The following is a 68413-nucleotide window of genomic DNA, read 5'->3' as shown; positions in this document are numbered from 1 at the left end:
CAAATATAAGCTTCTATGTGGTTGATTATACACACACCTATAGTGCACAGTGGTGTGATAATAAACATCCCCTGAGGAAGTCTAATTCATTGGAGAAACATGTCGGGATTGTCACCCCAGAAACGCCGTCAACTGTTGATCACGTTGGTCAATCGCTAGAATGCTATGATGAACTAATTTTAATGTGTTGGTGTCTATATATTTTCTTCCACGTTTAACTAATTGAATAAAAAAATGTTGAATTTTATTGTTCATTTGTGAAAAATTTAGTTATTGGCACCTCAAAAATCCCAACTCTTGATGTGAGCAATTTTCTTGTGTCCTATGAAAAATCTGACAAAGGGTCTAACCCTCCATCCAAAACTGAACAAAAGTATTAGCTTTAGACATACTTTAACAATTGCAATAATAACGGTTTTCCTTTTTCTGTGCAGGCCGCAAAAACAAGGCAATCACCGAACCAGACTGATGAGAGCGCTATATAGATCTCTTCAACCACCATTTTGTTATACTTGTCTCTTGGTTATGTACTCTAGTGTGGTGTGAGTGTAATATATTTGTTGATGCTGTGTGTATTAGAACATATCTATAATGCTTATACAATAGCAAGCATATTTAATCAATTTTTTTTATAGCTTTCAAAGAGGTGTTGTACTGAGCTACAACTCCAAGGTGCATACATATAGGAAGACAGAGGCCATTGACGGAAACAGGTTTACATGTTTTTAAACTGACAATTTAGATCAGTTATGTGCAGTATGCATAGGTACACAGTACTCACTTTTGTATTTGAAACAAATACAGTAAGTTATTACATATCAAATGAGAAAGGATTCCCAAAGCACAATGTAGTATCTGGGAAGAACCCATATCAGAATCTTCTGCTTTTTGGCTTTGTCGAACTGAAATTTAAGACTGAGGTGTCCAATAGCGTAGGAGTCATTGGTCTTGGGCTGTATTCACATACAAAGGAAAGCTGCCAGAGAGGTAAACTGCAACGGTTTCCTCTTCCACCGCAAATATGCAGCCTCTCGGCGGCTGGGCCTTGGAGTCGTGCGGCTGCATATTTGCGTGAATTGTGGTGAATGGAGCTGTGCTGAAAGCATGCACCCTGTGAGCTCCCGGGACAGTTACTACGGGCTGACGCATCCTGGCATCCTACACCCCTTAAAGGGCCTGGAGACCCTGGTGCGAAGAGGTTAATATGCAATAGTTTGTATTTACTCAAAATATCATACAGTTGTGCTCATAAGTTTACACCCAGGGAGAATTTATGATTTCTTGGCCATTTTTCTGAGAATATGAATAACACAAAAACTTCTCTTTCACTCGTGGTTAGTGTTTGGCTGAAGCCATTTATTATCAATCAACTGTGTTTACTCTTTTCAAATCATAATGACAACAGAAACTACCCAAATGACCCTGATCAAAAGTTTACATACCCTGGTGATTTTGGCCTAAAAACATGCACACAAGTTGACACAAAGGAGTTTTAATGGCTATTAAAAGGTAACCATCCTCACCTGTGATCTCTTTGCTTGAGTGTGTGTGTGTGTGTGTATAAAAGGTCAATGAGTTTATGGACTCCTGACAGACCCTTGCATCTTTCATCCAGTGCTCCACTGACGTTTCTGGATCGGAGTCATGCAGAAAGCAAAAGAATTGTCAAAGGATCTGCGGAAAAAGGTAGTTGAACTGTATAGAACAGGAAAGGAATATAAAAAGATATCCAAGGAATTAAGAATGCCAATCAGCAGTGTTCAAACTCTAATCAAGAAGTGGAAAATGAAGGGTTCTGGTGGAACCCAACCACGGTCAGGTAGACCAACTAAGATTTTAGCCATAACTGCCAGAAAAATTGTTCGGGATGCAAAGAAAAACACAAAAATAACTTCAGGTGAAATACAGGACTCTTTGAAAACATGTTTTATGGTCGTTTTAAGATGCACAATAAGGAGGCACTTGAAGATGGGCTGCATGGTCGAGTCGACAGAAGAAAGCCATTACTCCCCAAATGCCACAAAGTATCCCACTTACAATACGCCAAACAGCACAGAGACAAGCTTCAACCCTTCTGGCACAAAGTCATTTGGAGTGATGAGACCAAAATTGACCTTTTTGGCCACACCCATAAATGCTATTTTGGAGAAGAGTCAACAAGGCCTATGATGAAAGGTACACTATTCCTACTGTGAAACATGGAGGTGGATCGCTGATGTTCTGGGGATGTGTGAGCTACAAAAGGCACAGGAAATTTGGTCAGAATTGATGGCAAGATGAATGCAGTATGTTCTCAAAAAAATACTGGAGGAAAATTTGCATTCATCAGCCCGGAAGCTGCGCATGGGACAGACTTGGACATTCCAACATGACAATAATCCTAAACACAAGGCCAAGTCCACCTGTGATTGGCAACAGCAGAATAAAGTGAAGGTTCTGGAGTGGCCACCTCAGTCTACTGACCTCAATATCATTGAGTCACTCTGGGGAGATCTAAAACATGCAGTTCATACAAGACAGCCCAAGAATTTAAGAATGGGCAGCTTTACTATCTAAGAAGATAAAGAGCCTCATCCACAAATACCACAAAAGACTTCAAGCGGTCATTGATATTAAAGTTGACAATACACGGTATTAAGAACTGGGGTATGTAAACTTTTGACCAGGGTCATTTGGGTAGTTTGTTGTCATTATGATTTAAAAAGAGTAAACACAGTTGACTGCTAATAAATGGCTTCAGCAAACACTAACCATGAGTGAAAGAAAAGTTTTTGTGTTATCATTCACATTCTCTGAAAAATGGCCACGATACCATAAATTCTGCCAGGGTATGTAAACTTATGAGCACAACTATATATATTGCTGTTTGCCTTCTGCATAATTGTACCTGTCTTTTATCCAAAATTTTCGTTATTAGTTCCTCTAAATCTAATTATTTCTGTGAATGAACATACTGCACATGTACAGTATATAGAATTTTTCATTATACTATATGTTGCCGAGTTGCGTGTGTGTTGCTCTATAAAGTGTATGTACTTTTCCTTATTTAACAATTTTATTAATGTTTTTATATGTCTGTTTTTTGCAGTTTGGTGGTTGAATTAAAATATATTTTAGATGACACTGGAATATTGTCTTATTTTCTCCCTATATCTCTATATATTATCTTATCTTTAAAGCTGAACGAAAACCACAGATTTAACTGTTTGATAGTTAATCTAGCCATACACAGATTGAATTTCAGCTGTTAGTTGCCGACCTGGTGGAAACTCTAGGTAGGTGGTCCTACTGGCAATACCCAGCTCAACAAACTTTGATCAGAAGATCAAAACCGGATGGAAAATTGGCCAAAACAGTGACTGCAGCCAATTTATGGGTATTCAGACAGAAACAGGTACCGGCTGTCAGAATACAACAGCTGGCAGTGAGATTCCCGCATTTTCTGAGCTTTCAGAAAACGGGGAGGAGAGTTGAAATTACACTTTGCAGAGCTCAGTGACCTGAACTCTGAGAGCTTATTAGAGGGAGTAGACGCCCCCCCCCCCCCCATAATCACAGAGAAGAGAGCTGAGGCTGTCAACCCCAGGCTGTGTGATAGAGATCCCTCCCATGTCACCTTTTTTCTCTTGGTGTAAAGAAAACTTGTTAGAAGTGATTCATCCTAATAGCAGAGGAACGAGGTAGTACAGTATGCGTCCACTAAAAATCGATCGACAAATACCACGCATGATCGGAAACAGGAAAATAACGCAGGGGTCAGATGTATATGACATAATTTCTTATACGTAGCTATGCAAACAAACTTTTTCAGAGAATCGTCGATCAAAATCTGATGGCAATTACGCAAAGTTGGTTTCGATTTTAGGGTCATGCAACAATTTGCGAAAGAGGAGTCGTACGATCATCGTACAATTATCGGAACTTGTGTACGGGCATAAGCCACTTGTTGGAGATGATGCCCAAAGGGAGCTTGGCAGTGCAGAGATACTCTTGAATGGAGTACTTGTGGACACTGAAAGAAGGAACTTTGCGTAGGGGTCTCGGGTATTTTTGTATGCTTACAGAAGTAGCAAGGAAACACCGGGGCTGATTTACTAAAACTGGAGCACTCAGAATTGAGTGCAGCTGTGGATGGTAACCAATCAGCTTTTAACCTCAGCTTGTTTAATTAAGCTTTGGCAATAAAACCTTGAAGCTGATTGGTTTCTAAGCAGAGCTGTACCAGATTTTACACTCTTCAGTTTTAGTAAATAACTTATTATGACTGGTCTTAAAGGGTCACAGATTTATCTGGTTGTTGTCTGGCAAAAGTGTCTACAGTATTCTAGAGGTTGCTCTCCTAGAATCTACTTCTGATTCAGTATCTGTCCTCCAATTTTGTGTTTTGTGAGTATTTTGCGCCCCTAATTTTAACCATTTATTGCAGTACTCAAACTGGATAAGACCATAGTGACCGGAGCCTGATTTTTGCCAGAGGGTTGTCGGCGAGCTGTTGGATCCAGATATCCTAGGGAGTCATAGCTACAGCTGGATAGGGAAAGAAGATAATTAGGATCCTAGGCTGCATGCACTCAGGGAGTGAGCAAATGTATTCAAGGACAACCTCACCAAGACCCCTTTCACGCGGGCTCTCCGAACAGGTCCACCTGTCAGTTTTTCAGGCAGACCTGATCAGGCTCTCCATGCCCCTCTATGGAGCAGCGGATGTCAGCGTTGACATGGCCACTGACACCCGCTGCTATCAGATCCGATCCGGTCTGTGAAATCCAGAGGGATGGTAACCCCATTTTCCATCCGTCTGGAGGATTAGATAGCATGGGATGAAAATAGACAGGCGGTCCGTTTTCATCAGATCTCCCATAGAGGAGAGCGGGGCTCTGTCAAGTCTCTCTGCACAGTGAGCAGAGACGAACCTATCATCCACCTGCACAACAGGAATTGATCCCCTGCTGAGCAAATTGAAGTCCGCTGGGCGGGAAGCCCCTGTGAAAGGACCTTTAGACCCGTTTCACACGGGCTGTCTGATCAGGTTGCCTGTCAGTTTTTCAGGCAGACCAGATCAGACCCGGCATTGTCCTCTATAGAGCAGAGGATGTCAGTGGACACGTCTGCTGACACCAGCCGCTTCGATCCTGTCCACCAAAAACAGATGGATGGTGGTCCTATTTTCCATCGTCCATCTGGTGGCTCAGACTGCCTGTCCGTTTCCATTCAATTGCCCCATTAAGGAGAGCAGGACTGTGTCCGCTCTACATAGCGGTGCGGACATGGACCTGTCATCCGCTTGCTCAGTGGGGATTAGCGGAGAGATCCTCCGCTAAGCAAGCGGACTGCACTTAGCGGAGGCACCTGTATGAAAGGGCCTTAAAAGGTGAAGTTGTCCTTTAAAGACACTGGCACTTTTTACTTCACGACAATGGGCAAGCTGAATGCACAAATAGGTAGCATAGGGATATGCTTTAAAGCTGAACAGGAAATCTGAAAACTCTCCCTACACTGCATGGATTAACCGCTTCTTTATATCTAGGGGAGGGGAAAAAAAACAAAAACCCTTACTTACCTGCGCTCCCCTGGCAGACAGCGGCCCTCCATGACCTTGCAGTAGACTGTCCTTTGGAACGCTCACATCCAGTGAAGAGCTATGTACTGTACCTTGCATCAGTCTTCAGACCAGGACCTTAGATTGGGAAGATGATGCTGTGAAGGACAGTCTAGTGGAGGATCAGATAGGTAAATAAGATCGCTTCTTGGCCTTTTGGCTAAGATCAAGTGTAGTATCTGTTCTTATCAGTTGGCATGGACCTTGATGGTTAGTATCGGCAGGGGCTGAAATGAACCAGGGCAACCAGGAGAATCTGGGGGACTGGGAAGTAGGCACTGTCAGAGAAAGCCGGATGGGTCCATTGCCTCCTGGTTTGAATAGGAACTGCCCCCATCAGTTTGAAGGGAGCGAGAAAGCCGGCGTAGTACCACCAGTTAGTACTGCTCCTGGATGTGATTGGTAAGGAATGGTGATGGCGGTGGGAGGGCTTTTCCTCCTGGGTTGAATCTGGCCTTGCAAAAGGCTTGTCCCCAGTTGAAGGCAGGCTCTCCCTAAGCTGTCTAAAGTTCCGATGCCTCCTGGTAGGATGGGCTACACTGGGTCTGGCCGGAGGTCGAGACCGAAAAAAAAAGCCTGTGGTGTACGTGCCCCTGGGGTGGCAGCCCAGGGGTGCCTTAATTCTCACTGGTGAGGGGCAGCTCGCCTTGAGTTTTTCGGCACCTTGGTCACTGCACCATACACACTTTTTTCACACCTGCCTCTTTGGACAGGCCTTTTGGCTCGGACCAGAGGAATTTTCTATTCTCACTTTGGCACTAAAGAACTTTCCCCACCTTTTTGTTTGTGTGTCACTTCACTATCACCTTTTTTTTTCTTTCCCATGCACGACTAGTAGGGTGTGGGTCCTCGGGCCCAGCCTTGAAAGTCTTGGGAGGGGGTGGATATGGCCTTCTGGCTTAGTTCGCCCTCTCTCATGGGGTCTCCCTTCGGGGGAGCCCCACCTAGTACTTGGGGTGAGCTGTTTTGGCAGTCCCCCTGGAGAACGGGGTTTGCCTGGTTTCGGCCAGGCAGACCATTGGAAGTACCTCAGTCCCTGCCAGGAGTCTTGGGTCCCGGGGGGATCAAGGTCAGGGTCCAACCTCTTCGGAGGGAAGACCATTTCACACACCCTGTGCCCTTTTTGTTTTTCCCACGTTTGCATGTGTGCACTTTTTTATGCACCGTGTGATAGTCTTCGAATGTATTCACACACCACCGGCTTTAAAAGAAAAATCAGGTAGGTAAATAAGCTTTTCCATCCCCCTAGATCTAAATGAGCAGTTAACCCTTGCAGTGGGAGAATGTTGACGTTTCCCCAGAGTTGAGCTTTTAAAGTAAAAGTTCAGGCAAAACCTAACTAAAGCTAAATCTGCACTGTGCCACATTCTAAACCTAATCTATCTAACCATGTAATGCAAAAATCACTGTACTTACCTATTCTGCACCAAATCCGCTTCGGTCCCACACGGAGTTGTCAGCCGCGGCTTCAGGGTGGAGGTGGGTGCATGAGAGGCACTCAACTGAAGCCCCATAGTAAGTCTTTGGGTGATGTCACTTCCCAGGCATTTCAGAGCTTCCGCCGCTGGTGACTGGATCAAATTGGGTGAAGAAAAGGTAAGTACAGCGATTTTTGCTTTACAGGGTTAGATAGATTAGGTTTAGAATGTGGCACAGAGCAGGTTTAGCGTTAGGTCAGGTTTTGCTGGACTTGATTCATGATTCTACTTTGCATAGTATTGGCTGCTAGTTTATTGGGTCTTTTTTCCAACATATTAAAATGATTGTGCAGGGTTTATTGTGCAACATAAAAGAAAAGCAATGGTATAGCTTATTTCCTGAAAATCATTTGATGTAAAAGGCAACAGTACATACATACACCTACAAACCACAGATACATAAAAAATATTTAATACAGGTTGATCATATATCACTGTAAAAGCAACAATAAGATGAAACAATAGTAGTAACAGCAACATTTTTTGTGTAGTTTACAAGATACCAGTATTGGAAGAGCTAAATAAATGCCACTTTTCCCCGAAATATCATTGGTTAGATGCACCATTACATCAAGAACTCCCCCAGTAAAGATGAGGACTGACCCAAGGCGAACAATGCTGTAATTAAGCTAGGTAAAACTCAAGTTAACTATGCAGTCACATTTAAAGTGAACAGATAATCCATTGTATGCCACAAAAAAAATATGTTTTCCTTAGAGTTCTTTATAACCTTCTTTAAAATGTGTGATCAAGCTAGTAGCATTCATTTATAAAAAGCTAAAGTGTATGTGAACCTTAAAATTGATCTTAAACATTTTTATTGGTGGATTATTATCTTGTAAAGCTTGTCTTACATGTTAATTCTTAGGAACTTCCTATAAAACACCTGGTGATCCTGCCACATCCCCTCTTTTCCATCTTCAGTGTGACTGAGCCAAACACAAAAGTAGATCCTTGCTGGTGCCCAATTACTATATGCCAGTATCTCCCATAGTCAACTTCCTCATCTCAAGCTGTGAAGGGTGGGGCATAGTCATTGACCACTCAAGCTGGCCATAGATGGATCAAATCTCAGCCAGTTCAGCAGGAACAGGCTGAGATTTGATCCATCTCTGGCAGGCTGGTTGTACAATGAGCCTGTTGGGTTTTTTACATGTGATTATTTCCAGCAGCTATAGCTGCTAGCAGTACTCCTTGTGTTCTGCCGGCTGGGAAGGCACCCCACCAGCAGAATGCAATAGCGCTGTGGGTGGGATTTTCCCATCAACATTGGCTTTGTTGATGGGGGGAAACTGAGTCATTCTTTCCTGCAACCCATGGCTGCAGGAAAGAAAATAAAACCATCAATGCCTGGCCTTACTGCCAGCCACCCTCATAGTTCCTGAGATTAGTGATATTAGGTGCACTGCTGACACCTTCAAAGTTGGATGGCAGCAGGTTCTGTCTAAAGAACAGCTGCAAATAGCAGAGAGAACTACCATAAGTAGCTTTAATATCCCTCCAACAAGGTAATCTGGCATATTATTTATGTGCACATATTTATCTGTATGAGGAGTGACATTAACAGAAGCCATCGATCATCACAAACTCGAAGCTCATGTGTGCAGAGCAGAATAGCGGTCGCATAATCGTGTGTAATATTACCCCATAAAAAGTATTTACAAATTTCTTTGAATTTTTGCTAACATTGTCCACTTGCAAAATCTATTCTGACTAGATAAAGGCTGCCAGCAAAGGAAGGGTTCACATACATTTTAAGGTAACCTGTCAGGTTAAAATGCTTGGAAAATTAACAATCACTCATGTGTAGGGCACTAGTCTTACCTGCACATACATATAAAGCTCCACAGATCATACTCTGGGATCTTTTACGGACTGCGGAGGTACGGTCAATGAACTGCAGAATGGCAATGAGCTTAGAGGAACCAGAAAATATAGCCATGGTATTCTGTATACTGCCAATCCATGGCTTCTTGACCTGACAGAATGATTGATGAAAAGTGTAAAGGATAGGAGAACAAGTCTATACGTATTCCAGTACAGATGAACCTAGCTGAAGAAAAAAATTAAAATAAAAATCAGCAGGTAAAGCAAACACATTTCAGGGCTTACAACCCCCCTTCATCAGGGTGTGTACTGGCAGTGATAATAGGAAATACTGAACAATGAGAACGGAAAAGGATTAAGGATTAGAATGACAAAAGTATGGGTACCAGACTTACAAGCTGGTGTCTCTCTATGGTCATCCTTTGTATGGTATTTCCTACTATAATCGCCAACACATACTTTGAGGAAGGGATAGTTGGGAGCCTCTGAAATGCACTGGCTTTACCTACTGATCTTTTACCTAGAATAACAACTCTACCTTGGACTATAAACTAATAATGTCCCTTGTATCTGGACTCTTTGCCTTGGTGGCTATTCTCTAGATTTAGTGAAGTCTTTACAGGCTACTCTCAAAATTGTATTTTTTTTTGCGTTTTTGATAAATGACTGTATGTAGATTTGTGGACATCTAATCGCCTGCATGCATGTTGCATATTATATTCTGCTCCTTTTTAGATGTTTAATGCTCCCATTTCTCCCAGTTTAATCTGAAGAACCGTTTATAGCCGCATATGTGTCCCCTCGTATCTTATTGAAAGTCTCTTCAATACTATGAAACGCATGCTACTCCATATGGAAACAATGTTGCGGTGCGACGGGAGCATTGTATATATCGATTTCTATTTTAAGAATGGGATTTTATTTTTGCTTTGAGCATAGGGTGTACAGCGTAAGGTGACTGAACATAGAAGTGTGAACTGGGACAATTATAAAGAATGGGACGATTTCTATTTATCTGTTTACAGTATATATTTTATGTTTTTCAATGTTGTCCTTTAGGCCCCGTTCACACTGGGGCGATCCGCTTTGCCGGGCGACCTCCTAGTTCGCGGCGCGCTGCTCGCACCGCGACCTCGGAGCGGCCGGCAGGGACTTCATAACATTGAAGTCTATGCAGGTCGCTCCGGGTCGCCCCAAAGAAGCTCCGGACCCCATTTATAAGTCGGAACGACTTGTGTCGCTCCTATTAGAACGGGTCCATAGCTTCTCTATGGCGAGCGACCTACGGCGACCTGTCAGGCGACCAGGTCGCCTGACAGGTCGCCCCAGTGTGAACGGGGTCTTAAGATATTGATATAATAAACTTTAAAACTTTTTTTTTTTTTACAAATTTGTTTTGTCCTTTAAGGGAGAGAGCAATTCCACGACATTTGATGTTCTTACCATATTGGACTAGTTATACACCTGTCGGAACACATCCTACACTTTCTTTGGATTTCTACAGAAACCAATTGGGTATGCCCTATATGATAAAGAGCTGCCTGTTAAGAATGGAAGTTACACCAGATCATAATTTCCTTTGAATCCAGCGCTACACTAGCAACCATTCTGTAGAATATGATTTATAGAATGGAAAAGGGGGTTAAATGCACTACAAGATGCCTGTCAACTAAGAGAAGTGTTTAGCTTGCTGATTTTTTTGACCTAACAGGTGCACAATAACGCAAATCTAGACTAACTGGAAGACAATAAGGGCTGGTTCATAAGATGCATTAAACACACGAGCGCTAACATGCTTTTTATATAGTGCCAAGTTGCATTTTTTTGTGTAAGGCCGATGTTCACACATGTCCAGCTGCGGTTTGCAGTCTAGAGTCCAGAACGTTTCTGGCTACTGGTTCAGGTGCAAAGTTTTTCCCGAATCTCCACATGAACCGGACCCAAAAACGCATAGGACCCTTTTCAAAACCACACCGCGGCCACCCCAGACATGTGTGAACCGGCTCCATTGAGAGCCGGTCACATTGGATGTGGTTGAAAACGCATCCAATTTGCACATATGTGAACCCCAGCCTAAAAGTCTTGTTAATTTGTTGCGCTTTGTCAAGGTTCATTTTCCACAGCAGGAACTGATTTTTTTTTTTTTGTACCTATTGCGTGTTTTTACATTTCAGTACACCTGATCTGTTCCAGCCTTAATTAGTCCCTTCCTGTCTAATTAAATTTGCTCCAGCTTTGGTTACAAATCAGCTTCCTGATTGTGACATCGGAGCATTACTGCGCAATGTGTCTCAGCACTGCTGCTTGTAGGCTTCACAAGGGAAGCAGGTGACAACACAGAAATACAGTTGTCATCCCAAAACAGGAAGTGCCTGAACATGGGACTTTATGGCAGGATCACCAGATATAATTTTAAAAAAAGCTAAGGATTTCAAAAGATTGAAAACAAGTGTTGAAATTACAATAACGTTAAATTATTTGGGGTTTTATCGATTGGGTTATGATGTACTTTAACCACTTCAGCTCCGGCAGGTTTTACCCCCTTAATGACTAGGCCATTTTTTGAGATTCAGCACTGCGTTACATTAACAAAAAATTGCACAGTTGTGCGACACTGTACCCAAAAACACTTGATGTCCTTTTTTTCCCCACAAATAGAGCTTTCTTTTGATGGTATTTGATCACCTCTGCGGTTTTTAGATTTTGCGCTATAAAACAAAAAAAAAAAAAAAGCTACAATTTTGGGGAAAAAAATACATATTTTTTAATTTCTGCTATTAAACATTCCCAATAAAAAAAAAAATATTTTTTTTATCAGTTTAGGCCAATTTGTATTCTGCTATACATTTTTGGTAAAAAAAACTCCAAAAAGCGTTTTTTGCACAAAAAAGTTATAGTGTTTACAAACTACGGGATAGATTTTTGAAATTTTTATTTATTTTTTTGTTTTAATTAGCAATGGCGGCAATCAGCGTTTTTTTAACTAGACTGTGACATTGCAGCGGACAGATCGGACCCCTGACATTTTTGACACTTTTTGGGGACCAGTGACATTACTACAGTAATCAGTGCTAAATAATATGCACTGTTACTGTATAAATGACACTAGCAGGAAAGGAGTTAATACTGGGGGTGATCAAAGGGGTTAATGTGTGCCTAAATATGTTTACTGATTGTGTGGGGGAAGGGTTCTGTGACAGGCACAGAGAGATCGAGGTTGTAGCTTAGCTGAAACTTCTGATCTCTCCCTGCCTGTCTGACAGAAGACTTGCCTGCTTTGTTTACATAAGCAGGTGGGTCTTCTGTCAGTTTATCTGACGATCGCGGGAGGCCGGCGGCAATCGCCACAGCTCCTCCCGCGGGCCGCCTCCTGCTGTGTCTAAACTACGCTGTGTAGTACTATGTGATTTTTCGCAGCTGAGCCGCCCTGCCACAGTAATACTACGGTGAGCAGTCGGCAAGGGGGTAAGGTTCTGTAGATTGGACTGCGTAAGAAGGTATAGGAGGAGGGGTTCTGTAGATTGGACTGCGTAAGAAGGTATAGCAGGAGGGGTTCTGTAGATTGGACTGTGTAAGAAGGTATAGGAGGAAGGGTTCTGTAGATTGGACTGTGTAAGAAGGTATAGGAGGAGGGATGCAATTATCTCTATATCAGCACTGTGTGCTTTTCTACCGATCATTCAAGTCAGAGAAAATCAATCTTTTTTGTATATGACTAAAACAGACCCTATATTGATTGATAGAGAAAAATCAGCCAGAGGAGGAGGGGGAAGACTTCTCAGTAGCTTATTGGTCGGACTCTAATTCAGGTATTAGGCCGTTTCATAGGAAAGAGGTAGCTTTTGACATTGGCATTTGTGGCAAAAAGTAGATTTTTGCAATGCTAACAACTTGTAACAACACAACTGAAAAAAAAAGCACAACAGATTCCGATCTATTTGAGAAAATAAATTCAGACAGTAAAATACAGAAGGTAAATAAGTATTTATTACTTGCCTTGCTCCATATGCCTGTACAGACTCCTGAGGTATCCACTGTTTCTGGGGAGAATGCCTACCTGCTGCTTGTTAAGGGATTCTGTTTGTATTTACAGATTGCTATTTAGTTATCAGTATGCAGTGAGCCGGACTAGCATTCCGCTCCCACATCCTGATCTATACAGTCCCGGGGGGCAACAAGCAAAGTGAAAGGTATGTACAAATACACATGTATATAAAATATTTCATTAGCTACACTTACATATCTCTCGTCAGGTCATTTAATACTAGCCCTTTAAAAAAAGCAAAGAAATTCATAAAAACTACTCTGTTACTATTTTAATTCAAAATATTTAAAACCTTTTACAAAAAAAGCTTTATCGTTTTCAGTCAATAATTTACATCAGAGGTCCCCAACTCCTGGTAGCTTGTGAATTACCATCAGATTTGCCAAATTGTGTTTAAAGAGACCCTGTCCGGTCTCTAAACAGATAAAAATGCAATTTCCCTGCAATAGAAGAGGTACTGTACTCCCCAATCCAGTGATCCGTGTCTTGTAGCTTTACTCAGTGCCAGTACTGCAGCCTCCGTCAGTCCATTTGTCATGTGACACTACTGGGAGTGTCAGCTGCTTGAATCCTCTGTCACATGATGTAGTTCAGGGGTGTCAAACTCAAATTTGTTGTGGGCCACATCAGCAATATGGTTGCCCTCAATGGACCAATTGTATTTGTAAGACTGGATGTCCAGAGCAACCCCCGACCCCACCTCATAGGTCAAGAATCCCACACCCTCCGCTACATCACAGTGCATCCCCCTTACCTTGTGCTGCTGCCTAGAAGCAGCTGAGGGCAGAGCTGGGAAGCAGAAAGTGCAGGGTCTGGAGGAGGACTGGAGTCACCTGCCAGAGTCTGCTGAATGCAGAGACCAGGGGAGGTGGAGAGGCAGGATCTGGTGAAAGAGTTCTGTCCTGATCTCTGCTGAGACAAGGTGGGGGTGCAGCTGCAGGAGAGGTGCAAGGGCCACATGAAATGGCCTGAAGGGCCAGATTCGGCCCCCAGGCCTTGTGTTTCACACATGTGCTGAAGTTCCTTCCCTTGACCCCTACGTTACTCCAGGGCCTAACGGCGCCAAAAAGGGGTCATAGGATTGAACCACAGCATGAGACAGGGGACCTCCAACAAAATCTAAAGTGGAACTTCACTATTCGTATAAGTATAGCAAATAGATAGGAAAGTATATCATATTTACTGGTTTTAAATTTTTTATTTTTTTTTACAATTCTTCAGTTACTTCCTGGTATCTTGCCTAGTCAAATTATGTCATACATCCCAGGAATCTTCCAGAGGGGAGGCGGAGGGGAATTCTCCATAAAGCACAATGCGGTTGATTTACTAAAACTGGAGCGTGCAAAATCTGGTGCAGCTGTACATGGTAACCAAAACGCTTCCAGTTTTTTTGGTGAAAGCCTAAGGCTTCTTTCACACACTGTGTCCGTCAAACGGACTCCGCTTTTCTCAGCGGGGGATCGATCCGCTGATCTCCCGCTGAGCAGGAGAATGACAGTTGTTCTCCGCACTGTGTGCGGAGACACAGCTGTCACAGCCCCATAGATATCTATGGGGAAACGGATGGGAACGGACCGTTGGTCCGTTCTCATCCGATCCGATCCACTGGACGGATGGAAAATAGGTTTTCCACCCATCCAGATTTGACGGATCGGATGTCAGCGGACATGTCTCCGCGTACATCCGATGCCCCATAGAGATGCATGGGGGGGACCGTTCAGATCCGCCAAAAAAACGGACAGGCGGATCTGAACGGTCCGCCTGTGTGAAAGGGGCCTAATGAAACAAGCTGAAGTCAGAAGCTGATTGGCTACCATGCACAGCTGTACCAGATTTTGCACTCTCCAGTTTTAGTAAAACAACCCATCCTCCTGCATGCATGCATGCCTGAGCTAAGGGCAGATAGACTCCAGGAAGTTTCATGAATCATCTGCCCTTACTCAACATTGCCACAGCCAGAAATGCAAGGGGTATTTATCAAAGTGATTTTTCAACAAAATAAAGCAACAATACAGGGATGGATGAATTTGCTTTAAATAATAAAAATGAATTTGTGTTTTTGGTTTGTGGTGCTCAGATACAATGAAGATCCACTTTAAAGTTTTGAATGATAAAGAAACTGACCGAGGCTGCAGTACTGGAACTGAAGCGATGTACGGAGGCACAGGCCACTGGAGAGGCAATATTCTACCTCTTCTAATGCAGGGGAACCATTTTTATTTGTTTGGAGACCAGGCAGGTTCTCCTAACCACAGTAAAGAGGGTAAAAGGCACTCAGAAAACCTACTTTAAAAATATTTCTATATATGACCCCTCCTTATAGAGAGTGTTTCTATTTGGGTAAAATCATTAATACCCGTCATTCAATCAAAATTAATGCACAGGATGCATGTTTCAGCTGTCTAGACAATGCAGGGGAAATTCACCTGCACAAATTAGTCAGCATGCTGGGCTGCTGGCAAACATACACAGCAGAGATCACAGGTTTCTAGATTTCAGCTTTAAACTTTGGTAAGCATATATACGGAAGCCATTTTATCTGCCAAATAAACCAGACACCTCTATGGATCACAAATCAATGACCTTGTCCCCTGTCTGTTGATTGGACAATGAAGGAACCAAAGCATGCTGATGAGGTCATCACCCTTGGGTTCTCCTTCTGAGCAAACTACAAACAATGACAATAAGACTTGATGGCCCCTCCTATTCCGGGTGTAAGAGTTGAGGTGTAGGTCAATACAGAAAGCCAATTTGGGTACTCAAGCCCCGTACACACGATAAGATTATCGAAAGATCTGTCGTCCGTTTTTTGCTGCATGCTAGTCTGATGTGGAAAGTGAAGAGGTTATTTTCATACGAATTTTCCCGTACGACAGAATTCTACTTCAGAAGTGATGTCATGTGTTGGATTGCTTTGTATATGTTTTCGTCTCTGAGCATGCCTAGTCATGCTCTTAAGATTTTTTTTCCCGTTGAAATCTGTACTAATGAGACGAAAATCGGACGTTGTATTACGGACAACAAAAATTTTATAGCCTGCACATCAGGATTTTGTCAGCCGAAAAGTTGGAGTCGGCTGTCGAAAGCACCATACTAACAATCCGAAAATCGGCAGATTGGTCGTCGGACGAAATTTCTCTTCAGATTTTCTTATCGTGTGTACGGGCCTTTATACTAGCGTTTTTTTTATTGCTATATTTTAGTAATTTTCCACTACACTAAAAGGTTGGAATTTTTTCACTATACTATGGTCAGAATTTTCTCTTACTGGCTAACCATCAACAAATTACTTTTTTTTTTCCCACCGATTGTAATATTTCTGTGTATTTTTCATATTTATCACACGAATGTTCCAGTTATAAGCCTGCAGAAGTTTATATTTAAAATCCAGTTTGATTCCTTCGACATTTATTATAGTTCATTATTAATCAGATATTTTCCAAAATAAAATCAGGGCTCGACAAACCCCAGGTGCCAGGTCACATTGGCGACTAGAATTAGTGGCCTGGCGTCTGGGCTACACTGCGGCAGGTGTCTTGTCACAGACATCCCTACTCTCTCCCGAGGTGCGGAAGTCTCCAGCATGCGGGCTGCGGCTCCCTGACACCCGCAAGTGCTGCGCGATATCCCGGCTGTCAGAACGGAGCTGATGCTTCCTGGCTCCGTCCTGTCACAGGCGGAGCGATATCAAATGCACTTTCCGCCTGCGAGACCAAGAGATGCAGGAAGCAACGGCTCTGCATGCTTCCTCCAGCACCGCTCCTCACACTCTCCACCAGCATTTCCCTCCAGCAGAATCCGCCAGCAGAGCAACTAGCCTCCAGCACATAATTGTAAATATCCCAGCATGTGCAGTGTTTGTCTCCTACCACCATGGCCACTTCAAATCACTGAAGTAGTCATGGTGGTTGGAGTGTTCCTTTAATATCTCTATCAGAAGAAGTAAACCTCTGTATACTGATTGCATTTCATTTGATCATCATCTAGTTGTGTTAAATTGGTGGGGAAGGGGGGAGTGCCCCCTCTCTGAAATTAGTTTTTGCAGGTTGGGATGTCTGTTGTCCCTATGTGGCCCCCGCCTGCTGGTGGGTGGACTAAGATGCCACGGCTTTGCGGCCTGCTGTAGGGAGACACTTACATTGGGGAACTGGCACCCTCTTGTGGTGACCAGGGCTGCAACAAGCAGTCACTGGCAGTGCTGAGGGTTTCCCCTGCCTGTTCTCACTGCACGGAAAAGAGGTTGAAGATGTTGAGGGCTTGATCTGGCACCCTGTCCTTACCGATGAGTGGACAGGGAGTGTAGGGCAGCTGGTCGGAATAGCCTCAGTTCCATTTACAAACCCAAAAAGATGGATACATTTTTTTTATTTTTTTCCCCATTAAATGTCATTTTTTATTCTCTCCCTGTCATGCCACACAGCCGAAGGCCCCTGTCACACGGACTGTCTGATCAGGTCCGCCTGTCCATTTTTCAGGCTGACATGATCGGACCCTCCAGTCTCCTCTATGGAGCTCCAGGTATAAATTTATTAGAGATGACAGTCAAACCCACCCGCCTAGGCTTCTGGCACTGATGTGAATCCACTGACTCAAGTCTTCAGGGCCTTCTAGCTATGACAACCTCAGAAGGATTACCCACACCCAGCTCCTAAATGTTCGAATATTTGCAAATGCGTTTGCTAGAAGACTAAAAACCCCATAAGCGGTAAAAACCTATCCATAGCACATGTGAGCATTTAGCTCAATTTGCAACGTTTGCGCCCTAAATGTGTTTTTAAGTGTAGCGTAAAAAGATCCCATTCAGCTGATACGAATGTAAAATTACATTTGGTGTCAAAAAGCTACATTAATTAATATTTCTATGGGGCACCGAAAGAGAATGTTGTGAATGAGCCAGAAGTATTTTTATTTTTTTTTTTCACAAAAAAAGTATTGTCCTATTCAAACTGTATTGAAATTTCTGTGATTTAAAACCTTTAAAAAAATATAAACGGATTTTTTCTTCAAAACGACCCCGTCAGCAATTATTACTCACCTTTCTGGTCTGCGGTGTGTTAAAGCAGAGCTCTGTGTCACACTGCTATCCAACACTTCTGGGTGGGAGGGGGGCAGGAGAACCAGACTACCCAGCAGAGACACACTGACACAACAAGAAATGTTGAAAAGCTGCAGTGAAGCAGTGAGTTACCCAGAAATTTTTAGACATACCCGTTTCTCCTAACGTGCAATGAGCCTATTTGCACATCTCCTTATCAGGTAAATACAGACACTGAACCTCTGCTAATAGACCATTGAAAACATCAAAACTAGCTGAGGATCACATGGGGTCACAAGCAACTGATTGGGGACCACTGATTTACAACCTGCTACACAGAAGGTCCCTGATTCGTCACAGGATAATGTATGTTGGTAGTTCATCATTCTCCGCCACGCATTGTACGATCTCTCCTTCGTTGCGATGCGTTTCTCTATGTCGAACGACATCAAATTCATTGGCGAAACATTTGCCACATTCAGGGCAGTCGAAGGGTTTTTCCCCAGAGTGTGTTTTCAGATGGCGGGTGAGAGCGGATGTTTGCCGAAAGCATTTACCACACTCGGGGCAGGGAAAAGGGCGTTCCCCGGTATGAGTGCGGAGGTGCCGAATCAGGCAGCCGTTGTAAAGGAAGCACTTGCCGCACTGCCGGCATACGTGGGGCCTTTCCATGCTGTGGCTCCTGATGTGCCGGTCGCAGGTGGCTTTTATGGTAAACAATTTCTCGCATTCTGTACAGGGGTACAGGACCTCCCCGGCGTGCATGCGAAGATGCATCTCATAGTTTTCCCGCTTCTTGAATAATTTGTCGCACTGCGGACAAGGAATGGGCTGGTCTTTCACGTGGATGGTTCTATGACGGTCCAAGCGAGACTTGGTGCCAAATGATTTTCCGCATTCAGAGCACTCCCAGGAAGCTTCAACATTGTGTATTTTCATATGAGCTTCCACAGCGGACTGAGAGTTAAAAAAATGTCCACAAACAGGGCACACCTTCAGCTTCTCCTCCTTGTGATGCACAATGTGCTCGTCCAGGTCACTTTGTTCCCGAAAACATTCACCGCAATCAGCGCAAACATACAACTCCGGCTTGAGGGCAGCTTGGTGGTCCCCTGAAACATTGACTGGGGTTCCCTGACCTGTAGGCTGCTTCACCATTTCCAGAACAGGTTTTTTGTCGTCAGTAGTAGAGGTCTCTACCGCCTGATTATCAGATTTCTTCTGCAGGGAAGGTTTGGTTTCCTTCTGATCGGTCTTGTGCGGAGATGCCGTGCCACTGTTTCCATCATCGGTAGTCTGGCTGTTAACCATGACCCTCTTTACACACCAGACGTTTACTTTGGAATCTCCTGAAGGACCGCAGCTGGTCTGTACTGGGGTGATGACATCTTCAATGATCCAGTCTGTAAAAAAAACAGAAAAAAGAAATCCTATAATGGGTAATTCAGCCACTGAGTATGGGTGATTATGTCATTTCAATTTATATAGTGGTTTTCTCTACTTTGTTATTTTTTTTCTACTTTTTCATTTGGTTAAAGCCAAATGGAAAAGTAACACTTTTTTCTCTCTTTAGGCCTCATACACATGAGTAGTGAGAGTGTTTCTCTCCTACATGCAAAAATCATATATTATATATACACACACACACACACATACATACATACATACACACACCGTATATACTCGAGTATAAGCCGAGTTTTTCAGCAAGTTTTTTCATGGTGAAAATGCCCCCCTCGGCTTATACTCGAGTCACTGGCTTCAGTGTCTTTTTAAAAATGACCTGTGACATGCCTTTACCATACTATGACCTTTGCCATGCCTATACCATCACCTGTGCCATGCCCTTACCATGACCTGCACCATCTCCTGTACCATGCCCGCGGCTCCTGTTTGGTGTTTCGTGGTGGTCCAGTTGGGTCCAGTAGCTGCTGCATTTACCACCCTAGGCTTATACTCGAGTCAATAAGTTTTCCCACTTTTTTGTGGTAAAATTAGGGGTCTCGGCTTATATTCGGGTCGACTTATACTCGAGTATATATACATACATATACATACACACACACACACACACACATACAGTCAGGTCCATAAATATTGGGACATCGACACAATTCTAATCTTTTTGGCTCTATAAACCACCACAATGGATTTGGAATGAAACAAACAAGATGTGCTTTAACTGCAGACTTTCAGCTTTAATTTGAGGGTATTTACATCCAAATCAGGTGAACGGTGTAGGAATTACAACAGTTTGTATATGTGCCTCCCACTTTTTAAGGGACCAAAAGTAATGGGACAGATTAACAATCATAAATCAAACTTTCACTTTTTAATACTTGGTTGCAAATCCTTTGCAGTCAATTACAGCCTGAAGTCTGGAACGCATAGACATCACCAGACGCTGTGTTTTATCCCTGGTGATGCTCTGCCAGGCCTCTACTGCAACTGTCTTCAATTCCTGCTTGGCCATTGCATAACATTCCACTTCTTTCCCTTAAACTCTTTGGTTGCTTTCGCAATATGCTTCGGGTCATTGTCCATCTGCACTGTGAAGCACCGTCCAATGAGTTCTGAAGCATTTGGCTGAATATGAGCAGATAATATTGCCCGAAACACTTCAGAATTCATCCTGCTGCTTTTGTCAGCAGTCATATCAATAAATACAAGAGAACCAGTTCCATTGGCAGCCATACATGCCCACGCCATGACACTACCACCACCATGCTTCACTGAGGAGGTGGTATGCTTTGGATCATGAGCAGCTCCTTTCCTTCTCCATACTCTTCTCTTCCCATCACTCTGGTACAAGTTGATATTGGTCTCATCTGTCCATAGGATGTTGTTCCAGAACTGTGAAGGCTTTTTTAGATGTTGTTTGGCAAACTCTAATCTGGCCTTCCTGTTTTTGAGGCTCACCAATGGTTTACATCTGAACCCTCTGTATTCACTCTGGTGAAGTCTTCTCTTGATTGTTGACTGACACACATACACCTACCTCCTGGAGAGTGTTCTTGATCTGGCCAACTGTTGTGTAGGGTGTTTTCTTCACCAGGGCAAGAATTTTTCAGTCATCCACCACAGTTGTTTTCCGTGCTCTTCTGGGTCTTTTGGTGTTGCTGAGCTCTCCAGTGCATTCTTTCTTTTTAAGGATGTTCCAAATAGTTGATTTGGCCACACCTAATGTTTTTGCTATCTCGCCAATGGGTTTGTTTTGTTTTTTCAGCCTAATGATGGCTTGCTTCACTGATATTGACAGCTCTTTGGATCTCATATCGAGAGTTGACAGCAACAAATGCAAATGGCACACTTGAAATGAACTCTGGACCTTTTATCTGCTCCTTGTAAATGGGATAATGAGGGAATAAGACACACCTGACCATGGAACAGCTGAGCAGCCAATTATCCCATTACTTTTGGTCCCTTAAAAAGTGGGGGGCACATATACAAACTGTTGTAATTCCTACACCTTTCACCTGATTTGGATGTAAATACCCTCAAATTAAAGCTGAAAGTCTGCAGTTAAAGCACATCTTGTTTGTTTCATTTCAAATCCATTGTGGTGGTGTATAGAGCCAAAAAGATTCTAATTGTGTTGATGTCCCAATATTTATGGACCTGGCTGTATATATATATATATATATATATATATATATATATATATATATATATATATATATATATATATATATATATATATTTATTTAGCAAAGACCCTAGAGAATAAAGTGGTTGCAATTTTTTTATGTCACGCGGTATTTGTGCAGCATTTTTTCAAACGCAATGTTTTTGGGAAAAATACCCTTTAATATACTTTAATGCAAAAACATAACGTAGATAACCTAATTTTTTGGTAAAATATAAAAGATGATGTTACACCGAGTAGATAGGTACCAAACATGTCATGCTTTATATTTGCGCACAGTCTTAAATGGCGCAAAACTACGGTACTTAAAAATCCCCATAGGCGCCGCTTTAACATTTTTTAAAGGTTACAATTTTAGAGTTACAGAAGAGGTCTAGTGCTATAATTATTGCTTTCGCTCGAACGTTTGCGGCGATTCCTCACATGTGAGGTCAGAACATCGTTTACATATGCAGATGCGACCTACGTATCCATTTTCTTCTGCGTGCGAGCACGAGGGGACAGGGTCATTTTAAAGAAAAATTTTATCTTTTTTACACCATGTCTAATTTTTTTACCCCTTTTTTCTATTACAAGAAATGTAAACATGTGGCACGTGCACAGCCATAAAAGTGAATGGCTGCACAAGATTGTACTTTGATATATGCCATTGCTTTTGTGAACAGGCGTAAATACACATGTGCATATTTCTTAAATGCAGAATTTCCACGGTAAGGGAATAAAATCATACCATACATATTTTTTTTTAGCAGAGACTCTATAGAATAAAATGGTGGGTGTTGCAATTTTTTATGCCACATTGCAAACGCAATTTTTTTGGAAAAAAAACACATTCAAATAATAATTTAGTCCAATTTTTTTGTATAATGTGGCACTAGGCAGGAAAAAAGCTTAACCACACCAATGGGGGCTGTCCCTGCAGGCATAACCCCACACATTCTGCTATCATCAATCAGTTTAGTTGCAAGCAGTGTTTAGAATAGAAAAAACCCCATTCACTCAGAAGTAGAGGGATGGGTGCTGCGTCTGTCGAACTTCAGAGAAAAGGATTTTACGGTAAGTTTTTACAAAAAACGGAATTTTTGTAAAATCTTACCTGTAAAATTCCTTTCTCTGAGTCCTCCGACAGTCGCCGCCTCTTCATATTCGTTTTTCTCTATCATTCGACAGATGCAGCTCCATCCAGCCAGACACTATAGGGATTTACCAAAGCAGTATATTCATGAGAGGTGAGAAGACAACGCAAATCGGAAACTTAACTCCCCAAAGGCTAAACTTAGCCAACCAGGTAACGTGGAGCTCAACCAGAACAACTGGAGCGCACCCTGAAAACACAATACACCCTCAAAGAGAAAACAGCAGCCTGCAAAACCTTGCGGCCAAAGGAAGTATCCAAAGATGCCAACACATCTACCTTGCAGGCTTGCAGCACCAACGCATGATGGCGAAAAGCCCAAGAGGCAATCAGCACTCCCGTAGAATGCGCCTTCACCGGAAAAGGAGGAACCCGACCCTTCAGTGAATAAGCCTGAACTACCGTCTGCCTGATCCATCTGGATATGGTCGCCGCAGACACAGCCAATCCCTTACGAGATCATTCGGTAAGGATAAAAAGAGTGTCTGATTTTCTAAAAGACTCCGTCGACTCCAGGTAGACCCTGATCACCTGAACCACGTCAGAAAAGAGTGCAACGCAAATTCCTTAGAATGTTTGGGCTTAGGGCAGAGTGAAGATCAGAAATAACCTTAGGAAGAAACGACTGATTAGGTCGATGTACCACTTTATCCCTATGTATAACCAGATAAGGTGAGCGGCAGGACAACGCGCCAGTGCAGATACCCTGCGAGCGGAAGCGATAGCCACCAAGAAGGCAACCTTCTTGGACAACGAAAGCAGAGAAATCTCCTGAATGTTCTCAAAAGGAGGCTTTTGAAGAACAGATAATACCAGATTGAGGTCCCACGGAGGTAGCGAGGACCTTCTCGGGGGAGCCATATGACGCACTCCCTGTATAAAGGTATGAATTAAAGCATGTGTATCTAACGGGCTTTGGAATTATATAGCCAAAGCCAACACTTGGCCTTTGATAGTGACCAAAGCCCACAGGGAACCCTAGGAAAATGTTACCAGACCACAGAGGAGACTTCCAGCATAATCAGCGCAAAAAGGAAACTGACACTGACTGTACAGGAAGAGTAGGAGAAAACTCACAGCCTCTAGATTTTAAACAACTATGCCGCATGCCTGTCAAGCCTATGGACCTCAGGAAAATGGCCGCTCATGCATTCTCAATGGAGAATTATAGAAAATGGCTGCCCACATCAACTAATAGAAATATAAAAATCATGATTCACAGCAAAATGGCGGCCCCCACGGCGCACCATGCGTTCTCCAGGACCCCCAAAAGGGGGCCCAGAATAGGCATCGGAAGGTCCCTGCGCAGGGGCCCACACAGGACAAGTCACCCACCTCAAATAAGCGCCACAACGGCCGCATTATTAACGCCCCCCAAGGTAAAAACCTGCTCGGGGTACACAGGACTAGTCCTCCGAGGTGCCAGGGGAACTGAGGGAGCCCCTAAGGTCGGACTATCCCAGGGAAGGGCCCACAACCGCCCCGAGACCGACAGGGGTTTTTAGGGGGACAATTTACTCACCATACCACGGTACCAGGTAGGAACCCATTCCAAAACAGATCACCTCCGACCCGGGATGGGGGTACTGTCAGTCAAGGCCAAGCTGTGACTCAGGGTGTTCCAGGTCGTGTGCTTCCCAGCGAGACAGTCCACTCGTAGGCTTGTCCCCATCCATTGGGGCACTGTCTCTGCGAGGCCTAGTTCTGGACTATAACCTGCTCACACTCGCTGGCCAGGCTGGGAGAACTTAAGGATCTATATTATCCAGTGCAAAACCTCAGCCGGCTGTTACTTGTACTTCCTTTGAATCTTGGTCCTTAAGAACTAACTAGTGGAAATAAAAACATCACAAACTAACAAACTTTCCTATAATAGCTAAGACCGAAGTCCCAGCAGGAAGCTAGGTCCTATTCCTTAAACTAGGCAGAAACAAACTGTTTGATGATAACAAGGTGTGATGATAGCAGGGTGTGTGGGGTTATGCCTGCAGGGACAGTCCCCATAGGTGTGGTTAAGCTTTTTTCCAGCCTAGTACCTGTTCCTGATAGGATCAGCATAACCCTATATTCTCTGACTAGATGGAGCTGCATCTGTCGATAAATAAATAGTGGACATTTTTTTTCTGTATTGTTTCTTTTTTTTTGTACAAACTTTATTGCTATAAACAACATCCCGTGTGACAGCATGGGCCGTGACAAGTCCACTTTATGGAGAGATTTGGGGGTCTATTAGACCCCAAATTTCTCCTCTGGCCCCCTATGCAGCTGATCAGACTGAGATCGGTCCAATCGGCTGCTTCTCTGGCCGCTGGTGACCAGGTAAATAAAGGGGCAGAACCAGAAGTGACGAATACTCGTCGCTCCCGGTTTCACTTTGCAGGGTTGCAGAGAGAGGGGAATTTTGTCAGTTTCTCTCTCTCTGTACAGGGCAGCGATCGCCGCCGGCTGCATCGGTCCCGGTCTCCGCAATGAGACCAGAGTGCCACCCATAGAAGTGATCGAGTGTCTAATTAGCCACTCAGATCACTTCTGCCTGGTAGAGAATCACCCGGCTGCAAACAACGATACCGGGATGATGCCTGTAGGTGCAGGCATCATCCCCGAATAACCACAGAAACTCAAGGACATGGGAAGTGGTTAAAGAGTAACTGCAATCTGTTCACATAATTTGTAATAAAAACATCTTTGCCATTCTGGAGCTTCCCTCCAACCACTTTGCATATTATTTTATATATACTGTGATTCTGTAGTTGCCAAATATGCTGCAGAAATCTCCCTCCACTAAGTCTGGTTGCAGCCATTTGAACTGTGGGCACCTGAAGCTGCTGCCTGTTCACTTCCTGAATTTACACACACATACACATTATATATATATTTATATATATATATATATATATATATATATATATATATATATATATATATATATACACACATATACACATACATACATACACACACACACACACACACACACACACCACTGCTTGCCTGAACATTTCTCCTCTCTGCATGCATACACATGGATCTCTGCAGTCTCCTGTTATCTCCGCCCTTATCTAGCCCCGTCCAGCTCTGCAGCGCTTATTGGCCCTCCTATGACTCATCCCCTCCCACCCCATGCTGGAAAACTAATGAGAGTGAGAGAGAGAGATGTGCACAATTTCATTAGCCTATGCCAGTGATGGCGAACCTTGGCACCCCAGATGTTGTGGAACTACATTTCCCATGATGCTCATGCACTCTGCAGTGTAGTTGAGCATCATGGGAAATGTAGTTCTAAAACATCTGGGTGCCAAAGTTCGCCATCACTGGCCTAGGCTAATTACTAGACAAGAAAGTGGTCTGTATAAAGTATTTACTGGCAGAAAAAAATGTTTTACTATCCAAAGTTAAAACAACAAGGGCAGAGGATGTAATAGATGGAAAGATGAAAAAATGACTGAAGGTCCACTTTAGGCTGCAAGAGCATCAATACATCCTCTGTCACATTCAGGTGGCAGTACAGCCGCAGAATGTAACCCATTTAAGTGAATAGGGGCATACTGCAACCGTGTGCCAAATGCTAGGCTCAAGACTGCGGTGTGTTTTTCTTCTCTTGCTCTATATTGTGGAGCAGTCGAGACAGAATTCACACTGGAGAAAAGGCATGTATGACCTGGAACAGGGTCCAAGGAATTATCGGAAAATCTGAAGCTAGTGCTAGAGAATCCTTGGTTCTGGCTATTAACGGGGGTAACTCCTTGTTGTACTTGGAGGCCAGGATGTCCACATCCCATTTCTGAAATATGAGATTAATGATGTTTGAATAAAAAGGGACCATTTTCCTTCGCCCAGGTGGTGACTAGGGAGTTTCTTGCTTAGCTAGAACGGGACATATGGAGGTCGAGAGAAGGAGCATCCTTGTTCCAGTTCCAGGGTTCATACACATTTTTACCAATAAATTTCCATGACTTTTCCATGACTTCACGTAAATATTCATGACCTAAAGTTTCATGAAATGTCTATGTATACATGTTAAATAAGACGAAAATCCATGTCACACCCAGCATATTTTTACTAAAATAAATGACAATCTTTGTAGTGTACAGTACCTCTGCAGTTAGGGTTTCGTTTCTGGATACAGCGTGACTCAAAATGGTCCCTTGTTTTACAGTGGATGAGATGGAAGCACCGCTGCCGCAGCTGGGAGCCGGTGTCACTTCAGGTGCACGGGTGAAAAAGCCAACGATCCAATTGGAAGGTGTCGAGCATGCAGCTGCAGACTGGTGCTTAGCACCTTTAGCGTGGCTAGACAGCGCTGCCTCTCCCATGTTCGAAATGTCAAACGTTTTACGACACAGTGAACATTTAGCACGTCCCAGGTCCTGATCTTTCTCCAGCCACCTCTCATACTTTTCATCATGAAGCCATACATTTTAAAGCTGCATTTCTCTGGCATTGCTACCCTGTGAACACACTAAAGGGCCATACACACTATAAGATTTTCTGAAGACTTTTTCCTTCAGATTTACCTTTTCTATGTAGTGCAAGGGCCTGCCAGATTGCATACAAATTGAAAGTGTTAAGGTTTGACCTCATATTATATGGTTTTGGTAAGTCTAAAGGAAAAAGTCTTCAGAAAATCTTATAGTGTGTATGGCCCATAACTTTAGCTGAAACTGTGTTACCCCCATAAAGTTAACTTGTAATTTGACCAATATACTGTAACTGGAGAAAGAAGATTAATGGCCGCTCCTGCTTGGGGAAAAAGCTTCAGTTTAGGCAGTCATGATGGAGGTGAACCCAGACTGGTATGGATGGCACAGTCAGATGCACAAAATGCCGCGCTTACTCTTTAGGCCCAAGCCACAGTCATGATGGAGGTGCAGGTGGACTGGTATGGATGGCACAGATGCACAAATGTGGCACTTACTCTTGTCTATACTCAGGGGTCAAGTCCTGGGAAAAAAAAAAAGTGTGGGGCTGTGGACATGATACAGGAGGTGGTCAAAGGCTGCAGACATGGTACAGGAGATGGTCAGAGGTTGCGGACATGGTAGAAGAGATGGTCAGAGACTGCCGACATGATACAAGAGATGGTCAGAGACTGCAGACATGATACAGAAGATGGTCAGAGACTGCGGACATGATACAGAAGATGGTCAGAGACTGCAGACATGATACAAGAAGATGGTCAGAGACTGCGGACATGATACAGAAGATGGTCAGAGACTGCGGACATGATACAAGAGATGGTCAGAGAGTGCTGACATGATACAAGAGATTGTCAGAGAGTGCGGACATGATACAAGAGATGGTCAGAGAGTGCGGACATGATGCAAGAGATGGTCAGAGAGTGCGGACATGATGCAAGAGATGGTCAGAGAGTGCGGACATGATGCAAGAGATGGTCAGAGAGTGCGGACATGATGCAAGAGATGGTCAGAGAGTGCGGACATGATGCAAGAGATGGTCAGAGAGTGCGGACATGATGCAAGAGATGGTCAGAGAGTGCGGACATGATGCAAGAGATGGTCAGAGAGTGCGGACATGATGCAAGAGATGGTCAGAGAGTGCGGACATGATGCAAGAGATGGTCAGAGAGTGCGGACATGATGCAAGAGATGGTCAGAGAGTGCGGACATGATGCAAGAGATGGTCAGAGAGTGCGGACATGATGCAAGAGATGGTCAGAGAGTGCGGACATGATGCAAGAGATGGTCAGAGAGTGCGGACATGATGCAAGAGATGGTCAGAGAGTGCGGACATGATGCAAGAGATGGTCAGAGAGTGCGGACATGATGCAAGAGATGGTCAGAGAGTGCGGATGTGATACAGGAGATGGTCAGAGACTGCAAACATGATACAAGAGAAGGTCAAGAACTGCGGACATGATAGAAGATAGAAGAGCACTAGGGAGGCCGGAGAGCACAGGGGAAGCAGAGAGCACTGGAAGAGCCGAAGGGCACGGTTGGGGGGGGGGGGGGAGAGAGAGAGAATTAAGGGGGGGTTTGGAAAGCATTGCAGGGGGGTTGGAAGGCGCAGGGTGGTGGAAGCAGGGAAAACCAGGGGGATGGAGAGCACGGGGGGGGGGGGGGGGACTGGAAAGCACTATCTGGGGGGGAACTGGAAATAACTGAGGGGGGAGCCAGGGAGCATGGGGGGGGGGGGGGAGATGAAAAGCACTGTGGGGAGCTAAAGAGCCCTGGGGGGGGGCTAAAGAACACTGGGGGGGGTTAATAGCACTGGGGGGGGGGGCTAAGGAGCATTGAGGGGGGCCAGCAAAGGAAGTTGTATAGGAGGGGGATGGGGCAGCTGCATATAGATGAATTGAACTTTCCATATTCCTCCTGCAGCCGCTGAGAGGAGGAGTAACAAGCATTCAGCGACAGCATGAGGAATAAATATATGAATTGAAATTCAATTCATCTCTATGCAGCCGCCCCATCCCATCCCCCTCCTATCCAGCACACACTGACCTTCTTCCTGCCGCTGCAGCTGCCTTCTAAGAAGTTCTTTACACGGAGATGCGGACACCGGCCTGACACCCATCAGTGCGGAGATGCGGGTGGCCCGGCGGACACCAGCCTGACACCCCCCCCCCAGTGCGGCGATGCGGGCGGCCCTTCGGACACCCCCCAGTTCGGCCATGCGAGCGGCCCGGCGGACACCGGCCTGACACCCCCCCCCTCCCAGTGCGGCCTGACACCCCCCAGTGCGGCGATTCGAGCGGCAAGGCTGACAACCCCCAGTGTGCGCGCCCCCCTCCCCCCCCCCCTGCTGGTACGCCCCTGGGAGCGGGACAGTAAGTGCACTTCTCAGTTTCAGGTTTCAGCAGATCAATCCGCCGCAGAGTTCCCAGCCTGTCACGGTCTATTCATATTGAAGAGACCAGTGATCAGGCTTCAGCTGTGCAGTGCGCTGCGGCTGATTAATCCGCCTAAACCCGAAACAGAAAAAATAGTCCACTTACTGTCCCCCGCTCCCACAGAATACAGTACAATACAATACATTTTCTAAATAAAATAGTTGCACGAAATTCCATGACTTTTCCAAAACTTAGTGGGGTTTACTCATTTTCCATAACTATTCCAGTCCTGGAAAGTGTCATGTCAAAATCCCATGACTTTTCCAGGATTTTCATGACCGTATGAACCCTGCAGTTCAAAAAAATATTGCAATAAAGAGGCATTAAATGGAATGGAGCGAAGAGACGGTCTCAAATTAGTCTACCATGAGGTTTAAAACTGTCAGAGAATCTCACTGAGGGGGGTCTATGATCTTAAAGGACTGAGTTTTGATACTGAAGATGAAGGAAAGTAACGGGGCAATTTTTTTTTTTTTTTTTTGAGAAGCCCCCCCCCAGAAAGGGGTTTTTTGAAACCTTCCATTGTGGAATTAGCACTTTTCCGCCTGCAACACCAATGAATTTGTAAATTGCCTCATCAATTAGACTTTCTTCTTCAAAGTGCAGTATTTGAGGATGTTTCAATGCAACTTTAGCTGACCACGCTATTAGCCATAAGATTCTGTGCATAGGGATGAAAAGGAGAGCCATTCTAGGGATTTGTGCCTTGACTTTTGCTAGGGCATAAACACAAAAGAGAAAGGCAGAAGGTGCTGTCTGCAAGTGCTCCACCAAGGTTCAACCCTGCAAGACAGGATTCCTGCTGGTTGTTAATTTCTCTAGTCCAAATAGCTGTGGTCTGAGTGACAGAAAGCAGCAATAGCTGGCTGCAAAGCTGGGCCTGCGAGTTTAACCACTTCAACCACTTAGGATGTACCTGTACAACCTCAGGATGAAGTGGCTGCATAGGGATCAGATCCCAGTACCAACATTTTAAACCGGCAATTGGCTTTCTTGTAGAAGTGAACTGAGTGGCTCTACAGCCACCTAGTCACGTTTACAGGGCGCAAGCACCATTTGTTTCAACAAAGTCGATTTAAAAATAGAGTAAGTTGAGTGGAAAATTATTGGTCGAACCATGAATGCAGCCTATCAGATACAGTCACTGTTCAGAAGCACTACTGTGTTCAGGCAGCTGCAAGTGCCTAAATATGATAGCTGGCAGTGGAGATACCTCAATGCACACTGTTAGCATAGATGGTGGAATCGATAAGATTTTTACATTCAGCGCACAGGCTAAAGAAGAGAAAATCAGGCCACATATGGCGACCTTTAAGCAGGACTAGAAGGCAAAAAATTAAAAATTGCAAACAGGCAGGGTCTTTTTTGCAGGAGACATTCAATGTCTCTTCTGCAATAAAATGCACTTACCTGCCTGTTCACAATCCTCGGAAGAATGTGCAGCGCTTTTTTACATTTCTGACACAGTGGCATGCCCAGGAGGGATGTCATTCTGCACTGGCCAATCAAGATGGCTGAAGACTGGCACACGAAATAAGCAGGTAAGAAGATGCCAGTGCAGCAAGGGACTGTTGAAGCACAGGTGAGTATTTCTTGCCTTTAGTTTTGTTTTAAGACTAGATTGACGACTGGTTCAAGAGGCAGGCCATTGGCCTGGGGGGACAAATTATACTGTAGATCCAGCACTGGTCAGAAATGTGTACAGGCTAAATAGTCTGTAAACAAAAAATGCCGTGTGAGATAGGCCCTTACCCCTGTTGAAGATTAGTGGAGAACATTGGGATAGAAAAGGCGGGGCTTTGCGGGCCAGTGGGAGTAGAAGGATCAGAAACCAAAACCAATTATAAAATCAAAAAATACATTTTATTATAGAAAGTAAAAAACAAAAAACAAGCATGGGTTACCATGCATGTATAATAGCACCGAAATAACATACAAAGTTGTTAAAACCAAATTCTAACATCACTGTTTAAATAGAAACAAATCCCACAGGGGATTAGAGCGAACAACAAAGCATGTGTAGGTGGATGATGGGTCTCAAAGCTGAATTCGGTCACGGTAGGTCCCCAGCAAGCCGACGCGTTTCGCTTATGGCTTCCTCAGGGCCTGAGAGACCATAACAGACCGAGTGTTTCCTTTTTGAACAGTGACTTGTGTTAGGCGACAGGGCTATAGCGATGCATAGGCTGTTTGGAAGATAATATCTCCGTGTTCACCATATATACATTGTATAGGCATCAAATAGAAGTTTCTTGCATAAAATCTGATATATTAGATCCCAACTGTGTCATCAAGGTCAAGGCTTCTAAGTACGACTCCACTTAAGCCTCTTGGGGTATAGTGACCCCTCAGCGAATAGGTATCCTCTTCCTAGGTTTGTTCATCCATATGTGCGTTCACCCCCAGATCCAATCAATCTAGTGTATTATATTGCAACAACTTAAGCCAAGCTCAAGGGACCTTTTTCTGTGTAGTTAGTAGGGAGTATATCCCCAACCTTGTCCTAAATGACCTCTACTTAGATTGAACAGTACCTCAGGCAGGTAACAAGGGGCTCTATGTACATCTATCCAAATATATGGACCTGTAGTCCAGGGCTATCCAAGCCCTCTGTATGGTCATATGCTCGCCTCCTGCCTACATATACATGTAGGCAGGAGGCGAGCATATGACCATACAGAGGGCTTGGATAGCCCTGGACTACAGGTCCATATATTTGGATAGATGTACATAGAGCCCCTTGTTACCTGCCTGGAGGTACTGTTCAATCTAAGTAGAGGTCATTTAGGACAAGGTTGGGGATATACTCCCTACTAACTACACAGAAAAAGGTCCCTTGAGCTTGGCTTAAGTTGTTGCAATATAATACACTAGATTGATTGGATCTGGGGGTGAACGCACATATGGATGAACAAACCTAGGAAGAGGATACCTATTCGCTGAGGGGTCACTATACCCCAAGAGGCTTAAGTGGAGTCGTACTTAGAAGCCTTGACCTTGATGACACAGTTGGGATCTAATATATCAGATTTTATGCAAGAAACTTCTATTTGATGCCTATACAATGTATATATGGTGAACACGGAGATATTATCTTCCAAACAGCCTATGCATCGCTATAGCCCTGTCGCCTAACACAAGTCACTGTTCAAAAAGGAAACACTCGGTCTGTTATGGTCTCTCAGGCCCTGAGGAAGCCATAAGCGAAACGCGTCGGCTTGCTGGGGACCTACCGTGACCGAATTCAGCTTTGAGACCCATCATCCACCTACACATGCTTTGTTGTTCGCTCTAATCCCCTGTGGGATTTGTTTCTATTTAAACAGTGATGTTAGAATTTGGTTTTAACAACTTTGTATGTTATTTCGGTGCTATTATACATGCATGGTAACCCATGCTTGTTTTTTGTTTTTTACTTTCTATAATAAAATGTATTTTTTGATTTTATAATTGGTTTTGGTTTCTGATCCTTCTACTCCCACTGGCCCGCAAAGCCCCGCCTTTTCTATCCCAATGTTCTAGGCTAAATAGTCTATCGGTGGTCCTATATTGATTGGTACTATTCCCATCTTCAAAATCGTGATTCTAGAGGGTTTCCACGGCTCAAACTAAGGCGGAGCTCTTGCGTTGCGTCTCTATAAATATGGTGGAGTCAGCACACCGCCCGTACCTCAGGAAGACGTCATATGACGAAACATGTCGGATCACAGCATGCCAACGTCACGAGCGTTACCCAGAAGGACGGGCAGAGCGATTAGCCGGCTGGCTTTCTTTTAACCAGCGCGATTTGCTCCATTTTGTAAGTGGATTTCTTTACCTTTAATAAATTATTTTAACTGATTCACACTATGGAGTGCCTATTGTTTTTCTACATGATGGCTGTATGGTGACCCCTGGATCTGTGAACGTGGGATAGGCGCGGATGTATTGGTGAAACCTTTCTTCCTCTGGCAGTTGGTAATCCTCCAGGATATCTCCTGTATTTATAACCTGTTGGAAGCCCTGCTGTCTTGTGAACATCGGCTTATCCCTAATGGTTGCTTGGCTCCATTACCTGTGCTTTCTGGTAAACAGATTTGCATGTGGTGGTGGATGATTACACAGCACTTATTTCATATTTTATATATATATTTATTATTGGTGTATTTCACTTTTTATCACGTTTTGGGACTTCTGGATTAAATTACTGCTGACACGGACATTCAGTTACAGTGGGTACGGAAAGTATTCAGACCCCCTTAAATTTTTCACTCTTTGTTATATTGCAGCCATTTGCTAAAATCATTTAAGTTCGTTCTTCTTCCTCATAAATGTACACATAGCACCCCATACTTACAGAAAAACACAGAATTATTGACATTGTTGCAGATTTATTAAAAAAGAAAGACTGAAATATCACATGGTCCTAAGTATTCAGACCCTTTGCTGTGACACTCATATATTTAACTCAGGTGCTTTCCATTTCTTCTGATCATCCTTGAGATGGTTCTACACCTTCATTTGAGTCCAGCTGTGTTTGATTATACTGATTGGACTTGATTAGGAAAGCCACACACCTGTCTATATAAGACCTTCCAGATCACAATGCATGTCAGAGCAAATGAGAATCATGAGGTCAAAAGGAACTGCCTGAAGAGCTCAGAGACAGAATTGTGGCAAGGCACAGATCTGGCCAAGGTTACAAAAAGATTTCTGCTGCACTTAAGGTTCCTAAGAGCACAGTGGCCTCCATAATCCTCAAATGGAAGACGTTTGGGACGACCAGAACCCTTCCTAGAGCTGGCCGTCCGGCCATACTGAGCTATCGGGGGAGAAGAGCCTTGGTGAGAGAGGTAAAGAAGAACCAAAAGATCACTGTGGCTGAGCTCCAGAGATGCAGTCAGGAGATGGGAGAAAGTTGTAGAAAGTCAACTATCACTGCAGCCCTCCACCAGTCGGGGCTTTATGGCAGAGTGGCCCGACGGAAGCCTCTCCTCAGTGTAAGACACATGAAAGCCCGCATGGAGTTTGCTAAAAAACACCTGAAGGACTCCAAGATGGTGAGAAATAAGATTCTCTGGTCTGATGAGACCAAAATTGAACTTTTTGGCCTTAATTCTAAGCGGTATGTGTGGAGAAAACAAGGCACTGCTCATCACCTGTCCAATACAGTCCCAACAGTGAAGCATGGTGGTGGCAGCATCATGCTGTGGGGGTGTTTTTCAGCTGCAGGGACAGGACGACTGGTTGCAATCGAGAGAAAGATGAATGCGGCCAAGTACAGGGATATCCTGGACAAAAACCTTCTCCAGAGTGCTCTGGACCTCAGACTGGGCCGAAGGTTTACCTTCCAACAAGACAATGACCCTAAGCACACAGCTAAAATAACGAAGGAGTGGCTTCACAACAACTCCGTGACTGTTCTTGAATGGCCCAGCCAGAGCCCTGACTTAAACCCAATTGAGCATCTCTGGAGAGACCTAAAAATGGCTGTCCACCAACGTTTACCATCCAACCTGACAGAACTGGAGAGGATCTGCAAGGAGGAATGGCAGAGGATCCCCAAATCCAGGTGTGAAAGACTTGTTGCATCTTTCCCAAAAAGACTCCTGGCTGTATTAGATCAAAAGGGGGCTTCTACTAAATACTGAGCAAAGGGTCTGAATACTTAGGAACATGTGATATTTCAGTTTTTCTTTTTTAATAAATCTGCAACAATGTCAACAATTCTGTGTTTTTCTGTCAGTATGGGGTGCTATGTGTACATTCATGAGGAAGAAGAATGAACCTAAATGATTTTAGCAAATGGCTGCAATTTAACAGAGTGAAAAATTTAAGGGGGTCTGAATACTTTCCGTACCCACTGTATATTTATATGCACATTTTTTTTTTTTTTTTTTTAATTTTCGCAGTTTATGTATCACTATTTTCTAGCGCAGCTTGTATTATTTATTTAAATATTCTGTATATCTTCAGCTGGTTTGTGGAGAAATTAGAATTCAGATAGATACAACTATGTGTAAACTGCAGACACAAACCAACCCATACATATAGAACAATCAGAAGCCATTTATGTGAAGCAGTTATTGGTTCATACCATCTGGCTTAGCACTGTCGGTTTTAGTCTGCGGGACCACACGTGAAGCGTTGGAGCTGGTTACAGTATTTGGGACCATGCGTGGAACACTGGAGCTGGTTAACGTATTTTTGTGGTTTTGGCTTTGTGTCCATTTGTCATCTGAAAAGAGAAAAAAAAAATAAAAATGTACTGTATCTTATTATTTTTTTCTTTAATTATAACTAAATCTTTCGATACTCAGGCCTAAAATTATCTTACTGCATTGCTTCTGGTGCACTGAAATCCGTACCAGCTCTCTAGTTATGCAAAGCAAAGAAAAAAAAAATATATGCTGTATGTATTCAGCAGTGGGGGTGCTTTTCTCCTACAAACAGCGACTTGCTTTCTGTTCCATGGCTCTGCTGCAGGATTAAACAGGTAAAATGGTTTCCATAATACCCGTTTGCTCCTGCAGCAGAAGCTACAAAAAAAAAAAAAAAGGCGTGCATTGCCTCAAACAAAAAAAGTCGGTGTCCCCTATGTGCCCCGAAACCTAAAATGTATACCATACACAGCTATGCCATACAGCTTTCTCTGGATGGGCAGAAGAACTGATGTTATTCTGTTGCAGTAATGCTCTCCTGACTAGCCTGTGACAGGACAGTTAGGCTCTTTTCACACATAGGCTTTTGGAATCGCGGGAGGAATCGCCACGATTCTCCCTGCGATTCCAGAATTGAGGCAAAACATGGGACGCGTTTGTAATGCCTTTATTTTTTAATGGCACCCCAAATGCAGTGCAATTCTGAAGCGATGGTCTCGCAAACCAAATCGCGAAACTCATGTCGCTCACAAGAAGTTCCAGAACTTTATTTGGTCTGTGCAACAATCGTCCTGAGTTTAGGGAGCCATTAAAAAATAATGTCATCGCAAGCGCGTACCATGTTTTGACACAATTCTAATAGCGGGCAGAATCGCGGCAATTCCGCCCATGATTCAAATCGCCTATGTATGGAGCCTTATACCTAAAACACTGTAAGCACATTGGAAGGATCTATGAAAGTTTAGAGTGGAACTTTAGTCAGAAAATTAAAGGCTAAGTCCACCCTAACACTAAAATCCCTGCATCTATAGATTTCCACAATCTAACACTAACCTATCTAGCCCCATAAAGAAGAAATCAGTATACATACCTTTTTTGAAGCCGATCCGACACAAAGCTGAGCTGTCAGCGGCGGCTTCGGTGTGTAGGCGGGTGTAGAGTACACAGCCGACAACGGAAGCCCCATAGTAAGTCTATGACTGACGTCACTTCCCCTTATTTCACAGCTGTTGTCGGCTGTGTCCTCTGCAGAGTTTCCCTAGCTGGAGATCTGGTCGAATCAGCTTCAAATAAAGGTAAGTATATGAACTCTTCTTTACAGGGCTAAATAGGTTATTGTTAAATCGTGGAGATCTATAGCTGCAGAGATTTTAGTTTTAGGGTGGACTTATCCTTTAAGTCTTGCTAGATCACTTCAAACTGGCCCCTTTTGCAGGTATAGCATTAACAAATGTGCCTATACTGTTTAAAATCTCACCCTAATTTGCATATGCTCAGTTGCTTTCCATTTTTAGGCACTGTGCCGAATTTGTAGAGGCCGATCTGCTGACAGCCTTAACGCAGAATTAAACTCCCCCCATCCTTTACAGCCAAGGAAGCTGTTTCTGTTTGATCTGCAACTGCCATGGTGCTGCACATGTGATCAGTTACATCAGCCATTTGATGGGTTGGGGGGGGGGGGGGGGTACCACACAGCCGGCCCTGTGAAACTGATCGACAGCTATGGAGGTGCCGCACCACTTTCACTTTGAAGCCCATCAAAGGTCCACTCTTTGGATGTAAATAGTAGACCCAGAGAGCTGAACTGGATATTCTCTACATGCAAGTCCCGGATCTTTGCTTTGTCTTACTGACCTTCAAGTTTGATTTCTTTTTTACAAGCCACAAGATTATGTTCAGCATAGTCTTCATCTTCATCATCGTCGTCGTCATCATCATCATCAATTGTCACAACGATCTCTGAATCTGAATTCCCATGACCTGCATATTGTAAAATGTAAAAGGTCAGTACTTGTACACCAATGCTTCCCACACTCAAGGAATTCTAAGCAAAATGATCAGCCATATTTAACCTCTTGCCAACCATGTAACATTTATGAGGCAGTAAATAAAGTTAGTTTCAACTACAAACTGTGATACATATGTGTCCATGGCTGCCTGAGGTTTTATGGTGAGTATGCTCACTGCAAGCTCCCAGCACACTGACCAAGCTGTCATGTTGTGGCTTATGATCCAGCCAATCACAGCAGTCATACAATAGAGAAGCCATGTCCCCTCATAAGAATTAAAGATCATTTGAAAAAAGGGCCTCCTGTCAGGTTTTTATTGTTGTCTGCATACTAGGGTGGTCTCTCCTCAAAACTTGTTGAGGCACAATCAGGGCAAATAGTTGGGATGAGGTAAAAAATTTGATTAAAAGTTATTATATCAACCAGCTAATAATTCGCAATCAGATCATTTTAAGGTTAGCTTTTTTATTACAGCCACTTAAAATAGTGTCAAAATTCATGCAGTGCTATACATACTATCACTTTACGTCAGTCAGTGCACTCAAGAGGCTTACAATCTAAAGTCCCTATCTCACATGCACACATACAGACACTGGGCCCATTTTTAGACAGGAGTCAATTAACTTACCAGCATGTCTTTGGAGTGTGGGAGGAAACCCATACAAGCACAGAGAGAATGTGCAAACTCCATGCAGATAGTGTCTAGGTTGAGATTCAAACAAAGGACCCCGCTGCTGTAAGGCGGGTGTACTAATCACTAAGTCACTGATACATTTTGGCAGTGCAATGGAAGTGCCAAGTGGAAGGCTCTGACTACGAGGTCACATGCCCAGTAACAGCGCCAGTCTCTCAGCCCTTTCCCCTCTTCTATGGGGCTTTCTCCTGACAAAGAAAATGCTTATGAGATGACCCTTCGGAAAGCTATATGGATCTACTGCGCAGGTAGAGACATTAGCGAGAAGAGGCAGGCTGCAGATAGCCGCAGCAAGAACTAGGTAAATATGAACCTGTGGAAAGGAAGGGTGGTTAGCAAAAGGTTAAAGCAGAACTTCACCTGAAAAGGGAAGTTCTGCTGAACTTCCTCCTTTGCATGTATTGGAAACATTTTTTTTCTGGCAGCGGGTATCTATTTCTGGCAGGTACCAGCTCCCACTTCCGCTCAAAAGGTTTGCCCCCCACCTCTCCGCTCCCAAGCTTCTAGGAAAGTCGCATTTCCCAGGAGACGGGCTGGGGGGGCATTCAGAAAGCGCAGTGCATCTCGTGCATGCACAGTGGGAAGCTGGTTGTGAAACACCAGGAAGTCACACCTGGCTTCCCACAGTCATGATGGCCGTCTCAGGGACCCGAAGACTGGCGAAGAACTGGCCCAGGTAAGGACAATGTTTGATCCCTGGGCTGGTAAGTGAATATTTAACAAGAAGCGAGTAGCTGCAGTATTTGAAAAATGTTGACTTATTTTTTTTTAGAATAAGGTTCCTCTTTAAGTTAACTTTGCTTGGAAGTTTACTCAACCTCTTAAAACGTACTGGATGAAAAGGTGCCAGCCCATTGTGTGTGCAAGTTTACATTTACTTCACCAATTCACATGTAACATTTTCAAGAAAGAGGTTTTCTCACCTGGAGAACTGAGGCTCCGGTAGTCCTCCATATTCACGTCTTTGCACAGACCCCCCTCTACGTCTTGTATGCAACCCAACAACTCCTGAAAGAGAAATACAATAAATTAATAAATCAACCAACATTCTTAGGGATCATTTACACTGGCCCCACCTCCTGAAAACAATCTACGGTGGATTGCTTGTCAGAGAGCAATTGACATGCAGTGAGGAGGCATTGTGTTGCCTTTAACCCCTAAAGCCCTGCATCACTGTGCTGCAACTGTTCCACTATGCAGCTGAATGGGTTATACTTGGCAGGTGGTACTGCCTGCTGAATGTGACAATGGGGATAGATTTTGCCATGTCACCTGCATGTATATGCCCCCATCTGCTACCTTAGCAGCTTAAAGGAGTTGTAAAGTCAGAAGGTTTTTTTATCTTTATGCATTAAGATAAAAAACCTTCAGGGTGTAGCAGCCCCCCAATACTTACCTGAGCCCCATCTCTGTCCACGAGACCCTCTGCAACTCTCCCTCCTGATTGGCTGAGACACAGCTGTGGCGCCATTGCCTTCCATGGCTGTCAAAGTCAGTTAGCCAATCAGGAGAGAGGGAATAGAGCCAAACGGCAGCTCCATGTCTGAATGGATACACGGAGCTGCAGCTTGGCTTGGTTGCCCCCATAGCAAGCTGCTTGCTGTGGGGGCACTTGACAGGAAGGAGGGGCTGGGAGCAGCAATGAGGGACCAGAGAAGAGGAGGATCGAGGCTGCCCTGTGCAAAACCGACTGCACAGGGAAGTATAACAACATGTTTGTTACTACTTTTTTTTTATATGAGACTGTAAATTACAATCACTTTAAGCGTGAAAAATAAAAGGGTGGTTCAGCTGCATTATTTTTCTGTCCCAATCCCCCCACTGCAAGTGTAACTAGGCCTTAGAGCAGGGGTGTCCAATCTGTGGCCTCAGAGGACTATGAATGAGGCACAACACAAAACCGTAAACTTACTTAACAGCTTCTAGTCAGCGCCTCCCAGCTCTTTAAGAGGTTTGGCATGCTGGGAGGCAGGGTGGGGTTTAAGATCACGTGACGTGATTGGCTTTCACTGGGGTCACGTGATCCAAAAACTCCCAATCACAAGCAGCGATTGGACGCTTTCGGTTAGGCACAGGTAACTTTGCTTGGAGCAAGCAGGGCGCGTGCTCTCAGCACAGCTGTATTGATCGCAATTCATGCAAATATGTGGCCTCTCTGTGCCAAAGACCAGGTGCGGCATATTTGCAGGCGGTCAGTGCAAAGGGGTTAAAAATGCAGATTTTTTGGCAATTTTTTTGTAAAAACGTGTTTACACTTAGCAAACACATGTGGCTGAAGAAACCAGACTTTTAGCCCCCGTTCACACTGGGGCGACGCTACTTCGGACCGCGACCTCCGAGGTCGCGGTGCGAGCAGCGCGCCGCGACCTCGGAGCGGCCGCCACGGACTTCATAACATTGAAGTCTATGGCGATCACCTCCTGGTCGCCTCAAAGAAGCTCCGGACCCTTTTTCTGAGTCGGAGCGACTTGTGTCGCTCCTATCAGAACGGGTCTGTAGCTTCCCTATGGGAGGCGACCTGCGGCGACCTGTGAGGCGACCAGGTCGCCTCACAGGTCGCCCCAGTGTGAACGGGGGCTAAGAAATGTTATTTTCCTAAACAAAAAGTTTCCGACTTCACAATCAAACCTTATTCAGGTCATCAGTTTTTGGTAGCACTTATTTGCGTGAGCAAAAATTTCAAAGATGAAGCACTCGAAGGGCAAAACTAGAACCCAAATATCTGACGAGCACCTTCAGAATTGCTACTCCATCCATCCAGATTATTATTTTACAAGATTTATATAGTGCCAACAGTTTGCGCAGCGCTTAATTATTGATGCGTTAGTCTATCAAAAACAGTTAATATCGCACTAGTTTTATGTTGCCCGCTTTTACTTCTAGAATAAAAAAATGTTACAAAAAAAATTACATTTTATTACTCAGATAGGTACATTATCTATATCAGTGATCGGTAACTTGTGATCTGCCAGACTTTCTGTTTATCATCTCTCCTTTGTTAGTGTATTTTCAGTGCGGCCCAAGACAATTCCTCTTCTTCCGATGTGGAACAGGAGAGTCAAAAGTTTGGACACCCCTGGTTTGGAGCTACTGGAAGAACTGGGATCATGTATCCAATATATAAAGGTCATCTCGCCATCTCTCTGTCCATTGAGTAAAATGGGAATCTGGCAACATGCCCTATGGAGCGGTAGAGGAGAGGAAGTTGCAACATTTGTGATCAGGCCGTAACCACAAACTAACCTGTGCTCTACTTTTTTGTGCTTTTCCCATGTAAAGTGCTATACACAGAGGATATTCCTGTCTATGCCACACAGTATAAAATACAGTACATGAAAGCGTATATTACACCTGATCCCATTACAGAGGGGCAGTGATATACTAAGGGCTTGGTATTTTTTGATCATGTGTACGGGCCTTAAAGCGGAGCTCTACTGGCTTTTGTATTATTAAGTCAGCAGCTACAAAAAGTGTAGCTGCTGACTTAGAAAACACACGCTCACTTGTTCCACGGTCCCGCGATGCGACTGGGGGGTACCTCGGTTCTCTCTGTCTTCTCCCCGCGGCGCCGGCATTTCTAGTGCGGGCACCCGGCTGTTACAGTTTGCGGCTTCAAAAGCCGTCTGCGCACATCGCGCTGCATGTCGTGACTGGCCAGGCACTCTTCTGGGACCTGTGATGTGTCCCAGAAGATTGCAGGGAGGGAGGGGGAGAGGAGAACTACGGCCCGAGCCACTTAAGCAACCCAAACAGAAGTGGGAGCAGGTACCTGTCAAATCTAGATATCCGCTCCCCCACCCAAAAAAAATGACACGCCAAATGTGGCATTTTAGGGGGTTAGGACCACTTGAAGCGGAAGTTCCACTTTTGAGTGGAACTCCGCTTTAAGTATAACATTTATCTGTCCACAACGGAAATGTGTACTGAATGTTGACATCACACAATGATGGGAAGTACCAGTGATAGGGGTAGAAAAGTATTTGATCCCCTGCTAATTTTGTACGTTTGCCTACTGACAAAGAAATGACCAGTCTATCATTTTAATGGTAGGTTTATTGCAACAGTGAGAGACAGAACAACAACAACAAAAATCCAGAAAAAAGCATTTAAAAAAAGTTATGAATTGATTTTTTAATGAATGAAATAAGTATTTGACCCCTTAGCAAAACATGACTTAGTACTTGGTGGCAAAACCCTTGGTGGCAATCACAGAGGTCAGACATCTGCACACATCTCAGGAGGGATTTTGTGCCACTCCTCTTTGCAGATCCTCTCAAAGTCATTAAGGTTTCGAGGCTGATGTTTGGTAGCTCAAACCTTCAGCTCCCTCCACATATTTTCTATGGGATTAAGGTCTGTTAACTGGCTAAGCTACTCCCGGACCTTAATGTGCTTCTTATCCTTTGTTGCCTTGGCCATGTGTTTTGGGTCATTTCCATGCTGGAATACCAATTCAAGACCCATTTTTAATGCCCTGGCTGAGGGAAGGAGGTTCTCACCCAAGATTTGATGGTACATGGCCCCGTCCATCGTCTCTTATGCGGTGAAGTTGTCCTGTCCCCTTAGCAGAAAAAAAATCTCCAAAGCATAATGTTTTTACCTCCATGTTTGATTGTGGGGATGGTGTTCTTGGGGTCATTGGCAGCATTCCTCCAAACATAGCAAATTTAGTTGATGCTAAGGAGCTTGATTTTGGTCTTATCTGACAACACTTTCACCCAGTTCTCCTCTGAATCATTCAGATGTTTTTTAGCAAACTTCAGACGGGCCTGTACATGTTTTTTCTTCAGCAGGGGTACCTTGCGAGCGCTGCAGGATTTGAGTTTTTCACGGCATAGTGTGTCACCAATTGTTTTCTTGGTGACTTTGGTCCCAGCTGCCTTGAGCTCATTGACAAGATTTACCTGTGTAGTTCTGGGCTGATTCCTCACTGTTCTCATGATCATTGAAACTCCACAAGGTGAGATCTTGCATGGAGCGCCAGATCGAGGGAGATTGACATTTTTTTTTGTGTTTTTTTCTATTTGTGAACAACCACACCCACTTTTGCCCCCTTTACTAAGCTGCTTGGTGATAGTCTTGTAGCCCACACCAGCCTTGTGTAGGTCTGCAATCTTGTCCCTGACATCCTTGGACAGCTCTCCTGTCTTGGCGATGGTGGCGACATTGGAATTTGATTGATTGCTTCTGTGGACAGGGGTCTTTTATACAGGTAACAAACTGAGATTAGGAGCACTCCCTTTAAGAGAGTGCTCCTAATCTCAGCATGGTACCTATATAGAAGACACCTGGGAGCCAGAAATCTTGCTAATTGATAGGGGATCAAATACTTATTTCACTCATTAAAATGCAAATCAATTTATAACTTTTTTGAAATGGTTTTTTTTAGATTTTTTTGTTGTTATTCTGTCTCTCACGGTTAAAATTAACCTACCATTAAAAAATTATAGACTGATCATTTGTCGGTGGGCAAACGCACAAAATCAGCAGGGGATCAAATACTTTTTTTTTTCCCCCTCACTGTATTGTATCTGAACATACCATAAAATGTATAGCTAATTCAGTGTGCATGTTTACATCACACAATGATGGGAGGTACCTGTGATACATTGTTGCATTCTACCACTGGTTATATACAGATTGGAATCTTGAGCCTCAATTCACACTGTGAATCACACCGGATTCGCACCACATTCCTGTGCAATTCACATCCGATTTAGTGCAGTGTGATCCCACCAATGAAGTGCAGGCATCTTTTCTGGAGCCGCATGGCAACCGGATTGCATTGTCGTTTTTTACCATGTGATCTGGTGCAGGCAAACACTGTTTGCGATGCGTTTGGGGTTTGGTTAGCTTTGTATTAACACCCGCAGCAGAAGACAGACACAGTGCAACTGCAATGCAGTGCAGAAAATGTGCAGGGATTGCAGTTCATCCCACACTGCATATGTGTGAACCTGGGCTTAGATCAGACTCCAGACATAATATTCTGTATACAATGTATCCATTTACACCATTCCAATATATGAAAATCAGACTGGGCACTACACATGGTTCTATCACACGACGGTGAGTCCCAATGATTCAATGTAATCTGCTACTGTTATTTATATACATTGGATTTTACCCTCCATCCAGTGTATTCTTAATACAATGCAGGGCCGAAATTAGGGAGGGGGTGGCATTGAGAGGGGCCCCAGGGCTGGTACAGATCTTCATGCGTTAGCTGAAAGCCCTCTTCTCCTCTCTCTCTCCTGCCAGCATTCAGCTGCTGCAGGAGATAAATCCAGGGATTGGTACCAGTATGCCGCCCCAGCTGTCACTCCTGTCTATACCCCTTCTTCAGCTTTCTGACCCTGTACTCCACTGGTTCCCCTGCCCCCCTCCTCTTCCCTTGCTTTGCTAGCTGTGCAGAAGGCAGGCTGTATAAAAAAGGTATAATCCTCAGCATGATCGGTAAGACAGCCACCAATTAGTTGCAACACAACTCTTATTGGCACTTGTTCTCCTGCTCTTCACTTCCTCGCTCTCCATCCTGAATAGATTTCACACAGCTGCTGACAGGGTGGAGAGTGAGGAAGGGAAGCAAATTTGTGTGTACAGGAGAACAAGTGCAGAGGAATGTCATGTTGCAACTATTTTGTGGTTGGCTTATCGATCATGCTGAAATCCTCCATGCTGAGGATATTGCCTTTATTCAGCCCGCCTGCTTATTGCACAGCTACCTGGTGGGAGGATAAAAGGGAAGTGGTGGTGGTGGGGGGACGGGGGCGCGAGGAGTAAGGGAGCAGGACAGCTGACTACACAGCTATTGCCTGTCTAGTTGAGCTTCTCCTTATCCTGCCTTTTGCATCAGCTGTTACACACGGTAAACAGCGCACCCCCAAGCCTTGCACCCTGAACACAGCGCACCCCCAAGCCCTGCACCCTGTACGCAGCGCAGCCCCAAACCCTTCACCCTGTACGCAGCGCACCCCCAAGCCCTGCACCCTGTACGCAGCGCACCCCCAAGCCCTGCACCCTGTACGCAGCGCAGCCCCAAACCTTTCACCCTATACGCAGCGCACCCCCAAGCCTTTCACCCTGTATGTAGCGCACCCCTCCAAGCCCTTCACCCTGTACGCAGCGCACCCCCAAGCCCTGCACCCAGTACGCAGCGCACAACCAAGCCCTGCACCCAGTACGCAGCGCACCCCCAAGACCTGCACCCTAAATGCAGCGCACCCCAAGCCCTGCACCCAGCGCACCCCCAAGCCCTGCACCCAGTACGCAGTGCACCCCCAAGCCCTTCACCCTGTACGCAGCGCACCCCCAAGCCCTTCACCCTGTACGCAGCGCACCCCCAGGCCCTGCACCCTGTATGTGAAGAGGCCGGTAAATGACATTTTCCTTCCTTTTGTGAATGAACACAGCGTTCACTATGCTTCAGCTTGTGAATGAACAGGAAGCCGCTCAGCACAGAGCACTTTCTATTCATTCACTGTCCAATGCAGCTGAGGCTGTAGAGAAAGGGAATCTCTGTCCTCAGCCCCTTTCTCTTTCTCATAAATCAGATTTCAGGGGCCTTTTTAGAACTTTGAAACCTTTGCCCTGGGGACTGAATGAACTTGTTTTCGTACTGGAGGGAGGGATGATGGGGGGGGGGGGGGGGGGGGAGTCCCAGCGATACAGTGTACCTTTCTATACATTGGATCTCACCCTCCATCCAGTGTATTCTGTATACAATGCAGGGCCGAAACTAAGGGGGGCACATGTGCTCTGGGCGTGGCATTAAGAGCGGCGCCACGAATGGTACCGATCCTCCTGCAACAGCTGAAAGCCCTCTTCTCCTCCTCTCCCTCCCCCATTGTATATACAGATCATACAATTTACATGGTTTTATCATAGAATGATGGAAAGGGATACAATGTAACATTCTACTATTACTTCTATATATTGGATCTCACCCTTCATCCGTAGTACTGTGTATACAATGTATCTGTCCTTACCATACAATGTATATATCAGTGTTTCTCAACTCCGGTCCTCGGGGCCCACTAACAGGCCAGATTTTAGGTATTACCTTGGGGAGATGCAGACTAGAATACTGCAATCACTGAGCAGCAAATGATATCACCTGGGATGTATTTCAGTTTTCTTGCAAATCTGGCCTGTTAGTGGGCCCTGAGGACCAGGGTTGAGAAACACTGGTATATATTATACAGTGTACATGGTTCTATCATAATGATGGGAAGAGATCCGGACACACACACAGTGTAGGAGGCTGGTAAAGTTCTACAACACAGTCAGACCCCTCCCCCAGTGTGTATACAATGTATGGACACTCCATGTTTACATGGCCCCCGGTGGGGAAGTTCCATTCATACACACACTCTCCTCCCTACCGCCCCATACACCCAGCACACGACACCCCCCCCCCCCACACACACACACACCCTACTCCCGGTACTATGCTTCAGTTTGTGAATGAACAGGAAGCCGCTCAGCAGAGCACTTCCCATTCATTCACTGTCCTGTGCAGCTGAGGCTGTAGAGGAAGGGACTGGGGAATCTCTGTCCTCAGTCTCATAAATCAGATTTCAGGAGCCCGTTAAGGCATTTTGAAACCTTTGCCCTGGGCACTGAATTAACTTGTTTTAGTGCTGGGGGGGGGGGGCAAACAGTCTTTTATATGCCGATATAATATTATAGGAGTTGTTTATATTGTACAATACCTGAAGATGAGTTTGGGCACTGCACATGATTCTATCATACAATGATGGGGAGTCCCAGCGATACAATGTAACATTCTATTATGATTTCTATACATTGGGTCTCACCCTCCATCTATAGTACTGTGTATACAATGTATCTGTATATATCATACAGAGTACATGGTTCTATCACACAATGATGGGGGGAGTGCCAGCAATACATTGTGACATTCTATTATTTCTATATATTGGATCTCACCCTCCATCCAGTGTATTCTGTATACAATGTATCTGTTTATACCATACAATATATATATTACAGTGTACATGGTTCTATCAACCAATGATGGGGATGAGCTTAGCAATACAATGTAACATTCTACTATGATTACTATATATTGGATGTCACCCCTCCATCCATAGTTCTCTGTATATAATGCATCTGTTTATACCATACAATGTATAGATCAGGGATCCCAAAACTACGGCCCTCCAGCTGTTGCGGAACTACACATCCCACGAGGGCATTGTAAAACTCTGACATTCACAGACATGACTAGGCATGATGGGAATTGTAGTTCTTGAACAGCTGGAGGGCCGTAGTTTGAAGACCCCTGGTATAGATCATACAGTGCACATGGTTTTATTATAGAATGATGGGAAGAGATACAATGTAACATTATACATTGGATCTCACCCTCCATCCATAGTACTGTGTATACAATGTATCTGTCTATACCATACAATGTACAGTGTACCTGGTTCTATCACACAATGATGGAGGTGTCCTAGCGATACAATGTTACATTCTACCATTATTTCTATATACTGGATCTCTCCCTCCATCTGTAGTATTCTGTATACAATGTATCGATCGTACAGTGCACATGGTTCTATCACACAATGATGGAGGTGTCCTATCATATACTGGATCTCTCCCTCCATCTGTAGTATTCTGTATACAATGTATCGATTGTACAGTGCCATGGTTCTATCACACAATGATGGAGGTGTCCTATCTAGTGTTGAGCGAACACGGACTGTATTATTCGTGTTCGTACCGAATAATTGGATTTTTTTCACCCGAACACGGACACTTTACTGTATGTTCGGGTAAAAATCCGTGTTCGGTCGTTTTATTTCCGGGTTTTGCATGCTTTGGCGCTCTTTTCATGGCGGGCTTTCAACAGCCAATCAACAATCGTTTAACTGGTGTGCCTTAAGCCATCCCAGCCATGCCTGCAAATGTCTTAGTAGCTGTGATTGGCCGTCTGAAGCATGTGACCAAGTCTTTATAAGTTCGAGGCAGCCGCCGCAGCAGCGTCATTCTGCTGCTTAGCTAAGGGACAGAGCACACATCAATGTGCTGGCTGCTGATTAGGGAAAGATAGGCAGGAAAAAACCATTTGTGTCCGGATAGAATTGAGGGACAGGTCGGAGTGTTTAGGCAGGGCGAGTTGTAGGCATTTTAGGGATAGAGTCTGCTGAATTATAGGGTCAGTGTCTTCTACAAACTACAATCGATATTGCTGTGTGGGGGGTGGGGTGAATCTGCACTCAATCCTGATCTACGATCTCTTCTCAATCCTGTTAGGGACAGAGTCTGCTGAATTTTAGGGAAACTGTGTTCTACAAACTACAATCGATATTGCTGTGTGGTGTGGGATTGGAGATAGGCAGGTGTCAGTGATCCACATCCATTTTTCTGTCTGTGAGCTGCAGTGAACACAATCTTTTTGGGCTGCAGTGAACACAATCTTTTTGGGCTGCAGTGAACACAATCTTTTTGGGCTGCAGTGAACACAATCTTTTTGGGGTGCAGTGAACAAAATCTTTTTGGGGTGCAGTGAACACAATCCTTTTTGGTGTGCAGTGAACACAATCTTTGTGGGGTGCAGTGAACACAATCTTTTTGGGGTGGAGTGAACAAAATCATTTTTGGGGTGCAGTGAACAACATCCTTTTTGGGGTGCAGTGAACAACATCCTTTTTGGGGTGCAGTGAACACAATCTTTTTGGGGTGCAGTGAACAAAATCCTTTGTGGGGTGCAGTGAACAGAATCTTTGTGGGGTGCAGTGAACACAATCTTTGGGGGGGTACAGTGAACACAATCTTTTTGGGGTGCAGTGAACACAATCTTTGTGGGGTACAGTGAACAGAATCTTTGTGGGGTGCAGTGAACACAATCTTTGGGGGGTACAGTGAACACAATCTTTTTGGGGTGCAGTGAACACAATCTTTGGGGGGTACAGTGAACACAATCTTTTTGGGGTGCAGTGAACACAATCTTTGTGGGGTGCAGTTAACACAATCTTTGGGGGGGTACAGTGAACACAATCTTTTTGGGGTGCAGTGAACAACATCCTTTTAGGGTGCAGTGAACACAATCTTTGTGGGGTGCAGTGAACAACATCCTTTTAGGGTGCAGTGAACAGAATCTTTGTGGGGTGCAGTGAACACAATCTTTGGGGGGTACAGTGAACACAATCTTTGGGGGGTACAGTGAACACAATCTTTGTGAGGTGCAGTGAACACAATCTTTGTGGGGTGCAGTGAACACAATCATTGTGGGGTGCAGTGAACTCAATCTTTGTGGGGTACAGTGAACACAATCTCATACTTCTGAAGATTTGAGGGTGCTGCCTGTTCCATACTCCCCCTACTCCTAGCCTTTTAGGGGTACAAACAATAGTAATTGGGGCCTAGTGTGGTTGTGTACGTGTGATATACATACACTTTTTTTGGATCATATTTTCTATTCCGCTATTTAATCAAAAACCTTTGGGGATCAGTTAAATTGGGGGATAGTCTGTGTTGGTACGTGTGAGAGAGATCCACCTTTCCAAGTTGTTGGGGTTCATCTCATACTTCTGAAGGTTTGAGGGTGCTGCCTGTTCCATACCCCCCCTACTCCTCATCTAGCCTTTTAGGGGTACAAACAATAGTAATTGGGGCCTAGTGTGGTTGTGTACGTGTGATATACATACACTTTTTTTGGATCATATTTTCTATTCCGCTATTTAATCAAAAAGCTGGGTTATACTTACTGATAACTCCTTTTCTAATAGTCTTCCAGGACAGCCCATGAGACGTTAGGCTCCTCCCCCAGGGACAGGAAACACATTCCAAAATTAAAATAAAAGGCGGTCCCTTAGTCCTCACCTTCAGTATTTCATGAGAACCACAGGACACCCTGTAAAACATATACATAGATATATAGACACATATCATACATTATACATAATACCAGATAGTTCGGGTGGGAATCCGGCTGTCCTGGAAGACTATTAGAAAAGGAGTTATCAGTAAGTATAACCCAGCTTTTCTCAAAGTCGTCTTCCAGGACAGCCCATGAGACGATGAGCAAGCACTTACCAGTCTAGGGAGGGACAACTGCCTGGAGCACCTTTCGACCAAACGCCTGTTCCTGAGAAGAGAGGAGGTCCAGGCGATAATGTCTAACAAAGGTCGAAAAGTTAGACCAGGTAGCTGCCTTACAGATTTGGTCTGGTGAGGCACCGGCCCTTTCAGCCCAAGACGTGGACAATGCTCTAGTAGAGTGTGCAGTAATGAAAGGTGGAGCCACCTTTTTCACTATATAGGCTTCTGTGATAGCCTGTTTGATCCATCTAGCTAAGGTTGCTTTAGAAGCTTTTTCCCCTTTATGGGAGCCGGAAAATTGTAAAAACAAAGTATCAGTCTTCCTGAAGGTTTTAGTCACCTCCAGGTATCTCAAGAGGGATCTTCTGACATCCAAACAGCTAAATTCTCTCTCTTTATTGTTGTTTGGGAAATTGCAAAAGGAAGGAAGGACTATGTCCTGAGTCCTATGAAAAGAAGAGACCCTTTTTGGCAAAAATCCTGGATCTGTTTTTAGCACAATCCTGTCATCAAAAATCATAAGAAAAGGTTCTCTGATTGAGAGAGCCTGTAATTCGCTAACTCTTCTAGCTGAAGTTATAGCTACTAAAAATAAGGTTTTTAGGGTGAGCATTTTTACTGATAGGTCTACCAAGGGTTCAAACGGACTGGTAACCAAGGCCTGGAGTACCAGGGATAGATTCCAAGCTGGACACGTTTTAAGCACGGTTGGCTTTGTCCGGGCAATTGCTCTGAAAAAGGCATTCACATTTGGGTCTTCTCTAAGGGAAAACTGAAGAAAGACACTAAGGGCGGCAGCCTGTACCTTTAAAGTCCCTAAGGAGAGACCTTTGTCTATGCCTTCCTGAAAAAAATCCAAGATAGTTGGTATATCTGGGGAATGTCTCTGATTCTCCAACATCCAAAAATGAAATTTCTTCCAGATTTTAGCATACATTTTTCTAGTGACCGGCTTTCGACAGCTGGTCAATGTTTTGATGACTCTGTCTGAGAACCCCTGAGAGCCTAGTATTTGTTCCTCAGATACCAGGCCGTCAGGTTTAGGGTCCTGAGAAATGGATGGACCACCGGACCTTGTGTTAAGAGATCTGGTCTCCAAGGTAAGGTCATTGGAGGTTGCGCTGCCAACGCCTGAAGGCGTGCAAACCATGGCCTTTTGGGCCAGTATGGGGTTATCAGTATCATCTCTGTGTCTTCTAGGATGAATTTCTGAAGAACCTGTGGGATCAATCTGATCGGAGGAAATGCGTAACAGAGTCTGACTTTCCAGGGGTGGGCGAAAGCGTCTATGCCTAACGCCTGATCCCCTTGAGTTATGGAAAAGAATTTTTCTGTTTTCCTGTTTGCCTGGGAGGCAAATAGATCCACTACCGGTAGGCCCCATGAGGTTGTGATTTTGAGAAACACCTCTGGGTTGAGGGACCAATTGTCCTGGTTCATCTGGTGGCGGCTGAGATGGTCTGCCAGATAATTCTGCGTCCCTTTTAGGTGAATGGCCGAAATGGATGTTAGGTTCCGCTCGGCCCAGACAAAGATTTTCTGTGCAATGGTTTGTAGGCCCAGACTTCGAGTACCTCCCTGCTTGTTCAGGTACGCTACCGTTGCTATATTGTCTGACCTGATCTGTAGATGGCTCCCTTCTACCTCTACCTGAAAAAAACTCCAAGGCCTTTTGGACCGCCATAAGTTCTTTTTGGTTTGATGAAGACTTCCTTTGTGCTGGGGACCATGTACCCTGCGCCCATCTGTCCTGCAGATATGCTCCCCATCCGGAAGCGCTTGCATCCGTGGTAATCCTCTGTGATACCTGGATGGTCCAGTTTAGCCCTCTTGATAGGTGAAGAGAGGATCTCCACCACCAAAGAGTCCTTTTTATCTTGGTGGGAATCCTTACTTTTTGTTGCAAGGAACTTGACTGCCCATCCCAATTCTGTAGAAAGAATTTTTGGAGTGGACGTTGTTGGAACCTTGCCCAGGGGACTGCTGGGAAACAGGAGGTCATCAAGCCTATCACTCTTGTGACATCCCTCAGAGAGACCCATAAGTTGGTCTGTAAAGAGGCAACCATCAGGTTCATTTTCTCCATCTTGCACTGAGGGAGGAAGATCATCTGATCCCGTGAGGAGATTTCGTAACCCAGGTAGGTCACTCTTTGTGAGGGTACCAGGCAAGACTTTTGTCTGTTGATTATCCAGCCTAGGGAAGTTAAGAATTCCTGAACTATGAGGAGGTCGGCTTCCAGTTTCTGGTATGATTCTGCCACTACCAAGATGTCGTCCAGGTAGGGGGTGATCATGATAGCTTTTAGCCTTAGAGGGGCTAGTGCTTCCCCTAGGACTTTGGTAAAAATCCGTGGGGCTGAGGACAGCCCGAAGGGCAGTGCCCTGAACTGGAAGTGCTTGACTTCCGGTCCTATCTTTACTGCTAGCCTCAGGAATTTCTGATAGGATGTGTGTATGGGGATGTGAAAATACGCATCTTTCAAATCTAGGGTTGCCATGAAACACCCTGGGAACAGTAGGTTCCCTATGGAGTATATTGATTCCATGCGAAAGCGTTTGTATGCTATTGAAAGGTTCAGATTGCGTAAGTTCAGGATCAGTCGATGACTTCCTGAGGGTTTTTGAATCACAAAGATGTGAGAATAAAACCCTGTTCCTTGTTCTTCTCTGGGGACTGGGATAATTACTTTTTGATCTAATAGGTCCCCTAACTGAAGACTCAAGGCGGAGGCCTTGACTGGATCCCTGGGAAGATTTGTGATCAGGATCCTTTCTGGAGGTTGAAGACAGAACTCCAGCCTGTGTCCTTGGCCTACTAGGTCCAGAATAAAAGGGCTGGAAGTAATCTTCTTCCACAGTGGGAGGAAGGCCCCTAATCTTCCTCCCACTCTGAGAAGGGAGTCATTGGGGCTGGTTGGGGCGTTTAGGAGGGTTAAACAGGATGTTACCCCTCCCCTTTCCTTTATGCCCCGTCCAATGTTTTTTGAAATTTTGCTGAGTTTCAAAAGACTTCTGCTGTTTGCCCCTGCCACGAAAATTCCTCTGAGCATAGGGGAATTTTTTTCTTATCTGGGAATCCCTTCTTTTTATCCGCTGTACGCTCCAGGGCTTCTGTTAGGCCTGGGCCAAAAAGGTGGTCGACTGTGAAGGGAAGACCACAAAGGCGAGATTTAGAAGTAATATCTCCCGACCATGTCTTGAGCCATAGGCTTCTTCTGGCCGTATTAGCTAAAGCTGAGGTCCTTGCTGCCATTCTTACAGCTTCAGCTGAAGAATCCGCCAGGAATCCTATTGCCTGGAATAAGAGTGGAAAGGATTTATTAATCTGTTCCCTCGATGTTCCTGCAGTCAAGTGTGTTTGGATTTGAGATAGCCACAGCTCCAGGTGTCTGGCTATGCAGGTGGATGCCAGGGCTGGCTTTAAGCTCATAATGGAGGCTTCCCAGACCCTACGTAAAGAGATATCTGTTCTCTTATCCATAGGGTCTTTTAGTGCTCCTGAATCCTCAAATGCCAAGTCAGTTCCTTTGGAGATTCTGGCAAGAGAGGCATCCAGCTTAGGGATTTTGTTCCAGGGCTGTTCCACACTTTCGTCAAATGGATACCTTCTTTTTAAGTTTCTTGGAAAAAAAAAGGCTTTTTATCAGGAGAATTCCATTCCTGTTTAATCACATCCAATAGTGAGCTATGCACAGGGAACACTCTAGCATGCTTTTTATGACTAGCGTACATTAAGTCATGCTTAGAGAGATGCACTTCTTCCTCCTCAATCTCTAGAGTGGTATAAACCGCTTTGAGTAGATCATCTACATCCTCCAGGCTCAGTTTAAAGTTGGAGCTATCATGGGAAACATTGCTTTTTGGTTCCTCTCCTGATCCTGATCCCTCTGCAGAAGAGTGGGAAGAAGAAACTTCCTCCTCCAAAACCAATGGGTCAATTAGGGATGGTGGAGCCTGAGCTGGGGTGGAAGGCTGGGCTGGTGCCTGCATCTTTTCAATGAGAGTCCTGAATGAACTAAATGTACTTTTTAGCTCATCTCTCACTGAGGACAGCATTTTCTGGGTAGAGACTGCAGAATCGTCTCTGACCAGTTTAGCTATGCATGCCCGGCACACTGCTTTGTTCCAAGAGGAACTCAATTTTTTTTTTTTTTTCTCCGCATACAGCACATTTCTTTTTGGGGGGCTGAGGTGGGTTATTGTCCTGAGCCTTGGCCTGGAAGATAAAAGACAAGGGAATTTAATTAGAGATACTTGTCCTCCTCCCACCTCCCATTTTTCCCCCTCCACCTTGTGGATAGAAAAGAGGGAGCGGTGCTGCTTAACCCCTGCCCCTAACGATAGAAAAGAGAGGGGGGAAGGGGAACGGAGTTCCTAACAGGTACCTGCAAATAGGGTGTCGTTCCCCCTTGCTTACCTGAGAGGTGCCGATGCCAGAGCCGACTTCCGCCGCCTGTGCGGTTGCTGCCGTGGTGTCCATCGCTCTGTATGGTGGTCCCAGCAACTGCTGTTTCCCCTAACATCGGTCGCCCATTTGAACTCTCTGTTCGCGCCTTCGGAAACTGGAACGAGGGTTTCCGGCGCCCGCGGATGCCGTCACTGCGCCGGAAGTGACACTGTCACTTCCCGTGAGGCCAGAGTGGATACGCTGAGTTCCGCCCCCTCCGTCTTTGGCGCCAACTTCAAAATTTCTTCCGAAGTTAGCGGTTCACGGGTACACAGCACTGCTGCTCCAAGGAACCGGCCGACCAACGGAGTGAACTCCCCAACGCTCCACCAGACAGCATCCGTAGTCCTGCCGAGAGGCTAGGAGAACAGGAGACAGCGGTCAGCCCCTATTGCGGCACTAAGGGGTACCGCTATGGGCCGAGGAGATGCATCTTTCCAAGTCTTTCCATGGACAGTCCAGGAGACCGGGAGCTTCAGTTCCAGGAACATGTTACCCCCTGTCCGGAGGAAACAAAAATACTGAAGGTGAGGACTAAGGGACCGCCTTTTATTTTAATTTTGGAATGTGTTTCCTGTCCCTGGGGGAGGAGCCTAACGTCTCATGGGCTGTCCTGGAAGACGACTTTGAGAAAACCTTTGGGGATCAGTTAAATTGGGGGATAGTCTGTGTTGGTACGTGTGAGAGAGATCCACCTTTCCAAGTTGTTGGGGTTCATCTCATACTTCTGAAGGTTTGAGGGTGCTGCCTGTTCCATACCCCCCCTACTCCTCATCTAGCCTTTTAGGGGTACAAACAATAGTAATTGGGGCCTAGTGTGGTTGTGTACGTGTGATATACATACACTTTTTTTGGATCATATTTTCTATTCCGCTATTTAATCAAAAACCTTTGGGGATCAGTTAAATTGGGGGATAGTCTGTGTTGGTACGTGTGAGAGAGATCCACCTTTCCAAGTTGTTGGGGTTCATCTCATACTTCTGAAGGTTTGAGGGTGCTGCCTGTTCCATACCCCCCCTACTCCTCATCTAGCCTTTTAGGGGTACAAACAATAGTAATTGGGGCCTAGTGTGGTTGTGTACGTGTGATATACATACACTTTTTTTGGATCATATTTTCTATTCCGCTATTTAATCAAAAACCTTTGGGGATCAGTTAAATTGGGGGATAGTCTGTGTTGGTACGTGTGAGAGAGATCCACCTTTCCAAGTTGTTGGGGTTCATCTCATACTTCTGAAGGTTTGAGGGTGCTGCCTGTTCCATACTCCCCCCTACTCCTCATCTAGCCTTTTAGGGGTACAAACAATAGTAATTGGGGCCCAGTGTGGTTGTGTACGTGTGATATACATACACTTTTTTTGGATCATATTTTCTATTCCGCTATTTAATCAAAAACCTTTGGGGATCAGTTAAATTGGGGGATAGTCTGTGTTGGTACGTGTGAGAGAGATCCACCTTTCCAAGTTGTTGGGGTTCATCTCATACTTCTGAAGGTTTGAGGGTGCTGCCTGTTCCATACCCCCCCTACTCCTCATCTAGCCTTTTAGGGGTACAAACAATAGTAATTGGGGCCTAGTGTGGTTGTGTACGTGTGATATACATACACTTTTTTTGGATCATATTTTCTATTCCGCTATTTAATCAAAAACCTTTGGGGATCAGTTAAATTGGGGGATAGTCTGTGTTGGTACGTGTGAGAGAGATCCACCTTTCCAAGTTGTTGGGGTTCATCTCATACTTCTGAAGGTTTGAGGGTGCTGCCTGTTCCATACCCCCCCTACTCCTCATCTAGCCTTTTAGGGGTACAAACAATAGTAATTGGGGCCCAGTGTGGTTGTGTACGTGTGATATACATACACTTTTTTTGGATCATATTTTCTATTCCGCTATTTAATTTAACTGGGCCTCCATGCGAGACCTGTGTGCCTTGTTGCGCTGTTTTGAGTACTCCACCAACATGGCCAGTGGCAATGACGCCGTTCTCAGCTTAACTATCCCACTTCTATGCCTCCTTGAAAAAACAATTCGGGCGATGATGGAAGAGGATGTGGCACAGGATGAGGAGGAGGAGGAGGATGAAGAGGTAACATTTCCAAGGCTTTCAGGGCAGTCATTCGCAAGGGGCTCCGAGGGTGGGTTCCTGCACACGCAAACGCCAGGGACGCAATTGTCCAGCAGGGGCACAGTTCTGGAGGATGAGGAGGATGAGGAGGAGGAGGAGATGGAACCATGTTCACAGCAGGGTGGCACCCAGGCCAGCTCATGGCCATCACTGGTGCGTGGCTGGGGGGATACAGAGGACACGGACGATACACCTCCCACAGAGGACAGCCTTTCGTTGCCTCTGGGCAGCCTGGCACACATGAGCGATTACATGCTGCAGTGTCTCCACAACGACCGCCGAGTTGCCCACATTCTAACTTGTGCTGATTACTGGGTGGCCACGCTGCTGGATCCCCGTTACAAGGACAACGTACCGTCCTTAATTCACTCACTGGAGCGCGATCGCAAGATGCGCGAGTACAAGCGCACGCTGGTAGACGCCATGCTGCTGGCATTCCCATCTGACAGCGGGGCCACAGTGGAAGCACAAGGCAGAGGAGGAGGAGGTCGCCAACGCAACCAGGGCACCGCCAGCACCTCAGAAGGCAGGGTTAGCATGGCCGAAATGTGGAAAAGCTTTGTCAGCACGCCACAACAAACAGCAGCACCAGCAGCTCAGATGGAACGTCTTAGCAGGAGGCAGCATTTTACCAACATGGTGGAGCAGTATGTGTGCACACGCCTACATGTAGTGAATGACGGGTCTGCCCCCTTCAACTTCTGGGTCTCCAAATTGGGCACATGGCCTGAGCTTGCCCTTTACGCCTTGGAGGTGCTGGCGTGCCCTGCAGCCAGTGTATTATCTGAACGGGTATTTAGCACGGCTGGGGGCGTTATAACAGACAAGCGCAGCCGCCTGTCCAGAGACAATGTGGACAAGCTCACGTTCATTAAAATGAACCAGGCATGGATCCCACGGGACTTTTCCGTACCTTATGCAGAATAGCAATGGATACCGACCTTACCCACCCATTGTTCCATTTTTGCTCTCACTCTTTTGGGGTGTACCCTCATTTAAAATTTTTGAAAAGAAGCAGTGTTGGCTACCTCGTCCTCCTCCTCAGGGCCAGATTAATGTAGGGGCTATTGGAGCTGCAGCTCCAGGCCCCTACCTTTTATATAGGCCCCGGGTTGGCCATATTCACTGTTACCGCTCTTCTGTCACTTGTAAACACAGAAGTCTGGCTTCTATGCTCGCTTCCCCAGGCAGCACCCTCAGAACCTCCCCACACAGCGTGAAGGCCGGACAAGGAGGGACAGTTGGCGATGCATGGATGTGTTTATGGGCTTCAGAGACAGCATCCCATGTTGAATTAGGCATGCATGGCTGCACCCTTCCTCCTCTGGGTGCATGGCAAGGCACGGCCCTTAAGGCCCTTCAAAATCCTCAGCACCAAGCCCATGATGCTGTTAATCCGGCCCTGGTCCTCCTCCACCGCCGCTTCCACCTACACCGCCCATAGGTGTGCGCAGCCTATTGCATTAAGGTGTGCACCCCAAAGTTGAAATACACATGCATGTGTTTGCCAGCAGGGAGAGTAATGTATCGGGGCCATGTACCTGTAGGCAAGGAGAAATAGAGCAGAGCAGGTCCCAGGGAGATCTTTCCCATCTCCTCACTGGCAATGCTATGTGCCCTAGGTGATTAGGGTGTGCCCAGGCACACCCAGCACACCCTGTGCGCACGCCTATGTCACCGCCACATCCACCACCACCTCAACCTCCCTCCTACTCCATATGGGCCTCGTCCTTCAGAGATGAAGAAGAACATTGTTTTATTTTTCTGTTTTTTTTTGTTGTTTTAAGTTATTTCCCTATCCACATTTGTTTGCAGAGCACTTGCCATGCTCTTAATTACGTTTTGCTGCCATTTGCAGCACTCTAGCCCTTTCCTTTGGTGTTTTAGAGCCATTTTAGTGCCTTAAAGTTCGGGTCCCCATTGACTTCAATGGGGTTCGGTGTCCGGGAAAAGTTCGGTAAAAGTCCGGGACACGGACCCGGACTTTTTTTTAAAGTTCGGCCGAACCCGTCGAACACGGACATCTAGGTGTCCGCTCAACCCTAGTCCTATCATATACTGGATCTCTCCCTTTATCTGTAGTATTCTGTATACAATGTATCGATTGTACAGTGCACATGGTTCTATCACACAATAATGGGAAGGGATACAATGTAACATTCTATTATTTCTATACATTGTTTCTCACCCTCCATCCATAGTATTGTGTATACAATGTATAGATCAGTGGTCTCCAAACAGATGTAGCCCTTTGCTTGCTTTTATCTGGCCCTTGGGGCACTTTTTCATTCATTAATACCAACAGTGGGGCATAATTGGGCCCAAAGACACCAACAATGGGGCACAATTCATCACAATGACACCAAAAAATGGGCCCAATGACATCCATGATGGGGAACTTTTCCCCCCAATGACATCCATGATGGGGAACTTTTCCCCCCAATGACATCCATGATGGGGAACTTTTCCCCCCAATGACACCAAGGATGGGGCACGATTCCTCCCACTGACGCTAAGGATGGGGCACAATTCCTCCCACTGACACTAAGGATGGGGCACAATTCCTCTCAATAACACCAAGGATGGGGCACAATTCCTCCCACTGACACTAAAGAAGGGGCATTGTTTATTCCCACTGATGTTGGGATCTTTATAAATTCCCAATGGGCAACGTCTGGCCCCCTACAGTCCGAGGGACAGCAAACTGGCCCCCTGTTTAGAAAGTTTGGAGACCCCTGGTATAGATCATACAGTGCACATGGCTCTATCACACCATAATGGGAAGAGATACAATGTAACATTCTACTATGATATATATACATTGTATGTCGCCCTCCATCCATAGCTCTGTGTATACAATGTATCCGGTCACACACACAGTGTAGGATGCTGGTGAAGTTCTATAGCCCCCCTCAGTGTGTATACAATGCATGGACACTCCATGTTTACATGGCCCCCGGTGGGGAAGTTCCATTCATACACACATACTCTCCTCCCTACCGCCCCATACACCCAGCACACAGGCCGTGCCCGGCTCTCCCCCCTCCCGGTATTCTGTATCTCCCGCCACACACACACGCCGTGTCCCCGCACAGGGGGTGAGGAGGGTCGCTGCCATACCTGCTGCAGGCACACGGGAGGACTCTGGGCAGGAAGAGGCCGCCGATTGGCTCATTGTTCCCGTCCGCTCTGAGGATGCCGGGAATTGTAGTTCGAGAACATGAGGAAAGGCTGAGACCAGCTCTGCGCCCGACTACCGATCCCACAAGCCCCCGCGGCAGGCCTGATCAGTCGATATGAAGCAGCCAATCAGCTCATAGGCTCGGCGTTCCTGGGATTTGAAATCCGTGGGGTATGGTAAGGTCAGCGATGTGGAAGACAGGCGGGAGGCTGGCGCTCATTTCCTCATTCACAATACGACTCCTGCCGGGGGTCTCCTCAGACCCCTCCCTGCGTCCAATCTTACACATGTAGTTTTAAATCACAAAAAAAAAAAAAAAATTAAAGAATTTTAACCCGTTTGCCGCCTTTTGTGTACATTTATCCACTTGCCTGCCTTTTTGTTTACAAGTTTAACCATTTAACCACTTCAGCTCCTTGATGACCTGGCCCTTTTTTTCGCAATACGGCACGGCGTTACTTTAAACGGACAGTCCTGCGGCACTGTACCAAAAATTAAAAAATTGTCTTTTTCCTACAAATAGAAATTTCTTTGGGTGGTATTTTATCACCTCTGCAGTTTTTATTTTTTGTGCTATAAAACAAAAAAAGACAATATATAAAAAAAAAAAATTATATATATATATATATATATATTTTATTTTTTAACTTTCTGCTAAAAAAAAAAAAACCCATCTTAAAAAAAAAAAAAAAAAAAAAAAAATCACACATTGCTTTGTCATTTTAGGCCAATATTTATTCTGCTGCATAATTTTGTTAAAAAAAACCCCCATAAGCGTATATTGATTGGTTTGCACAAAAGTTGTCACGTCTATAAACTATGGGATTTTTTTTAAAATTTATTGATTTCTTTTTTTACTAGTATTAGCGGCAATATAGTGGGACTGTGACATTGCGGCGGACAAATAGGATACTGACACTTTTTGGGAACTAGTGACACCAATACAGTGATCCGTGCTAAAAAAAAAAAAAAAAAAAATATGCACTGTCACTGTACTTATGACACTGGCAGGGAAGGGGTTAAAGCGGAGTTCCACCCTCAAAATTAACTTTTCCCCACCCGCTTGCTCTAAATTACCTGAAAAAGAATTGGATAATTACAATTTTTTTTGATTCACTATTATTATTATTATTATTATTATTATTAAGGATTTCTATAGCGCCAGCAATTTACGCAGCGCTTTACAATATTAGAGGGAGACAGTACATATACAATACAAGTACAAGAGGATTTAGAGGGCTCTGCTCAGAAGAGCTTACAATCTTGTTTTTAATGAAAATATACTCACCTTCCTTCCTCTTCCTCCCTCTGCGGCCGCGGCCCGCGCCGTCACTTCCTGCTTGCATTGACTCCTGGGAGATGAACGTCATCGATCTCAAGAGTCAATGCGCCTGCACCGGCCCCACTCGTCACTTCCGGTGCAGGCGCGTCATTCCCTGATGAACAGCTTCTGGGCATGCCAAGAAGCTGTGCAGGGATGATGCGCCTGCACCGGAAGTGACGAGCGGGGCCGGTGCAGGGCATTCTGGGACTCCGACGTCACCGAAGAGCACGCTCCGGCTTCTGCTGCCCACACCTGAGATGGCAGTGCTGGACAGGACATTTTCAAGGTAAGTATTTCTTCTAAAAGGTAAGTGAAACAGGACAGTTTAGAGGCTATTGTTGCTTAAATGCACTAGCCCCGACTGTCCCGGGGGTATTTTTATCTAAAAAAAAAAAAAATTTTCAGGGTGAAACTCAGCTTTAACATCAGGGGCGATCAAAAGGTTAACAGTGTTCCATTGTGTGGGTGATGATTTGACTGTGGGAAGACAGAGATCCGTGTTTCTGCTTAGTAGGAACACTGTATTTACTCAGCATAACATCAGATTTCACATTTTCCCCCACAAAAAAATTTGGAGTACATTATATATATATATATATATATATATATATATATATATATATATATATATACATACATACATATATATTTTAATTCAATAAAGTGTATTTTTTTCCCAAATTAGCATATTCCCCTCTCGCGGAACGGCAGTCTGCCCTGCTCCTGAAGGATCAGTGGGTTCCCGGCAGACATCGCGTCCGCAGGACCTGCTGATTGGCTCCCACTGTGTCCAATCACAGCGGGAGCAGGTCGCCAGCGGCGCTTGCGCGCCCCAGACCCGGAAGTGTCAGAGCACGTACTAGGCATGTGATCTGCAATACTGCGGCAGGGCGGGCGCCTGTTCTGTATCAGCATGGGGCGGTCACTAAGCGGTTAAATCAGTATTGTTTGTTAAAAAATTAATTATAATCCCCCAAACATTGTACATTTTGTTTTGTTTAGCAGAGACCCTAGGGAATAAAATGGCGGTTGTTTCAGTTTTTTATGTTAACATGGTATTTGTGCAGCAATGTTTCAAACACATTTGTTTTGGGGAAAAAAATACACTTTATAAAATGAAGAAAGAAAAAAATAAAAATATGAAAGATGTTATGTTGAGTAAATAGATACCCACAACATGTCACGCTTTAAAATTGCGCACACTCGTAAAATGGCGACAGACTACGGTACTTAAAAATATCCAAAGGCGATGCTTTCAAAATTTTTACAGGTTAACGGAATTAAAATAGGGCAATGTGAACATAAACTGGGGCTATTCGCAGACGATATTATACTAACAATGACAAACCCGGACACATCTTTACCCACGATTCAAAAAATACTAGATCTATATAGTAAAGTCTCCTACTACAAAGTCAATCAAAACAAATGTCCTACCTAAATATTAAGAAAGATCACATTAAAAACCTACGAGAGAAATATGGCTACAATTGGGATGATGTATCTATTCTATATCATATCTAGTTATACAATTGACGTACCCAACCTTCAAACTATACGAAGTTAATTTTCACAAACTTCTAGAACAAACAAAGACCTACAACATATCCAAAACGTTCAATTATCATGGGTTGGTAAAATAGCAGCCTTTAAAATGCAAATATTACCTAAAATCTTATACTATTTCCGGGCCCTCCCCATCCTGATACCCCCAAAATTTTTCACGCAGATGAATATTAAATTAAAACATTTTATATGGAACAAGAAAAAACCCAGAGTAGCATTCTCAATATTAACTACTCCCAAAGCCTTAGGAGGAATGGGTTTGCCAGATATAAAAAATTACTACTATGCATCATTATTAGACCAAATGAAATTCTGGTTCTCCTATCATGAGGACAAACTATGGACAAACATTGAAAAAGAGATCACTTAGACCACATTCACACTAGTCCGACTTGGACCGTGACTTGTCAGCCTAACAAGTCGCGGTCCGTCACGCTCCCATTGTGTAGTACAGGAGCCGTTCTAATAGGAGCGACAGAAGTCGCTCCGACTTAGAAAAAGGGTCCTGTACTACTTCCGGGCAACCTGGAGGCGACTTGCATAGACATTCATTTTATGAAGTCCGTGCAAGTCGCGCTGCACACATCTTCACAGGTCGCCCTCTAAGTCAGAGCGACGTAGTGTGAACCGAGCCTAAAGGACACAATCTATTTGCCCTTTCTATGGCTAAAATTATAATACCCAAAAAAATAGTCATACCCAACTTTCTTTCGATCAAATCAACACTATTAGCATGGAAGTATATCCTATCCAAAACTAAAACTGGAAATGTATACTCAAAAATAACATTACCTACAAGAATAATAGACTAATATAAAATAAGACTATTGGCCAAAGAGTAGATAAACAAAGGTTACCATTATTATAATAACCTTCCGTTGCATCTCAGGAATATTAACTAAGGAAATGCGCCCCACTTAAAGATCTGAAACTCAATGATAATATTGATATTCCCACAGAAATATGGCAATTTTTTTACAGGCCAAAACTCACAAAAAAAGAAAGGAATAAAACTATTCTTTAATCTACTTTCCTTTTCCGATAATAAAAATCCTAATATGACTAAATGGGAAAAGGATCTCTCACAAAATTTTACGTGGGGACAATGGCAAAAAGCATTATTGAGTAACAATAAAGCATCCTCATGCATTGAGCATTGGGATAATTCACAAAAAATTCTAAACAGATAGTACTTGACACCATATAGATTAATCGAAATTATTTCCTTCTGCCTCCCCGATATGCTGGAGATGTAATGAAATAACAGGAAATCTTCACCACACTCTTTGGGCCTGCAAGAATTTAAAACGTTTTTGGAAATCCATTTCCTCACTTATAGCTGAAAGAACGAGTAACCTGACAGAACTGACGCCTGCGATGGCACTATTGGGAATAGACCTAGATTTATACCCAATATTTTATAGAACTATAGTAGCACACATTCTATTAGCTGCAAGACTCATACACACGCAACGAATTTCCGCCGACCGGTCGTCCGTCTTTTGTCCAGAGTGGTGTCTGTTGGTTGGAATGTGCTCTAGACTGCACACGAATTTTCCCGTACGACAGAATTCTATTTTAGAAGTGATGTCATATGTTGGATTGCTTTCTATGTGTTTTTTCATCTCTGAGCATGCCTAGTCTTGCTCATAAGAATTTTCCCCCTCTAAATCTGTACTAATGATACAAAAATCGGACGTGTGTTGACGGACGACAAAAATTATATAGCCTGCACACCAGAATTTTTTTGGCCGAAAAGTCAGAGTCGGTTGTCGGAAGCACCATACTAACAAGCCGAAAATCGGCAGATCGGTCGTCGGACGAAATTTCCCGGCCGAATTTCTTATTGTGTGTACGGGGCTTAACTATTGCTAGTATGTGGAAATCCACCGAATCTACCAACCAGTCCAACGTATTTACCAGACTGAATATACAAGCACAGTACGAAATGCTTTTAGCATACAAAAATTCATCTACCAATACATTTAAAAAGAAATGGCAAATTTGGTTAAACAACCCAAGAGCTTCTGCTTCCCTAAAGAAATGTGATATCTAAATCTCCATTGTAGTTCAGATCAATTGGTAATAATGTCCCATCCTAAATAAACATTAGTACACGGTAACCAAATCTGCTTACAGATAGTTCCCATTAGGGGTAGGCGGATTGGGTATGCTGTGTTTTATTTATAAAATGTTTTATATATATATTTTCATTGTATTTTTTTCTCACTTAACTGTTACCTTGTACTCCTGTAATTTTCATAATTTTCTTCCTTTTCCTAACTGTTGTTACATGTACCAAGCAATGAGTCAGAAGTGACAAATAATTGTAAATGTTATTGTTTAAATTGTTAAATTAAAATTCCAATAAAAATTAAAAAAAATTTTTTTACAGGTTACCTGTTTAGTCTTACAGAGGAGGTCTAGCACTAGAATTATTACTCTCGCTCTAACATGTGCGGCGATACCTCACACGTGGTGCAGGCACGGCTTATATATGCATTCGCTTCTGCATGCCAGCACAGAGGGATGGGGGTGCTTTCATTTTTTTTCTTTTTTATCTTATTTTTTTACTTCCCCCCACTGTCCTTTTATTTTTTTTTTTTAAATACTTCTATTCCTATTACAAGGAATGTAAACATCTCTTGTAATAGTGTGCTCAGATAGTGAGGATAATTCCTCTGTTCCTCTAGCCGCACATGAAAAGGTGCTAGTGGATGCACTGATTGTATCGGTGTGGGAAACGTTACATATGGAAGATGCGACTAATGCAGCATCAGAGGCACGGGTCACCTTTGGCACCCCCAGGTCCTCCAAAGCAGCCAAGGTGTTTCCCTTTCCCGCCTTCTTTGACGATTTTGTCTCAAAACAGTGGGGGTCCCCAAAGCGCACCTTTGCAATCCCTAAGCGTTTTGCAATGCGGTACCCTTATGAGGAGTCCCTCCTTAAAAAATAGATGGTACCTCCTGTAGTGGACTCTTCAGTTTCCAGGTTGAATAAAGCCACAGTAATACCGGTAGAAGTATATTAAAAAAGAATAGCGCAAGCATGCAAAAGAAATGGCTATCAAATATGGAGACAATCCATAAATAAAAATAGGGGTTTAGTCCCACCATATGGCCATATCGTGCTCAAGCCCACCACTGCGTCAAAGTACCCCATTATCAGTGGGTCCTACACTATCCATAAAAAAGGGGTGAATCCAGCCTCTCTTACCCTTGGAGACAACACTCCTTGCTGGGAAGTTCTATCAAGTAGATATAGGAGGAGTCCCCTGCAGTGCATTAGCACACCTTCCCAGCAAGGAGTGTTGTCTCCAAGGGTAAGAGAGGCTGGATTCACCCCTTTTTTATGGATAGTGTAGGACCCACTGATAATGGGGTACTTTGACGCAGTGGTGGGCTTGAGCACGATATGGCCATATGGTGGGACTAAACCCCTATTTTTATTTATGGATTGTCTCCATATTTGATAGCCATTTCTTTTGCATGGTTGCGCTATTTTTTTTTAATATACATGTTGCTTGGTCCATAGCTGCATCGGCTTTAGATATACATGTTCAGGGTTTGCTCCCCCAATTTTTTGCTTGTTTATTATGTATTCGGTCTGACCAGACTTATGTGGTTGAGCATCCCATCCCCCACACACACCTGTACTCTATTGGTGTCCTCTATCAAGTAGATATAGGAGGAGTCCCCTGCAGTGCATTAGCACACCTTCCCAGCAAGGAGTGTTGTCTCCAAGGGTAAGAGAGGCTGGATTCACCCCTTTTTTATGGATAGTGTAGGACCCACTGATAATGGGGTACTTTGACGCAGTGGTGGGCTTGAGCACGATATGGCCATATGGTGGGACTAAACCCCTATTTTTATTTATGGATTGTCTCCATATTTGATAGCCATTTCTTTTGCATGGTTGCGCTATTCTTTTTTAATATACATGTTGCTTGGTCCATAGCTGCACCGGCTTTAGATATACATGTTCAGGGTTTGCTCCCCCAATTTTTTGCTTGTTTATTAAATACCAGTAGAAGAGTCTCCGGTCTTCTCTGATCCAGCTGATAGGTCGTCAGAGGCCTTGACCCATCATAGTTCACTTTGGCAGGGTTGGCACTTAGGCCGGTGTTCACCATCAACGCTGGTGTCACAAGCCATGACTGAATGGGCAAAGTTTTACACCGGGACCTGGAGGAGAATCCGCTCCCTCCTGAGTTTGTGGAGCTGGCGGATCAATTGGTCCAAGGGCTAAAGTTCCATCTGTGGAGCCTCTTTGGATGCCGCTCCCTTGCTTCTAGACTGTCTCTGCGGTGGTCATGCGGCGCATTATCTGTCTGAAGTGCTGGTCCACAGACCAGACTTCTAAGAAGGCCTTGTCTGATCTTTCATTCATGGGCGATCACCTGTTTGGAGCTTCTTTGGATGACATCATGAAAGGCCTCAGGGGGGAAAGAGTACTCTTCTTCCTCAGGCTTCCAAGAGTAAGGAGTCACGTCGCAGACAAGGACACTCTTTTTCTGCTCAGGATCTCAAGATAAGGGATCTAAACTCTTCAGGGACTCCAATGGGGGTTCCAAGAAGTCTTTGTCGGGCAAACCAAGAGCAGGGTCTGCCAGGCCTGCAGACAAAAACTCAGATTTGCTGTGGTCGAGGAGCATTATCAATATGTGGAATTACCCTTTGGTCTCGCCCCTGCTCCTTGGGTCTTCACTAAAGTGCTGGCCCCAGTTCTAGCATTACTGCGTCAGTGGGGGATCGAGATACTGAGGTACCTGGACAATCTGCTTTAGCGAGAAGAGTCTTCGACTGCTCGATTGGCCAACTTGGAGATCACTCTGCAAACGAGGGATTTCAATTGGGTTCTGAATCCTCAGAAGTCTGCTCTGGTCCTGTCCACGAGTCTGGAATATTTGGGACTGGCTCTGGAGTGTTTCTCCCTCTGGCAAAACTTCCGAAGTTGCAGGAGGCGATTTGGCTTCTGCGGTCCAGCAGACCGTCATCTTGTCAGACTTGCATGCGGGTACTGGGCCTTATCGTGTCTACCTTTGAGGCAGTTCCGTTTGCACAGTTCTACACAAGATCTCTGCAAAAGAAGATTCTGATGAAGTGGAACAAGGATCATCAGTCTCTGGACAATCTGATCATGTTGAGCCGGAGAACAAAGGGGGTCCCTGGTTTGGTGGCTTTGCGGTTAGGCACTTCAGGGAAAATCTTTTCTTCCCCTGTACTGGACGGTTTGTCA

General features: G+C 44.5%; 1 protein-coding gene across 1 annotated transcript; it reads right to left on the bottom strand.

The window, feature by feature from the left end:
• Positions 1-17978: 17978 nt before the first annotated feature.
• On the bottom strand, positions 17979-60274 carry LOC309559988 (uncharacterized protein). The gene is made up of 5 exons (XM_082263470.1): positions 60225-60274; positions 39382-39466; positions 37610-37735; positions 35692-35832; positions 17979-19387 (listed from the first exon to the last, which is right to left on the bottom strand). The coding sequence occupies exons 2-5, from the start codon at positions 39410-39412 to the stop codon at positions 18339-18341; spliced, it is 1347 nt and encodes a 448-aa protein (XP_082119596.1). The 5' UTR covers positions 39413-39466; positions 60225-60274; the 3' UTR covers positions 17979-18338.
• Between the last annotated feature and the right edge of the window lie 8139 nt (positions 60275-68413).

Source organism: Pelophylax lessonae (assembly GCF_965119305.1).
Source record: "Pelophylax lessonae genome assembly, chromosome: 7".
NCBI classification, from domain to species: domain Eukaryota; kingdom Metazoa; phylum Chordata; class Amphibia; order Anura; family Ranidae; genus Pelophylax; species Pelophylax lessonae.
The sequence above is the reverse complement of the archived record's forward strand: the minus strand, read 5'-3'. Positions and strand labels throughout refer to the sequence as shown.

Bases quoted from the DNA above. Each gene is read 5' to 3' on its own strand.
- LOC309559988 (XM_082263470.1), bottom strand. From the start codon at position 39,412: ATGGAGGACTACCGGAGCCTCAGTTCTCCAG. The intron at 37,736-39,381 runs GTGAGAAAACCT...TACAATATGCAG, and splicing joins CCGGAGCCTCAGTTCTCCAG to GTCATGGGAATTCAGATTCA. The intron at 35,833-37,609 runs GTCAGTAAGACA...TTCTCTTTTCAG, and splicing joins AAAAGAAATCAAACTTGAAG to ATGACAAATGGACACAAAGC.